The following is a 72,089-nucleotide window of genomic DNA, read 5'->3' on the forward strand; positions in this document are numbered from 1 at the left end:
CAACCTGTTTTGCATTTGCTATTTAGACAATCCCTGCTCACTGGGGATTAGTCTAGTAGACATTCTCTCAATTGCCTCCAATGAAACTTCCCCAAACAAAGGGACCAAAACTGCCCACATTAGTCGAGACTGATAGAAGTTTATAAAAGAATGATGGGTATGGATAGAGTTAATGCTAGTTGTCTTTTCCCAAGGGTGGGCATTTCAAGACTAGGGGGCACATTTTTAAACTGAGAGGAAAGAGATTTTAAAAAGATGAGGAACTTTCTTTGTGCATAGGGTGGTTTGCATGTGGAATGAACTTCCTGAGAAAAGGGAGGATGTGGGTACAATTATAAGGTTTAAAAGACATTTGGATAAGTACATGAGTGGGAAAGGCTTGGAGGGCTATGGGCCAGGAGCGGGCAGGTGGAACTAGTTTAGTTTGGGATAATGTTCGGCTACGCTTTGTGGGACCGGAGGGTCTGTTTCCATGTTGTATGACTCTATGTGGTCTCATCAGTACCTTTTGTCAGTTGCAGTAAGTCTCCCTACTCTTACACTCCAATCTCCTTGAAATAAGGGTCTATGAATGTTATCAAGATGCTAGTGCCTCCCTGAGGCAATGGCAAAATGAAGATACAACACTGCCCATGCTTCCACCAGGGCCACAGTTGAACAATCATAACTCAACCACTTCAAGATGAGTTGGAAGCTCCAGTGGGGCACTGCAGTATAGATCAGAAATGGTGCACTATGCCTTTCTCAAGTGCAGTTGACAAACAGGGTGTGGACTGTCGGCAGAGGAAATAGGGGATCAGCAGTAATCTTCTGAGAGTGAAGATAAAGACAAGGACATTGAACAGGGTGAACATACATGAGAGCAGACATACCTACATTAGAGGGTAATGCACTGTCAAAGACAAGAAAACAGAAAGAACTGAATTGCAACACGTGTCTAGGATGAATAAACTGGGTTTAGACTTCCTCATGTATAATTGTTTTTGGTTATATGGTAGCAACCATGGTTTGGGCAAAATATATGTGGACCAAGTTATTTTTGTAATCATCATCCAACATTCCTGTTGTTGAGTAAATGTTTTCTTAATCATATTAATGTATGCTTGGTGAAGGTAAAGGTAAAGTCCACATAGTCTGAGTAGAGCATGGGTTGTTCTCATTACAGAGAGATGTGTATGCTCAGTTTGTACTGTCTAGTATCTACACATCATAGACCCTTCAAACTGTTGAGGAGATAGCAGCAGTCAGTGAAAAAGGGACACTAACATAGCTTGCTGCTAAAGTTCGGGGGTTTTATAGCCTGTAGTCAAAATATGTAATTCAGTGTAATGTCATCTCTCACAATAGGAAGTTAAGAGCATTCCTGAGACATTTTATAAGAATGATCCCAGGAATGAAAGGCTTGTCACTTGTGGAGCGGTTGAGGACTCTGGGTCTGGACGCAATGGAGTTCAGAAGAGTGAGGGAGATCTGATTGAAACTTACAGAATACTGAGACCCCGTGGTAGACTGGATATGGAAAGGTGTTTCCACAAGCAGGAGAGATGAGAACCAGAGGACATTGCCTCAGAATGAAAAGGTGATGTTTTAAAGCTGAGAGAAGCTACAGACCAGTAAGCCTGACATTGGTGGCGGGCAAGTTGTTAGAGGGAATTCTGACGGACAGGATTTACATGTATTTGGAAAGGTGAGGACTGAGTAGGAATAGTCAACATGGCTTTGTGTGTGGGAAATCATGTCTCACTAACTTGACTGTGTTGGTTCAGAAAAGTAACAAAGAGGATTGATGAGGGCAGAGCGGTAGACGCATTCCATGTGGACTTCAGTGTGGCGTTCGACAAGGATCCCCATGGTAGACTGGTTAGCAAGGTTAGATCTCATGGAGCACAAGCAGGACTAGCCACTTGGATGCAGAACTGACTTTGAAGGTAAAAGACAGAGGGCGGTGGCGGAGAGTTGCTTTTCAGACTCGAGGCCTGTGACAGTGGTGTGCCACAAGGATCGGTGCTGGGTGCACAGCGTTTCATCATTTATATAATGATTTGGATGTGAACACAGGGGATACAGTTAGTAAGTTTACAGATGACACCAAAACTGGAGGTGCAGTGGATGGCAAAGAAGGTTATCTCAGAGTACAACAGGATCTTGATGAGATGGGCCAATGGGCTGAGGAGTGGTGGCATGTATGGAATGAGCTGCCAGAGGAAGTGGTGGAGACTGGCAGAATTATAGCATTCAAAGGGCATTTGGATTGGTATATGACGAGGAAAGGTGCAGAGGGATATGGGTCAAGTGAGGGCAATTGAGTTAAGATTAGGTTAGGAGAACTGGTCAGCACAGACGAGTTGGATTGATGGGACTGATCTGTAACCCCCTCCACCCAGTACATTCCTCCCTATCTCTGTAACCGCATCCAGCCCTGACACCTTCCCTATTTCCAGAACCTCCTCCACCCCCTACACCCCACCCTATCTCTGAAACCTCCTCCAGTCCCAATAACGCTCTCTTAGCTGTAACATCAATGCTCATTATCACTCCATTATGTCAGCCCTCCTGCGATCCCAGCCTCTTGACCATTCCCTAATTCCATCACTCCACCAGTCTTCAGCTGCTTGGGCCCTCCATGTTATCATCTCATAAGACTTTGAGCAATTTGCATTTCCCTTCTCTGATGAATCCTGTCCATTTTTTCCTGGAAACAATGTTATACCTGTTGTGGATTTACTAGAGTAATTCAGGAAGGGTCCCTCAACAGCACCTTGTAATCCCAACATCAATATCACCTTGAAGACAAGGCCAGCAATATGACGCAACACTACTCCTTCTGCAGTTACTCTCCACTTCACCCTTAATCCCAACTTTGAAATTAATCATCCTTCCCTCAGTTTTTCTGGGACAGAATCCTGGAACTCTCTCCCATGTGACTTTGCATTTGTGGTCAGGGTTCTTAAAGCACAGTGGGATTAAAGAGGAGAGTTCCTTATCATTTATGCCGGAGAGATTAGGGGGATGGGTAACAAGGCTGTCCCAGTCAGTGATGCCCACTTCATGTGAATCCACAAACAAGTCTGTCATTGTGATGTTGCCATGGGAATGCACGTTACATTCCTATTCTGAGGGATACACAGGAACAGTAGGAAATGAGACTTGGTCGAATCAGTCAAAGAGCCAAGATGTTTCCCATCAGTGTCCCAGCGAGATGTGGACAGTTACAAGGGGAGTCAGGGTGGAACAATACCTGCTGGAGTGTGATGACCTTCATTGTTCAGCTCTCTGAATATTGGAGTTGGGATGGCGTGCTGAGGTTGGTCAGGAAGTTGGAAGTTCTGGAAGACTGTGTCCTGTTCTGCTCACGCTGCTGTAGGAAGGATATTATTAAATTGGAGATGGTTCAGAAAAGATTTCCCAGGACGTTGCCAGGAGTGCAGGGTTTGAGATATAAAAATAGACTGGAGAGGCTGGGGACATTTTACAAAGAACATTACAGCACAGGAACAGGCCCTTCAACCCTCCAAGCCTGCACTGACACATTTTGCCTTCCATATTAAAACTGTCTTCACTTACAGGATCCGTATTCCCCTGTTCCCTTCCTATTCATGCCTGCTGCTGGATGCTTCTTGAAAATTACAATTGTATCTGCTTCCACTGTCTGTTCGGGCAGCGTGTTCCATGAACTCGCCACCCTTTCCATGATAAACATGCTTCACTTATCTCTTTTAAACACCCCCCTGACCCCTGCACCTTGAACCTGTGTCCCCGAGTAACTGACTCTTCCACCCTGAGAAAAGGCCTCATACTTTCCACCCTATCCATGCCATTCACAATCTTGTAAACTTCTATAAGGTCACCCCTCAACCTCCTGCATTCTAGTGAAAACAAACCCAGTCTATCCAATCTTTCTTCACAGGTAAAATCCCCTATTCCAGGCAACGTCCTGGTAAACATTTTCTGTCCCCTCTCTAAAGGATCCATATCAGAACTGTACGTGTTTTTCACTGCAGCATAGGAAATTGAGGGGTGACCTTGTTGAGGTTTATAAAATCATGACAGTGATTGATAAGGTGAATGACAAGGGTCTTTTCCCTCGTGTGAGGGAGTTCAGACTCAGGGCCATGTTTGTAAGGTCAGAGGAAAAAGATTTAAAGATTGAGGAGCAACTCTTTTCCCCAGAGTGGTTTGTGATGGAATGACCTTCCAGATGAAGTAATGTATGTGAGCACAGTTACAATGTTTAAAAGATGCCAGCTCTTGATGCCAGTCGTTTTTTTTCTCCATTCTGTGTTACTGAATGCCCAAATTTCTGTGACATGCATTTCCAGAGGACTAACATGGCAAGGGAGTACATGTTAAATAGGAGGACCCTGGCAAGCACAGAAGATTAGACGGATCCTGGTTTGTGTGTCCAGCCATCCGTGAAGGCAATAGGATAGGCAGGTAAGGGAATTAAGAAGGATCAAAGCCACTGAATACATGAGCAGGGAGGTGTCATGTTGGAGCTTTACAGGATTTTGATGAGACCACAGCTGGAGTACTGTGTGCGGTTCTGGTCAGCGCATTATAGGAAGGATGTGATTGTACTGGGGGGGGGGGGGGGGGGGGGCAAAGGAGATCCACCAGGATGTTGCATTAGATTGAGCATTGCCTAAACCTGCAGGAGTGTTCTGCTGTCTGTGTGTGTGTGTGTGTGTGTGTGTCTATGGTAACCCACTCAGCCTGCACATCCCTGGACATTATGGGCAATCCAGCATGGCCAATCCACCTAACTTGAACATCTTTGAAATCAGAGCACCCGAAGGGTACCCAAGCAGACAACATGCAAAACTACACACAGCCACCCAGGGCTGGAATCAAACTCTGGTCCTTGGCACTGTGCTCTAGCAATGCTAACCTCTGAGCCACTCTCAGCCAGGGGAATTGTTTTTTTGGATTCATATCAACTTGCTGTGCTCAGATTCACAGCTTTATTATGAATGGTCAAATCACCATCATTCCAATTTCGCATGAGAGAGAGAGAGAGAGAGAGAGAGATGGTGGTGAAGTTTGATTTACTATTGTCACTTTTTTTCAAATAAATTCATGGGATGGGGGCATCGTTGGCTAGGCCAGTATTTATTGGCCATCCCTAATTGCCCTGAGGGCATTAAGAGTCACAGGACAAACAGGTAACCACCTTCCCGTCTCCTGACCCTCTCTTCATCCAAGAGTTACCCCTCCCACATTGTTGTGGGCTCAATGGCAGGTTCCTTCCTGAAAGAGCATCTCAGTCCAGGCTGGGGTGTGGTTTATTGGGCTTGGCTGGCTCTGTGTTCTCTCTGGTGGTAGGTTCTCCGATCCAGACTGTTCACCATCGTGATCCACTCGTTTACTTCACCCGGGCAACACCGGTCCAGGAATGGCCGGAGAGAAGCGGAGACTGGGGAAGGAAATGCCTGTAGCCAAGCAAGCAGGCAACGAGAGGAGCCTGGACTCCGACAGAGAAACAACGGAACATTGGCTGGGTTTCATCCAGAGGAGGGCAGGAGGAGTTACCGAGAGTTACAGAGGGCGAGGGAGGAGAGAAGTTACAGAGAGAGGCAGAGAGGAGTTACCCAGAGAAAGAGAGAGTTACCGAGAGAGGGAGGAGAGGAGTTACTGAGGGAGAGGGATGAGTTAGTGGAGGAGAGGGATTACAAAGGGAGAGGGGGGTTATAGAAGTGGAGGGGTTACAAAGAGGTAACGGAAAGAGGGAGAGGTGTTAAAGTGGGAGAGGAATTCCAGAGGGAGAGCAGTTCTGGGGGGAGAGGGAGTGAAAGTTGGAGCCATTCGTTGAATCTTGGGGAAAAGGGAAGACAAGAGTCTCACAAGGAGAGAGGACTGGCTGGGGTGACCTCTCCAGCAAATTGCAATCACTCCTTCCCCAAGGCCTGGTGGAGGCAGTGCTGCCCAGCACAGAGGGCATCCATTCTGCATTTACCTATTGCCTTTAGGCTGGGGACACTGCCCTCTGGAAAGTGCCATGCCCAAGCTGAGCCAGCATTGTGCCCACTGTTCATGCCTCAGATCAGCGCTGTGTGTGTTCAGGGTGGTCTTGTTGTGCCAATGGCTGCTGGTCCAAAGAGGAGGGGGCAGGCTGACTCTCAGGCTGGTGAAACCAGGCGCCAGTCCAATGCAGGAACACCTCCTGCTGGTCGAGGAGAACTCCACCTGCTGGCAGATCATCCAGGGGGACAGGCAGGAGTTGGAAAGGGCCCTCCTCAACTCTATTACTGTGTCCCTCAAGCACCAAGCCTGAACATGACCCGAAATTGCAGATTGTTTGTGAGGGCCCGCAAGTATATCACTGTCCCCCTGAGCCCTGAGGAGGAACACTTCCCCTTGGCTTACTCCATGGTCATCCACCAGAGCATTGAGATGTTCGAGAGGCTTCTACGGAGCATTTATTTCCCACAGAATGTCTACTGTATCCATGTGGACCGCAAATCCCCGAGTCAATTTCATGCGGCAGTTCAGGCCATCGCTTCGTGTTTCCACAATGTCTTTGTCGCAGCCAAGCTGGAGTGGGTCACCTATGCTGGCTGGAGCAGAGTTCAGGTGGATCTCAACTGCATGAAGGAGCTGCTGGACAGCCCTGTCCCCTGGAGGTACTTCATCAATGTATGTGGCCAAGATGTCCCCCTGAAGACCAACTGGGAGATAGTCCGCAGCATCAGAGCTCTGAACGGCTCCAACGTGATTGAGTCAGATCCTGCACCAGGGTTCAAAAAGGTAACCGCCTTCCTGTCTGCTGGGCCTCTCTTCATCCAAGTGTTTTCCATCCTCCCTCTCTCCATCATTTCTCTCTCCCCTCCAGTCCTTCACTCCTGTCTGTACAAAGAGAGACAGGGTTGTTAAAACTGTTCAGTTGCATGGAGGGAGGTTCAGAATGTACAAAGGAATATAGAAGAGTTGGAGAGTTGAGCTGCACACGGAGCAGAAGGGCAATTGACGTTTCAGGCCCCTATGCGCCTTCTGGCTCTTGGCTGCTCTGAGACACCTTCCGACCACCTCTAGGACAGCCCATCCAGATTACCCTTTCTCAGGACGACAGCGCTCAGAATGGCCTACCCACCTACTGGCTCTAGGGGCAACTGGCATCAAGGTGGCCTACCCACCCTCTGGTTCTTGAGGTGACAGCTTTCAGGACGATCCATGAACGTCCCAGCTCACAGTAAGGTCTGCCAGACCCAGGGACACACATGACAGGTTTACCCATCATCTAGCTCTCGGGGAGACTGTCATCAGGGTGGTCTACCCGCCTACCCGGGACAGCCTACCAACCTTCAGGTTCACAGGATGGCCTACCTGCCCTCCAGCTCTCGAGGTGACAGCTTTCAGGATGACCTATGAGCCTCCCAGCTCACAGTAAGACCTACCAGACCCAGAGACATGCAAGACAGTGCAGGTGATAAGCCCAACAAACCATACGACAGTTAATTACCAACAAACAGAGTCCTTTCTAGTCCAGAGTCCATTAGTACAGGCATTTCTCTTCAAAATGTAGAGTCCATTTCCAGGCCTGAGGGGTGGAGAGAGTGCCATACAAGGCCTTGAAGAGACTACATCAGAATCAGTCTGTACATTTTTCTCTCATTTAAAACATAAAATAATTATATTGACAGCAAGTTTCACCTGCCTTTTTCATGGGATGAAGGCTTTATCTTATGAAGGAAGGTTGAACAAATTGGCCTTAACACATTTAAGTTTGAAAATCTGAGAAATCTTTTTGAAATGTATAAATTTCTCTGAGGGAACATAAGGTGGTTGATGGGACATTGCTTTCTCTTGTAGGTTTGACAAGATGTTCTGTAGAATAAGATATTGTCAGACTCCTACAGCACTGAAAAATACCCTTTCATCCAACTCATCCATGTCAACCAGGTATCCTAATTGAAACTAGTCCCATTATCCTGTGTTTGGTCCATGTCCCTCTACACTTGTCCAATTTATGTTGTCTGTGAAATCTTGTAATTGTACCCACTACAACAATTCTTTTTGGCAAATTGCTCCGTATTTGCACTACCCTCAGGTCTCACCTTAATCCTATGCCCTCTGAGTATGGACTCCCCCATCCTGGGGCTATTCACTTTTTTTGATTTCCCACACAATTTTATAAACATCCAATACTCCAGTGAGAAAAGTCCTAGCCTATCTAGCCTCTCCTTATAACTAAAACCCTGCAGTCCTGGCAACATCTTTGTAAATCTATTCTGCATCCTTTGTAGTTTAACAACACCCTTCCAATAGCAGGGCGATCACAAATTTACCCAGTACTCCAAAAGTGACCTCACCAAATGCCTTGCAGAATTATTTTCCCCTGAGAGGGGTGTGGCACTGTGTAAATCTCTTCTGTACAAAGTTGCGAAGGTTGAGTTGATGAAGTTATGAAAGGGTGAGCAAGCTGACCGTTTTTTAAAAAAAGATAAGGACCCCGGGGCAACCGATAGAAATGTGGAATTGAAATTGTAACCAGATGAGCAGTGATCTTCTTGAATGGTGGAGCAGACTTGAAGGGACGAATGGCTGACTTTTGCTATGACGTTGGTGGAGACAGGTTATGCCTTAGTTCAAGTAAAGAGTAGGGAGTTTTCTGACCACTCAGCTGAGGAAAGGGCTTTGGTGTCCCTCCTGATAACATGAACCTTGAAGTTAATCTCCCTCTGCGCCAGTCACAGAATTAAAGAATTCTTGCCGAAGGATGCTATTCAGCCAATCGTGTCTGTAATTATTCCACATCTAGTACCAATCTCCTGCATTTCCACACACAACTCTGGCAACATTGTTGTAAATCTTTTCTGAACCTTTTCAAGTTTCACAACATCCTTCTCATAGCAGGGAGACTAGAATTCCAAACCAATGTCTTGTTCAGCCACAGCATGACCTCCCAACTCCTACACACAATGCACTGACCAAGAATGGCAAGCGTAGCAAACACCTTCTTCAATACGCTGTCTATCTGCAACTCCCTTTTCAAGAAACTATGAAACTGCATTCCAAGATCTCTTGTTTCATCATCACTCCCCAGACTTTACCATGAAGTGTATTATTCCTGCCCTGATTTGCCTTTCCAAAATGGAACACCTCACATTTATCGACATTAAACTCCATCTGGCACTCCTCAGCCTATTAGCCCATCTGATCAAGACCCCATTGTACTCTGAGGTTGACTTGAAATATTACTCTGGATGTAGGTTTGCTGGAAGGTTCATTTTCAGATGTTTCATCGCCATACTAGGCAACATCTTCAGTGAACCTTCCAACTCAGCAAACAAACCTACATCGAGAACCTCAACCTGAATTACAAATCTTCTCAAACTTTGTTGATATATTACTGTCATGTATCTCAAGTTACAGTAAAAAATGTTGTCTTATGTGCTTTACAGATATTGATAGGTTAAGTTGGCAAAAATGTTGGCAAATGGAGTGCAATGTTGGGAAAATGTGAAGTTGTTCATTTGGAAGGGAAATCAAAAGAATAGAATATTATTTAAATGGAGAAAGCTTCAGAAAGCTGCAACACAAAGGGATTTGGGGGAACGAGTGAATGAAACATGGAAAGCTTGCACACGGGGGACAGCAGGTAATTGGGAAGACTAATGGAATATTGGATGAAAACAAATTCCTGGAGAGACTCAGCAGGTTGGGTAGCATTCGTGGAGAGAAAACAGAGTCAATGTTTTGAGTCTGGTGATCTTTCTTCAGAATGTTTGCCCTTATTTGAAGGGGGTTGGAGTATAAAAGTCAGGAAATCTTACTGCAACTGTGCAAGGTGCTTGTGCGAGCACATCCGGAGTACTGTGAGCACTTCTGGTCACCTTATTTAAGAAAACATGTTTCATGGGAGGAAGTTAAGAAAATGTTCAGTGGGATGGCCCCCATTATGGAGGGATTGTCTTAAAAAGAAAAGGCTAAACAGGATTCTACTCACTGGAGTTTAGAAGAACGAGAGGTGACCTCATTGAAGTGGACAGGATTAAGAGGCTTGACAGGATAAATGATGAAAGGATGTTTCTCCTCATGGGAGTGTCCAGGACCAGGGGGTGTATTGTCTCAGAATAAAGGGGCACCAGTTTCAGACTGAGATGAGGTGGAATTTCCTCTCTCAGAAGTCTGTGAATCTTTGGAATTCCTTGCCACAGAGAGCTGTCCTTGTATATATTTAAGGCTCAGATGGATAGATTCTTGGTCAGTGGGGAATTAAGGGTTACGGGGATAGGGCAAGAACATGGATGTGAGGAATGTTGAATCAGCCATGATCCTAGTGAAGCTGGCTTGAGGGACCAAATGGCCGACTCCTGTCCCGACTTGTTAATGGTCTTACATTTACTGATGAAACTGTTCAAAGATGTTATCGCACAACTCTGGAGCAGAAGCGACTTGAACCTGGGTCTCCGAGGCTCACACTGCATGGATCCTAGTTTACTTTATATCATGCGCTTGACATTGATGCTGGTAGTTATGGCTGCAATTCGCACCAACCTGCCTTAGATCAAATTAATGAAGCGAAGCCACTGCAGGTTTTCAAAAAGTGTCTCCAACCTCGCATTATGCATTGATGAAGCAGCTGAGAATTTGAATGCAGAGAATGTTGTCTGAACTGGATTCAATGAAGTGTTTCACCAGGCGCCAGATAAAAATGGCTGGACAACAAAATTGACAACACAAGCCCTGATTTATGGATCTTGTTTTGGATGAGAGGTTGGTCAGTTGGTAGGTGGGAATGATCCACACAGCTGGGACATATAAACATCAAGACCCGGAGCAGGAGAAGATGATTTGGCCCTACATGACGCTCACCATACTGTATGATCATGGCTAATCCTCTATCTCAATGCCATACTACCACTTTCTCCCCATGCCTTTGATGCTTTTGAAACCTAAATATTTGTTAATCGCATTCTTGGGTATATTGGATATATTCAATGACACAGCTTTCTGTGGTACAGAATTCCATAACTTCACTATCCTGTACGTAAAGAAATGTTTCCGCATCTCAGCCCTAAATAGACGACTGCTTTTATTCAATATGTCAGTGATATCAATCTTGGAGTATGTGGCAAAATGCCCATATTCGGGGCAATGATAAACCTGGAGGATTGGCAAATGGTGAGGATGATGTAAATTATCCAGAGTCATCACAATGAACAGACAGCATCGAGTCAGAGGTGAATACAGAAGAGTGTAAGGTGATATGTTTTGGGAGAAGGATGCGGAGAGGTAATAGAAATGTAATGGCACAATCGTAAAGAGTGCACAGGGTTAGAGGGATCTGGCAATAAACATTCATCAACATTAGAAGGTGGAGGAGGCCGTAAGAGGGTAGAAAAGCAGAAGTCTTCATAAATAGAGGCATTGATGCCAATAAATGGTTGAGTTATGCTGCATGTCGAATTGATTTAGCCCCAGTTGGATTGTTGTGGTCATTTCTGGTGACTTTAAAATGATGTGAGGGCCCTCAGGTCAGGGAGAAGAGGAGATTTCGCAGAATGGTGCCAGGGTTTAAGTTGGATGGCTCAGTTGGAAAGGTCAACGATGCTCCCATTGGAACAAAGGAGATTGGGGTGAGGTTTATTCAATGGGTATAGGGTGAGCACTCGGTAATGAAGTCAAGGAAATATACTTCACTGCTCACCGATTGTACAAATGCAATGGAATGCAGATGTAAGATTTTGGGTTAGAGGCATGGTGAGGATAACTGAGGAATTGAAACGCAAATGAAACTTAAACTACATTTGTATGAGATGATGGCCAGTTCCGATGTAAGTTGGATTTAAAAAAAAGAGTTCCTTGTATGTATGCTCCCATACATACAAGGAACAAGAGTAGGCCATTGGCCCTTTTGATCTTGTTCCACCATCCACATTCCTGCATACCATCGATAATCTATCCTCCCCTTGGTAACCAAGGATCCATATCTTCCATGCATGATGCCACAAGGACCGAGGATAAAAGATATCTTTTGACACAATGTGAATAAAGTGTCTTGTGGAAGGGGTGGCATGGTGTCTCAGTGGTTAGCACTGTTGCCTCACAGTGCCAGAGACCTGGGTTCGATTCCAGCCTTGGGCGACTGTCTGTGTTGAGTTTGCACATTCTCCCCATGCATGCGTGGCTTTCCTCCGGGTGCTCTGGTTTCCTGCCACAATCCACAAAGATGTGCAGGCCAGGTAGATTTGTCATGCTAAATTGTCCATCATGTTTGGGTGCATTAGTCAGGGGCAAATATCAGGTCGGGTAATGGGTGTGGATGGTTTGCTATTCAGAAGATTGGTGTGGACTTGTTGGGCCAAATGGCCTGTTTCCATTTTTGTTTTCTTCTTTACACGGGCACTACCGCCTAACTGCGGTAGTGCTTATTTTTTCCCCAGCACCCATAGTGTGTGTGTGCAGGTGTGAGACACAGTGAAAGACACGAAGTGCACAAATCTTTATTTAAATTTCCACCACCAGGAAGAAAGGAAACACCCGTGTGGCCTGTGACAAGCAGTGCCCTTCACATCAAAGGGCAATGCTGTGTGATCAAAACAGTGAAGGGGAGGGCAGGGACTAAATCAAAATAGAGGTGGAGGGGGAAATGATGCACTCCACTCCCTGCGGCACCCACCTCTCCCTGAACAACTCCAGGGTGTTGGTGGACACCGCGTGCTCCTTCTCCAAGGACACCCGGGCTCTACCGTAACCGCGGAAGAGGGGCAGGCAGTCGGCCCTAACGACCCCCTCCACGGCCCGCTGCCTGGACCAGTTTATGGCCAGTTTGGCCAGGCCCAGGAGCAGACCCATGAGGAGGTCTTCAGACCTGCCCTCCCTCCTGCGTACCGGGTGCCCGAAGATCAGGAGCGTGGGATTGAAGTGCAACCAAAAGCAGAGGAGGAAGTTTTTGAGGAAATCAAAGAGGGAGTGCAAATGCCCACACCCAATATACACATGGTCCACGGACTGCACAGCACCACAGAACAAGCAGTTGGGCTGGGAGTCCATGAACTACCGCAATCTGCGGTTGCAGGGGACCACTGCATGCAGCACCCTCCACCCCAGATCCCCGAGAGAAAGGGGGAGGACTCCCGCATAGAGAGCCCTCCACTGGGGATCCCCACCACCCGGTGGCTAATGGACACGCCAAGGCGTGTCCGGACGGTGGATGAGGGAGAAGAGGTGGACGGTGTGCAGCAGCAGTCGATACAGGGCCCGCCTTTTTACGTCCTTGAATGGAACAAAATTAAAATTCCGGAGGCGGCGCAGGTTGTGGGGCACAGGCTCCCGCGGGAAGTACGGGACCTTGGGGCCAATGTGTAATTCTGTCCGGGCTGGGGTGAGTGCGGACGGGATCCCACCACACACCTCAGCGTCCTCCAACTAGAGCACGACGTCGGGTCTGAGCACTGCCGTGTTAAGGCGTTCGAATGGCGGTGGTCACGTACCGGATGTCTACTGCTGCCCTGCTCGCTATGTCTTGCAGCAACATCCAGCCCAGGGCCCCGGCACCCAGCATGTCCCCGACCTTGGTCGCCCTCGCCGCCACGGCCCTCCCCTCCGATAGCCACTCGAACCTGCGAGCACGGAGGTGCGGATTCCTGAGCAATGGCTCCCTGACGACAGCCGCTACTCCTGCAGGAGGGTAGGCGCGGTGCGATTCGACCATGTTCCAGACAGTGATCAGGTCCTGGTAAAAGACAGGCAGCACCTTGAGGGCGACCTCCAAACCGTCATGGTCGGACAAACAGGAGCTGCATATCGTAGTTGAGGTTACGCACATGGCTGAAAAAAGTTGATAGGGCAGACATTTGAATGAGTCGTCACCGTCACAAGGACGCGCAATCTGTCCGAGGTTATCTAGAGTCACCAAAGCTGCCGGGCAAGCCCGGATTGGTTTTGTTCTGATAAATGCACGCATCCCCGCATGGGTCAGCGCTCGTTTGCATGTATTAGCTCTAGAATTACCACAGTTATCCAAGTAACAGTTGGAGCGATCAAAGGAACCATAACTGATTTAATGAGCCATTCGCAGTTTCACTGTACCGTCCTTGAGTACTTAGACATGCATGGCTTAATCTTTGAGACAAGCATATGCTACTGGCAGGATCAACCAGGTAAATGGCCTGTTTCCATACTGTAGAGAACATATTGTGTGGTGTCCTGCACTCTGAGGGAGGAGCTTTGGCTTCAAGTCCTACTCCAGGAGCTGAAGGTGTCTTCATTGCTATTGTGAGACACTCAAGGGTATGGGCCAAGTGCTGCAAAATGGGATGAGAATAGCTCGGAGCTTGTCTTTTTGACCAGTGCAGACACAATGGGCGGAAGGGCAACTTATTATTTTGGTGCTCTAAACCTCAATAACCAGAGAGCATGGAGTCATAGCATCATACAGTATGGAACAGACCCTTCAGTTCAACCTGTCTGCACTGACCAGTCATCCCAATCTGACCTAGTCCCATTTGCCAGCCTTTGGCACATATCTCTCTAACCTATTCCTATTCATGTCCACATCTAGATGCCTTTTAAATATTGAGTAACCTCTCACCCTCAGAACGTACAGCCCTCCACTCTCTCCGCTCCAATCCCAACCTCACCATCAAACCCGCAGACAAGGGAGGCGCGGTGGTAGTTTGGCGCACCGACCTTTATACCGCTGAGGCCAAACGCCAGCTCGCGGACGCCTCCTCTTATCGCCCCCTTGACCACGACCCCACCTCCCACCACCAAACCATCATCTCCCAGACCATCCATGACCTCATCACCTCAGGGGATCTCCCATCCATCCCCTCCAACCTCATAGTCCCACAACCCCGCACCGCCCGTTTCTACCTCCTGCCCAAAATCCACAAACCTGCCTGCCCCGGCCGACCCATTGTCTCAGCCTGCTCCTGCCCCACCGAACTCATCTCCCAATACCTCGACACGGTCCTGTCCCCTTTAGTCCAAGAACTCCCCACCTACGTTCGGGACACCACCCACGCCCTCCACCTCCTCCAGGATTTTCGCTTCCCCGGTCCCCAATGCCTTATTTTCACTATGGACATCCAGTCCCTGTACACCTCCATCCCCCATCACAGAGGACTCAAAGCCCTCCGCTTCTTCCTTTCCCGCCGCACCAACCAGTACCCTTCCACTGACACCCTCCTTCGACTGACTGAACTGGTCCTCACCCTGAATAACTTCTCTTTTCAATCCTCCCACTTCCTCCAAACTAAAGGAGTTGCCATGGGCACCCGCATGGGCCCCAGCTATGCCTGCCTCTTCGTAGGATATGTGGAACATCTTCCGCTACTACACTGGCACCACGCCCCACCTTTTCCTCCGCTACATCGATGACTGTATCGGCGCTGCCTCGTGCTCCCACGAGGAGGTTGAACAGTTCATCAACTTTACCAACACCTTCCACCCCGACCTGAAATTCACCTGGACTGTCTCAGACTCCTCCCTCCCCTTCCTAGACCTTTCCATCTCTATCTCGGGCGACCGACTCAACACAGACATCTACCATAAACCGACTGACTCCCACAGCTACCTGGACTACACCTCCTCCCACCCTGCCCCCTGCAAAAACTCCATTCCATATTCCCAATTCCTTCGTCTCCGCCGCATCTGCTCCCAGAAGGACCAGTTCCAACACCGCACAGCCCAGATGGCCTCCTTCTTCAAGGACCGCAGATTCCCCCCAGACGTGATCGACGATGCCCTCCACCGCATCTCCTCCACTTCCCGCTCCTCCGCCCTTGAGCCCCACTCCTCCAACCGCCACCAAGACAGAACCCCACTGGTTCTCACCTACCACCCCACCAACCTCCGCATACAACGTATCATCCGCCGTCATTTCCGCCACCTCCAAACGGACCCCACCACCAAGGATATATTTCCCTCCCCTCCCCTATCAGCGTTCCGCAAGGACCACTCCCTTCGTGACTCCCTCGTCAGATCCACACCCCCCACCAACCCAACCTCCACCCCCAGCACCTTCCCCTGCAACCGCAGGAAATGTAAAACTTGCGCCCACACCTCCACACTCACTTCCCTCCAAGGCCCCAAGGGATCCTTCCATATCCGCCACAAGTTCACCTGTACCTCCACACACATCATCTATTGCATCCGCTGCACCCGATGTGGCCTCCTCTATATTGGGGAGACAGGCCGCTTACTTGCGGAACGCTTCAGAGAACACCTCTGGGCCGCCCGGACCAACCAACCCAACCACCCCGTGGCTCAACACTTTAACTCTCTCTCCCACTCCACCGAGGACATGCAGGTCCTTGGACTCCTCCACCGGCAGAACATAACAACATGACGGCTGGAGGAGGAGCGCCTCATCTTCCGCCTGGGAACCCTCCAACCACAAGGTATGAATTCAGATTTCTCCAGTTTCCTCATTTCCCCTCCCCCCACCTTGTCTCAGTCGGTTCCCTCAACTCAGCACCGCCCTCCTAACCTGCAATCTCCTTACTGACCTCTCCGCCCCCACCCCACTCCGGCCTATCACCCTCACCTTGACCTCCTTCCACCTATCCCACCTCCATCGCCCCTCCCCCAAGTCCCTCCTCCCTACCTTTTATCTTAGCCTGCTTGGCTACTCTGTCTCATTCCTGATGAAGGGCTTATGCTCGAAACGTCGAATTCCCTATTCCTGAGATGCTGCCTAACCTGCTGTGCTTTAACCAGCAACACATTTTCAGCCTTTTAAATATTGTCATTGCACCAGCCGCCTCCACCACCTCTTAGTAGCTCATTCCAGGCACACATCATCCACTGCATGAAAAAGTAACCTCTCAGGTTTTTCCCCTCTCACCTTAAACCCATGCTTCTAGTTTTGGACTCCCCCACCCTTGGGAAAAGACCTTTGGCTATACAGCTGACATGGGAGGAATCAAAATGGGGCAAGAACAGAAAAGGAGGTCAGCTAAACAATTCTGAGCAGCAACAGAAAATTGTAGCCAAGCACTAGCTAGCTTACTGAAACTGGCTCCAGTTAAGTGAGAAGGCAGGAAGACCGAAACAACACTCAACAGGTTATGTAGAAGTTTAAGGTCAATGATCTAATGCTAAACATCATGTACCTAGATCAGGATCTGATTGATCAGTTGCGTTGCTAAGGCTTGAAATCAAAATGTAATTCATGAAAAGGGAACGCTGATTTGTGTGTAAAAGTGTGATTGCAACTGCCTGTTTCAGACTCTCCAGGCAAGGGTGGGCTATGACCCGGCTGGTTGAGTCTTCTTCCATGTATGTGATAAAGGAAGCTGTGTGAGGTGTACTATCATCCGGCTGATCATTTCAACATCTATCCATGCCCCTCCTGATTTTATGAACTTCTGTAAGGATACCCCTCAGTATCCGACACTCCAGGGAAAATAGCCCCAGCCTATTTGACCTCTTACTGGAGCTCAACCCCTCCAATCTCGGCAACATCCTGGTAAATCTTTTCTGCACCCTCTCAAGTTTAACAACATCCTTTCTTTCGAAGGGCAACCAGAATTGTATGCAGTATTTTAAAAGTGGCCTCACCAATGTCCTCTACAGACAATAGATCACATTTGGTGATGGCAAAGGCATATCAGAGATAGTCAAAGATACTCCTACTTATAGACAATAGGTGCAGGAGTAGGCCATTCGGCCCTTCGAGCCAGCACCACCATTCATTATGATCATGGCTGATCATCCACAATCAGTATCCTGTTCCTGCCTTATCCCCATAACCCTTGGTTCCACTATTTTTCAGAGCTCTATCCATCTCTGTTACAGTTGCAACATTACATCCCAACTCCTATACTCAATGCACTGACCAATGAAGGTAAAGGTATCAAACACCTACTTCACCACCCTGTCTATTTGCAATGCAACTTTCAAAGAACTATATCCCTGCACACCATGTCCTTCTCTCTAAGGCAAAAGCTCTGCGTTCAAGTCCCACTCCAGGAGTTGATGACCACAGGAAAGCGTCTCCATTGCACTGGTGAGGCATGAAAGGCGATGTTCCCAGTGCTGGAAAATGAGACTGGAGTAGCAAGGAGCCTGTTTTGCCAGCGCAGACACGATGGGCTGAAGGATCTATTTTTCTGGTGCTCTCAACCTTTATGACCGGAGGGCACAGCTTGAAGTGTATTTTTGGAGCCAGATCCACTGGGAGAGTTTGAGGATGAGTTTTATGTTGGCTCAGCGAATGAGCATTGGGAGATGGTTTGGGAGGCAGGGATATGGGGAAATAGGCAGGTGACTGGCACTAGGCAATATGAGTGCGAAAGGCCTGAGGGGCTGAATGGCCTTGTTCTCCACTGTAAGGTGAGTAACTGAGAGAAGGAGTGTGCATGGATCTTGCTGGAGCTGGAGGCAAGGAGAGTGCAGAGGAGTTGGGGAGGGGAAAAGTCATAGGCGAAGTTGAAAAGCTATCATTTCTACTTTCTCGTTTTCTCACTCTCTCTTGCGCTTGTCTTTTAGAAATGTTGGCAATACCACCACGATACCCTCGACCAAGTCGTCTTGATGGCGCAACTGAAAGACCATCCGAACATCAACACCTCCATCTTGGTGGGCAGTGCCTACTTCATGGCCACCAGAGAGTTTGTCGGCCATGAGTTTACCAGTGCTGAGATCCAGGCCTTCCTCAAATGGTCGGAGGACACCTACAGCCCGGATGAGCATGTGTGGGCTACCCTGCACAGAATGCCCAATGTACCCGGCTCTATCCCGTACACCAAAGGGGCCACCAGGACACTTGGCCGGGCAGTAAAGTGGTCCTTTGAGGCTGGTGACGTTGCAAGGGGTGCCCTGTACCCTCCCTGCACGGGAAGGTATCGCCACTTGGTTTGTGTGTATGGGGCAGGAGATCTACAGTGGGTGGTCCATCAGAGATATTTCCTTGAAAATAAGTTTGACCCCAACATGGACAACACGGCAGTACAGTGCATGGAGAAATATCTCCGAAACAGGACACTTGGTAAAACGTGGTCTGGGTTGGAGGTTGGAACAGAGTAAACCTCGGTGATGGTGGTAGGCGCGGTGGATGAGACATCGGAAACACTGAGAGACTGGGCACTATGAGACTGTATACTATACCCCTGGCTGTTGTGGAGGCCAGGCACTGTGAAACTGCATGCTGCAACATTGCCACTGTAGCACTAGGCAGTGTGAGGCTGGGCACTATAGTGTTGGGCACTGTGGAGATTGGATACCTTCATACTATCCACTGTAACACTGGACACTGTGAGACTTAGCACTGTAACATTAGTTACTGTGAGAGTCAAAATGTGCGGTGCTGGAAAAGCATGGCAGGTCAGGCAGCATCCGAGGAACAGGAGAATCAATGCTTCAGGTATAAGCCCTTCATCAGGAATGTGGGAGAATAAGGGCGTTGAGAGATAAATAGAGTGAGGGTGGGGCTTTTGGGGAAGGTAGCTGGGAAGGTACTCAGTAAATCCAGCTGTGAAGGGGGGGGTGATTGCGATTGGCCAGTGGGGAAGGTCGAACATATAGTTAGGAAGGAAGATGGACAGTTCAAGAGGAGAGACCGACTTGGAGGGGTGGATCTGGGATGAGGTGGGTGGAGAGGAGCGATTAGGAAACTAGTGACGTCAATGTTGATGCCCTGTGGTTGAGGGTCCCAAGGCAGAAGATGAGGTGCTCTTCCTCCAGTCAACGGATAGCTTGGATTTGGTGGTGTAGGAAGTGTCATTGTGGAGTGGGAGGGGGAGTTGAAGTAGTTGGCCACAGGTCGATGGGGTTATTTATGCCCAGTCTCACAGGGACACATCCACCAATAATACTCAACACTGCCCGCGTGGGCACTGCATTACTGGAACACTGCCCGCGTGGGCACTGCATTACTGGAACACTGCACTAGTGGGCACTGCATTACTGGAACACTGCCCGCGTGGGCACTGCATTACTGGAACAGTGCACAAGTGAGCACAGTACAGCTGGACACTGCAAGACCACTTTGTGACCATCACTTTTTTTTTATTTTTCTCATTTTGGTTTGGAACTGTGAACTGAACTCTGAACAGTGGCTAGTTCTTCTTTTAAAAACAACTGTAGAGACAAAAGACTGGTGTTTGCTGTTAGGATCTGGCCAGGAAAGATAATGCAGGTGAATTACAGCTCTCTGAACACAGCAGACAATTCAGCACTGAGATGTAGTTCTGCTCAGGGACTGACAGCTGGATGGATATTGAATGGGTCAGTCAGTAAGAGGAATGCTGCCTGGCAGGTAACCACAGAGAATGGTGAGAGAGAACGCAAAAACCATGAGTGACCTCGCTCTGACTGGATTTTGGGCTTGGAGGAAGTGCTTTTTTGGAAGTTGCTGGACTGGTCTGGTCTTCTTTTTTGGTTTGACTTCGTCTAGTTATTTCCCCAGTTATTAACTTGTTAAAAGGTCTGAGATGAGAATGAGAGTCTTCAGGAATGAGTATTAGTCTCCACAGGTCTTCAGAATTTGTTCGCATTGACTGGTGACTTTACGTTCAAACATGGTGTACAGTTCTTATGCCTGTAATACAACCCAGCATCAAAGGATTTCATGATGGCCTACTATTTATCATTGAAACTGTTATCAACTGGCAAATTAAAATTTTAAACAAGTTTATCTCTTAACTATCTGCTGGTGTGCGAATTGGGGGGGGGTGCATGGGTTTATGATCATGGTTAGGAACAATTGAACGATTTTGAGGGTCATTGAATGGTTGAACGTCACTGTGTTGCAAATCCAGTGATTGGGAGGCAGGTTTTGGTTGAGCTTCATTCTCCTGTGGCACTCTGGACACCGTACCTCCAGGTGCAATAACTCTGGACGTTGTCACTCCGGACTCCGTACCTCTGGGCACAATAACTCTGGATACTATCACTCCTTGTATGGCACTGTCAGTCCGGACACTCCAACGCTTGACACTGTCACTCCGGTTACAACACTGTCCCTCTGGACACTATCACTAGATACTGTGAGATCAGACTGTGACACTGGACAGTGTAATGCTGGACATTGCGATGTCAGATGTTTTAACTATAGACACTAACACCGGAAATAGTGACACTGGATATCATTTGGATGCAGATAGAAATGAAAACAGTCAAAAAGAAAACAAATGAGATAGAATCTACTTGTAGAAATGGGAACTAAATGGGACTGAGTGAGAATGATTATGGCTGTCTAATGAACAGAAATCAGAACACTGCAATGATGTCCACATGTAATTGAGGATCTTGGGGTGGTTTGTATAAAGAATACCAGATATGCGGGAGTGAGTTTCAGACTGGAATCTAATCGAGGGGTTCAGGGTGGTTTCTGTACAAATGACAGAAGCTGACCTATGTGTGTGAATGGCCCGTGTTAGTCTAACATCCAGGGATTATTTAATGGACCTTGCTTCATACTTCAAGGACTCAGACATCTCCATTTTATCCGTCTCCCACCAAAATTGAAGCTATACAAAGAGAAATGTTGCCTCTGTAATGCCATATGTAATGCCATCTGTATACATCCAGGGCAGGTACAATCCTGGGATTGATAAGAGCAAATCTCCCTCCACTTCATCCTCATCAAACACTCCCAGGACGGGGACAGAATGGTGTTAGGTACAGAGGAAGAACTCACCTCGACATTGTTCCCATCATTGTTCCTTTGGCCATGGGTTTGAAATGCCATCCCCACGCTGTCATTGACTTTAGATCTGTCTTTGAATTTTGTTTCATCATTTAGGGATGTATTCAGCCCAGTGAGCCCTCACAGCTCGCTCTCCCTCATAGGCATTGACAATGTGTCTGTCTCTCCTCTTCTGTCTCCCTATTTCTCTCCCTGTGTGTCTCTCTCTCTCTCTTTGCCTCTCACTTCTCTGCCACCCCCCTTCATCTCTGCTTTCTGTGGGTTTCTGTGGGTTCGTGACACCATTGCGATGTTAAGAGAGAGTGTACCATGAATGTGGGCAGTAAACAAGGTCATTTCCAGCTTGGTGAGCTAGTACCACCCCAGCCTCAAATTTACCTGGACCATCTCAGACTCCTCCCTCCACTTCCTAGACCTCTCCATTTCTATCTCGGGTGACCAATGCAACACAGACAATTACTACAAACTGACCGACTCCCACAGCTACCTAGATTACACCTCCTCCCACCCTGCCCCCTGTAAAAATGCCATCCCATATTCCCAACTCCTTTGCCTCTGCCGCATCTGCTCCCAGGAGGACCAATTCCACTATCGAACTGCCCAAATGGCCTCCTTCAAAGACCGCAATTTCCCCTCCGACATGGTTGACGATGCTCTCCACCGCATCTCCTCCACTTCCCGCATCTCCATCCTTGAAACCTACCCCTCCAGTTGCCACTAGGACAGAACCCCACTGGTCCTCACCTTCCACCCCACCAACCTCCGGATACATCGTATCATCCTCCGTCATTTCCCCACCTCCAAACAGACCCCACCACCAGGGATATATTTCCCTCCCCACTCCCTCGTCAGGTCCACACCCTCCCACCAGCCAAACCTCCACTCCCGGCACCTTCCCCTGCAACCAAAAGAAGTGCAAAACTTATGCCCACACCTCCCCCCTCACCTCCCTCCCAGGCCACAATGGATCCTTCCATATCCGTTGCAAATTCACCTGCACCTTCACACACATCATTTACTGTATCCACTGCACCCGATGTGGTCTTCTCTACATGGGGGAGACAGGCCGCCTACTTGCGGGATGTTTCATGGAACACCCGCACCAACCAACCTAACCACCCCATGACTGAAAGCTTTAACTCCCCCTCCCACATCCAGGTCCTTGGCCTCCTCCATCGCCAGAATTGGCCACATGACTTCTGGAGGAAGAGCGTCCACCTAGGAACCCTCCAACCACAAGGGATGAATGTAGATTTCTCCAGCTTCCTCATTTCCCTCCCTGCACCTTATCTCAGTCCCAACCCCCAGATTCAGCGCTGCCCTCTTGACCTACAATCTTCTTCCTGACCTCTCCGCCCCCACCCCCTCTCCGGCCTATCACCCTCACCCTCACCTCCTTCCACCTATCATATTCCCAGCGCCCTTCCCCCAAATTCCCCCCCACCTTTTATCTCAACCCGCTTGGCACACCAGCCTCATTTTTGAACAAGGGCTTATGCCCGAAACGTCGATTTTTTTTGCTCCTCAGATGTTGCCTGGCCTGCTGCACTTCCCCATTAAAATATTGTTGTGAAAACCCGTCTGATACCTAAAGCTCATTAGTGTAAGGAAATTTGCCATTTGACCTGGTCTGGCTTACATGTGACTCCAGACCCACAGCAATGTGCTTGACCTTTAACTACCCTCTAGACAGTTGGGGATGGACAATAATGCCGGCCCAACCAATGATGTTCCCATTTGTGACCAAATTTAAATAAAGTTCTCCAGCTCTGGAACCCTCCTGGTAATCTTCCTGTGCCAATTATCCAAGATTGATGAATTCTTTGGCAATGCATTTCAGTTCAGCTCCCAGTTCAATGTTTAGCTCAATTAACAGGGTTTGTGTAGCTCTAATTTTTAATGTTTGCTTTAATGATTAATTGCATTAGGTACTTATCTGTGATCATCATCTCAACTTGTCAAAGATCATAGAATCCCTAATTGCAGAAAGAGACCATTTGGCCCATAAAGTTTGCATCGACCCTCCACAACCCAGGCCCTGGTCATGACACGGGCTGCTTCAGGCACAGCCAACTCCATTTTCACCTGTAACTTCATGATCAGCTTGTCTTTCTCCCTGCCTCACAATTATTCATCCCTTTGTCTGCCAGACTGCTCTTCTCTCTCTCTCTCTTTCTGGGCACCATCTATTGGAGAAGTGGGACTCAAGTAAGTTGTTCTCTCTCACTGGTTCCCTTCATGCGAGTTTCAGGTCTAGTCTGGTTGACCATCTCCTCACGAAGTGACGAATTTGGTTCCTCATGTTGCTACTGCGAATCTGATGCTCCCCAGTCAGAATCTGTTCTCAGTCCTTGCCATTTGAAGCACATCTTTGGGGTGGTGTTTAAAGGGCAATCAACATTTAGGAGTGAAGTGATGTAACAATCAGCAAAAACAACCTTGACCATGTCTGTCCTGCTACCAGTTGTTAGGAAGAAGTACTTTACTGTGTTCATTGTGTGTGTTGCCAATTTCAATTTCGAAGCTGAAGCCGATTAGCATTCCTGTTTTCGTTCCTCACTCATGTCTGAAACATACATCTTTAACCATGCATTATATATCAGTCAGAACTATTTCATGTCTTCAGAAAACACTTCTGGGCCAGACCAGGTAAGATTCCCAGATTCCCTTTGGTGAAGGACATGAGTGAAGCAGATGTGAATTTACAGCAATTGGTGTTAGTTTCATAGTTCCATTGCAGAACCTAACTTTCAATTCCAGATGGATTAATTATTTGAGATTAAATTCTGCCAATTGCTGGTATTTGTATCCTGGGTGACTGCATTACAAGTCCAGTGAGGTTCACCCAGTCCAACTACATCACAAGTTACATTATTTCCCAACTATCAACACCTTAGTTTCCAACAGCACTATCTGTGTGTGCAGCAGCTCATTTGATTCTCTCTCCCCCACCATTTACACCCATTTGTTACTGTGTAGGTGCTACAGTTTGATTTCAAAATGTGTGCATTTCAGTTGGAAAACTACAAATGATTTTGTAATTTTAACTTTATTAATTGGTTGGTTATTAATCATTTATTTCATTCTTAGATTATGGAGGAATCAGTTCATTTCAGATGGAAAGAGGGAGCTCTGATCACTGAGATAATGCAGGGCTGGTGTCTGAGTATTTGTGTGATCAAAGGATCAAGAAATTGCCAACTATTTGGACTCGATATTACAGTGTGGTGTATTTCTCTCACCTCTGTAAAGGATAAAGCAAAACACACGAGACATTACATTGACTCAAGAAAAGCAATTCCTGGAATTCTGAAATAAAAATGGGACTGATGTAGAGTTTTCATTGTATCAACAAGATTCAGTGGAAAATTTCAGTAGCAGCTGGTGAGCTTTGGGGTGTGGGTGATAGTCACTGTCAAGCAGAGGGAGATGGAGCTGTGATTGTGAAGGTTTTATAGAGTCCTAGAGGTCTACAGCATGGAAACAGGCTTTGCGGCCCAATTTGACAATGCCACTCAGTTTTCACTGTTAAATAGTCCCATTTGCCTGTGTTTGGCTCATATACTCCCCAGTTGTCCCTCACTCCCAGAGAATATGGGTAAAGGGGACTCAGTAATAGCAGTGCAACTGAATTTCATGTTAAAATGGTGAAACTTAACAATAAGTCTCGAAACAGAAAGTGATCCTTGATGTCGAGGAAACAGCAGTAATGAGGTGAGGTGATGTGATGCACATGGGCAGGACAAACAAGACAAGGAAATACACGATGAACAACAGGACCCTGGGAAGCATTGACAATTAGAGAGATTTGGGTGAATGTATACCAGTCTCTGTAGGTAGATAAAGAATGGAGATAATATACTTGCTTTTATTAGCCTGACATCTTGTTTCTGTCCTTGGGATTTTCACTTGCGATCTCTTCCTCCCTTGAACTCTCTTTCTCTCATTCCCTCCCTCTGACTGTCACTATCTCATTCTCTGTCTGTTTGCTCTTCTCTTTTTCTCTCAATGCATTTTCTCTCCCTCTTTCTTCCTGGCCCCTCTGCTCTGTCCCAGTGGCAGAGAAAGGGGTTTGGGAAGATTTGGACTTAGTGCCACAAGTTGCTGTACAGTTAATGCAGTAGGATACACATTTCCCCTGTCTCTCCGGGGTTTTACCCTCACTGTTGTCTAAACCGGGCCAGGGAGTGGAGGGATGAGTGGAAGGGGCATAAAGTACCTTTCTCATTGAGTGTGTGATTGGTTGGCTGCAGACTGGAATCTTGCTGTGCATTATGGCAGTCAGTTAAAAGACCAATTAGTCTCTGAACATAGTCACCAAGTCCTTCAGCCCAGGGGTTGTGAGTCTGTGAGAGGAGGCGGAGTAGCCATGCCCCTGAGTTCTTGAGTGGAGGAATGGGAAGCAAGGAGTTGGTGAGAGATAGCCAGGGAGAGGGGGAGTGTTTCATGTGGCTTGAGGGGGTAAGGGACTGTTGTAGGAGAGAGAGAGAGATGGAGGAGTGAGAGAACAAAGAGGCAGAGTATGAGACAGGGCGGAAGATCGGTCTCCCCAGATTGGGGAGTAACAATGCCATTCAGGGCAAGGCCTGAGGAGCTGGACAGCACCAGGATCATTTAATGGGGAGTGTGGGGGGAGGATGGGGGATTGTTGGTGGTTGTGGTGGTAGGGAGGCATGATGGGCTGAAAGGATTATCTGTGTGATGTGAAGCTTCCATAATTCTGGGACTGGGATCTTGCTGTGCATGAAAGCAGTCAGTTACAGGCCAGTTAGTCCAGACAAACTCATTAATCTCTGCGCCAGGGAGTGGGGCTCAGCATGATATGGGGGACAGCAAAATATTTGTGAGGGTACACATTGGGTGAGGAGTATATTTGGGTGGGTAAAATAATTGGGGAAGGGCAAACATTTGGGAGGGGAGTAAAAAGGGTACAGAATAGGGGGATGCAATATTGTGGGCATTTTCAGATCTAAGAGAAAAAGACAGGGTGAAAGAGAATGAGAGAAAGAGACAGGGGGAGTAAGTGACGGAGAGAAGAGAGGAAGAGTGGGGATGAAGAAACAGGAACAGAGAGATCGAGGAGGAGGAGAGCAAGCAAAGAACAGAGACAGAGAGAGCTAGAGAAGAGAGAGAGATACACAGAGACAGAGAAGGATAGTGAGAGGGAGATAGAAAGAGGGAGGCAGACAAAAGGACAGAGAGAGAGAGAGAGAGAGAGAGAGAGAGAGAGAAGAGGAAAAGTCAGACAGGGACAAACAGAAGTTAAGACATGGACAGACTGAATATTCCAGTTAGTCTTAGCTCTCGATGGTTTCTCATATTCCCTCTCTCCCATGAGGTTTGCTTCAGCCTGGGAATGTATCAGTGTGTTGTATATTTGGGAGTAATCTCTGTGTCTGTGTCTGTCCAATGAAGTCTCTTTGGTTTTGGGGGTTAATTCCCTCTTTCTCTCTCTTGTGTTTAAAATGATACCCTCTGCTGAACACCCCATGCCACTGCACAAGCATCAACAGCATTTCCTTTGAGTGAACCTTTTTGGAATTGAAGTAACAGGTTGTTCTTCCATCAAAAAGTCTGATCCACTGCATTACTCCCTTGATATAAAACATGCTGTGCCAGCAGCAGCCCTGGCATATACAAAGTACTGGGGGAATGTTCAGCTCAGTGTTGTTTTTACTGCAAACCATTTATAAACATTCAATTGGTAGCTGGCAACAACAAGTCCCTTCAATATTACCTGACGCCCTCCCTGATGTACTTTCCAACCATCAATAACCACAAAGCAACTGGGGTTATTCAGCACCTAAATGTGACCTTCAATAAATCACCTCACTTTCACACAGTGATTCAAACAACATGAAAAATGACAAATAAAAACTGAAAGAACTGCGGATGTTGTAAATCAAAAAACAAAAACAAAAGTTGCTGGAAAAGCTCAGCAGGTCTGGCAGCATTGGTGGAGAGAAATCAGAGGTAATATTTCAATTTAAGTGGCCCCACTTCAGAACTGTCATCCAAACAGGAGCTGAACATACGAAACTGCCCTATGTGAGGTCAGTTCCCTGAATAGCCATCCCCAACCAGCAAAGGGTCTAGGTCATGAACAACTACCCATAAAGTGAACACAGGCGAGCAGTCATTCCCACTCACCTCCTTTCCAATCACCCAGAATGCAAGGAAGATGCAATAAAAATTCTAAGAAGTAGATTGGCTAAAATTGCCCAGCAAGATCTTGAACTGACTTGTGCTACAGCAATTATAACGGTTGGAATTTATATGTCTATATAAATCTGCCTCTGTGGTATGAATCACCATCACTGCTTGGACAGACATCCCGTGTGACAATCGGTGCAATGATGTCCCACACCATGAAGCAAAGAGCATCTTGTAAATCACGGTTGACAGATGATTCATATTCTTTTAGAAGTGTGCTGCTGATGGACTATGAATCAATTAATGATCCATTTACAGTTTCCAACTCACAAGTCTCTCAATGTAGAATTTCAGTTCAACGGAAGGCACAACAGAGAGAAAGCACTGCAGATGCTGGAGATTAAAATCAAAGAGTGTGGTGCTGGAAAAGCACAGCAGGTCAGGCAGCATCCGAGGAGCAGGAGAATCGACATTTTGAGCATAAGCTCTTCATCAGGAATACACAATACCAGCACTGACTTTCACTTTGTTGGGCCAAATGTTCTTGATCCTGATTGGAGCCTTGCAGCAGCACAAAAATGTCAAATCACACGTCAGTCACCATAAACCAACTTGGCTTTCATCTGTGAAAATTTCTTTTGGACCAACCAATTTCCACGGCTGTCGTGTTGGATTCCACCACCCCGTGGCTCAACACTTCAACTCCCCCTCCCAATTCACCAAGGACATGCAGGTCCTTGGACTCCTCCATCGCCAGACCATAGCAACATGACGGCTGGAGGAAGAGCGCCTCATCTTCCACCTAGGAACCCTCCAACCACAATGGATGAACCTAGATTTCTCCAGTTTCCTCATTTCCCCTCCCCCCACCTTGTCTCAGTCAAATCCCTCGCCTTCCTAACCTGCAAACTTCTTCCTGACCTCTCCGCCCCCCCCCCCACCCCCACTCTTGCCTATCACCCTCACCTTGACCTCCTTCCACCTATCGCATTTCCAACCCCCTCTCCCAATCCCTCCTCCCTACATTTTATCTTAGCCTGCTGGACACACTTTCCTCATTCCTGAAGAATGGCTCATTCCCAAAACGTCAACTCTCCTGCTCCTTGGATGCTGCCTGACCTGCTGCGCTTTTCCAGCAACACATTTTCAGTGAAAATTATACCACCCTGTTATAGGCCCTTTGACTAAGGGGAACAACTGCTTTCTATTCACCCTGTCTATGGTCTTCATAGGTATTCCGATCTCTGTTCTTAGTGAAGCAACCCGAGCTTATCCAGCCTCCCTCTTCACAGCTAAATTGCTACAGCCTAAGCAACATTCTGCTGAACCTCCTTTGCACTCCCTCCGATGCAAACGCATCCTTCCCATGCTGCAGTGACCAGAACTACACACAATAGTCCAACTATGGCCTAAACAAAGTCCAACAGCACTTCCCTGCTCTTATAACCTACATCTTGACTAGTAAAGGCACATATCCTGTACGCCTTCTTAACTACCCTATTAGCCAGTCCTGCCACCTTCAGAGATCTGTTAACAAGCACCTTAAGATCTTTTGATTGTTTATGCAGCCTGGTGTCCTCCCATTCACGGAGTACTGCCTTGTCTTACAACTTCTCGCAAAACGTATCACGTCAGGGTTTATCAGGATTAAATTTTATCTGCCGTTGATCTGCCCGTTTGACCAATCTACCTATTTTTGTTTGTAGCCTAAGAATATTTTCCTCACTGCCAACCACCCAGTCAATATTTGTCTCATCACAAACTTACTTAATGTTCCCAAACACCCGCACCCCCAACAACACACATTCACCCACATACATGAACACACACACAGACACACACACACACACACACACACGCAGACACACACACACACACACACACACACACACACACACACACACACACACACACACAATTATCATTTACGAATATCACAAACAATAAAAGATCCAAAATTGATCCCACTGGATACCAGTCTCCAATTTCAGCTTTGCCTCAGCTTCCTCTGTCTGAGTCAATTTGCTAATTTATTCTGAATTCCATGTGTTTTTACTTTAGTTGTCAATCTCCTATGTGTGGCTTTGGGACAGTTCAGTGACTCAGTGCTTAGCTCTGCTGCCTCACGGCACCAGGGCCCTGGGTCTGATTCCAGACTTGGGTGACTGTCTGTGTGAAGTTTACACATTCTCCCTGTGTCAATGCGGGTCTCCTCTGGGTGCTCGGTTCGTCCCACGTCCAAAGGTGTGCAGGTTAGGTAAATTGGCCATGCTAAATTGCCCATAGAGATAGGTGCATTAGGTAGGGTAAAGGTAGGGGAATGGGTCTGGGTGGGTTAACCTTTGGAAGGTCAGTGTGGACTTGTTGGCTTGCATGGCCTGTTTCCACACTGTAGGGAATTGAATTTAATCTTGTCAAAGGCTTTGCTAAAATCCATATAAACTACATCAATTGCCCTACTCTCATCCAAAGACCTGGTCACTTCCTCAAAGAATTTCACCACATTTGTGATGCATTTTGTCCCTCTGACAAAACCACGCTAACAGAAAATTACAGCACAGGAATTACAGCCCTTCAGCCCTCCAAGCCTCTGCTGATCCGGATCCTCGATTAAAACCCGTCGCCTATTTTCCAAGGATATGTATCCCTCTGTCCGCTGGCCATTCATGTAGCTGTCTGGATACATCTTAAACAACGCTATCACGTCCATCTCTACCTTCTCTCTGCATAAAGAACTTTCCACGCATATTTACCTTAACCCTTTCCCATCCCACCTTGAACTTGTAATTAAGTCCCCCACTCTGGGAAAAAAAAGCTTCTTGCTATCCACCCTGTCTATACCTCTCATGATTTTGTCGACCCCAGTCAGGATCGCCACCTCAAACTCCATCTTTTCAATGAAAATAATCTTATTCTACTCAACCTCTCTAAATAGCTAGCACCCTCCATACCAGGCAACATCCTGGTGAATCTCCTCTGCATCCTCTCCAAAGTATCCACATCCTTCTGGTAATGTAGCAACCAAAACTGTATGCTGTATTCCAAATGTGGCCGAACCAAAGTCCTATACAACTATAACATGACCTGGCAAATCGTGTACTCAATACCCCGTCCGATGTAGGAAAGCATGCCATATGCCTTCTTGACCACTCTATTGACCTGCATTGCCACCTTCAGGGAAATATGGGGCCTGAACACGCAGATCTCTCTGTATGTCAATTTCCCCAGGGCTTAAGTCCAAAGATGTGCAGATTAGGTGAATTGACCTTGCTAAATTACCCATTGTGTTCGAGAATATGTAAGCAAGGTGCATTAGATAGGGGAAGTCTAGAGTAATTGGTGTAGGGGACTGGGTTGGTGTGGACTTTTGGGCCAAATAGCCTGTTTCCACACTGTAGGGATTCTAATTTGCTTGAGAACTGGGTCTTCCAAAATGCATCACCTTGCATTTGCCTAGACTGAACTCCATCTGCCATTTCTCTGCCCAACTCTCCAATCTATCCATATTTTGCTGCATTCTCTGACAGTCCCCTTCGCTAACTGCTACTCCACCACTGGTCACAGTTCTTCATTTTGAGAAACTCCCTTCCACTATTGCTCACAGTCTCCTGTTGTCCAGCCAATTCTCTTTCCATCTAGCTAGTACACCCTGGATCCCATTCAACTTCACTTTCTCCATCAGCTTGCCTTGGGGAGCCTTATCAAACGCCTTATTGAAGTCCATGTATATGACATCTACAGCCCTTCTCTCATCAATCAACTTTGTCACTTCCTCAAATAATTCTGTTAAGTTGGTATTATCTCAGAATAGATAAGGAAGATCCAGTAGATGTGGGTACTTGGATTTTCAAAGACCTTTTGACAAAGTCCCACGTAAAATGTTAGTTTGCAACATCAAAGCAAATGGGATCAGGATAATATGCTGACTTGAATTGAGAATTCATAGCAAACAGAACGTGCAATGTTTGGAGTGGAAGGTAATGACACTGGATAGTAGAAGGATCAATGGTTGGGTTCCAGTTATTCGCAATAGCCTTCGTGAGTGTTTTTTTCATTCATGCAATGTATATACTGGGTTCTCTAGACTACTGTCAGATATTTTGTTTATTTATTAATTGGATAATTAATATGACAGGATACTTCATTTCTTTGACTTGCAGTCTGAACTTGAACTGAGTGTTTATGCAGCAATTTAAATTCACCAGTGAAACGCCAACCATTGCAAATATAAATTCTGAACTGTTGTAATGTCTCAGGTATGTTCCCCGAATGTTATAATGAAAGAATTCTATAATTCTTGCACCAACCACAGAATGATGAAAGTGTCGGATAACGACAAAAGTAAAATCAGTCTTTCTTCTGCTTTCCATCCCTGGGTCACTGGGATTCTCTCCTTTGCTATGGCCCTTCAGTCTCTGATGGGCCCAACTTGTCATAAAAATATATCTCACTGTCAGTACTGAACGACAGAATGAAAGTGTATGGAACCAAGGGCATTAAAACCCAATCAAAACAGTCAAATCCCACCCAACCGGCACAGAAAAATAATTCTGCTTTGGATAACAGAAACAATTGGCAATTACCTCTGTCGGTTCATATCTATAGTAGAAGGGGATGTTATTAAAAATAGACCAGAATGCATGGTATTCAGAGGACAACAGCTGCATTTTTCTTGGTGCAATACTGTGTATCCACGTTCTGGAAATAGATGACAATTACATCGATCAAAGGAGGAGGTAACTGTCAACCAGACAGAACAGTTTTTGGCTGAATGAATCAGAACATTGTGAACACTACACATAGTGGTGAGATCCAGGAAAGACAGGGGAAATTAATAACATTTAATCTTCCACAGAATAACCTCTGTGATTATAATAAATAGGTCTGCTGTCACCACAGCCATGAGGTAACGACTGGTGCAGGTTGAGAGGCTGCACTTTCCTTCGGCCAGTATCATAATTCCGAGTAAACAGGTCCTTCTCCTGTTTAAGATACCATTTAAAATTCATGTCTTTGAATAAGTTATTGTCATCTGACATAATATAAACAATAGGTGCAGGAGTAGGCCATTCTGCCCTTCGAGCCAGCACCACCATTCATTATGATCATGGCTGATTATCCTCAATCAGCATCCTGTTCCTGCCTTATCCCCATATCCCTTGATTCCACTATCCTTAAGAGCTCTATCCAACTCTTTCTTGAAAGTTTTCAGAGACTTGGCTCACACAGTCTTCTGGGGCAGAGCATTCCACACACCCACCAATCTCTGGGTGAAGACGTTTCTCCTCAACTCTCTGTTCTAAATGGCCTACCCCTTATTTTTAAACTGTGTCCTCTGGTTCGGGACTCACCCATCAACGGAAACATGCTTCCTGCCTCCAGAGTGTCCAATCCTTTAATAATCTATACGTCTCAATCAGATCCCCTCTCAGCCTTCTAAACTCAAGGGTATGCAAGCCCAGTCGCTCCAACCTTTTAACATAAGATAGTCCCGCCATTCCAAGAATTGACCTCGTGAATCTACGCTGCATTCCCTCAATAGCCAGAATATCCTTCCTCAAATTTGGAGACCAAAACTGCACACAATATTCCAGGTGCGGTCTCACCAGGGCCCTGTACAGCTGAAAAACCTCTTTGCTTCTATACTCAATTCCTCTTGTTATGAAGGCCAGCAAGCTATTAGCTTTCTTCTCTGCCTGCTGTACCTGCATGCTTGATGGGTCAAAATTGACTTCATTTAATTTGTCATGATAAAAGTGGATACATCAGCATCAGGCCAGGATGAACTGAATGGAAACAGACCAAGTAAAGTATTGCTGAAAATACATTTGCAGTCAAAAGACACAGATTTTTAAAAAGTATGTGATTTAATCTTTATAATGGAGCATGTTGTCCTCTAAATTCTCGAATTTACATTCTCACCTGTTTACCTGTATTCAAAATGTTCCATGTTCATCATTAATTCATTTGCTTTCTTGGACAAGTGTGAATCACATTTTGTAAAATATCTATGAAAGTGTTAGCTGTTCTGTTGCGATATAAATGTTACCAGCTGGTGTGATCGTGAAAGAAATGACCGATTTCATTGAATTAAGTGAAATGAAGTGCAGGTATGAATGCCAGAAACAACAGTAAGTTTGACAATTGGGAACAATCCTGTGTCACTGCGCAGTCTGAACCTCTGGATTCCTTCTCAAAGTCCTTCTGATTGTCCAACTCCGTCTCCTAAACCTATACCCTCTAGTTTTGCACTCCTCTCCCCTTGGAAAAAGACCTTGGCAATTCACCCTATCCATGCCCCTCATGATTTTGTTAACCTCTATAAAGGTCACCCCCTCAGCCTCCAATACTCCTGGAAAAATAGCCTCAGCCTATTCAACTTCCCCCTACAGCTCAAAACTTCCAACCCTGGCAACAACCTCGTATATCTTTCTTGAAACCTTTCAAGTTTAACAACATCTTTCCTACAACAGGGAGACCAGAATTGTGCACAGCATTCCAAAAGGTCTAACCAAAGTCCTGTATAGCTGCAACATGACTTTCTAACTCTCATACTCAACACACCAAATTCCAGTTCTTTGGTTCTTCACCCATGCTCAGTGTTGAAGAAAACTCTCGAGACTCGGACCTTGCAAACTGATTAGTTTATTACATGATAGATCATGGGAGTTCACCATCCTAACTGTGGCTCGGTGTTATTCCGAAGTACCTCAGGATACCATAGGATTATAAAGAGAAAGGAGCTGACCGTTAATTACACAGTTTGGCATGCTTACAAGTTGGTACTAAATTAGAGGTTCGTCATTAAGTTCAAAACTAAAGCACTATTATGCATTCTACAAGTGGACAAATGAAATGGTATCACCACCTGCTCCAGTTAACACTAAGCAGAGATACCCCTAATTGGCTGAATGACCATGAAGAGGCAATATCTAGAGAAGGAAGGGGGACGAATTGGAAGGTCTATGTCAACTTGACTGGTTTTACAGCCTGTGCTGATCATTCAGCAAAGGGAGGAGACACTATCTTGAGAAGTAAGACAAGGACAACCTTTCACATTACCTCATAGTAAGGAATGCATAGCCAGCAAAGTTCTGGCTGGGGACACAAATGGAACCCTCAGCCGAATCAGGAAAATGGCTTCTGGGCAAATAATGTAAACCCTTCCCCAACATATAGATAAACAAATATTTCTACTAGGTGCCCCACAATTTTCTACCCAACTTCCCACAACATCCTGGGTCACATAATCAGGTACTGGAGGGTTATCTATCTTTGTGTTTTCTAAGACCTCCAGTTCTTCCTCTTCTGTAATGTGAACTGTTTTTAAAATATCAATATTTATTTCCCTGAGTTCTCTAGCCCTCATTTCTTTTTCCAACAGTAATAATTGATGTGAAATATTCAGTTACCATCTCTCCCACCTCCTGAGGTTCAACACAAAGTCAACTTTGTTGATCTTTAAAGGGTCTTTTTTCTCTCTCTCTCTCTCGAAGTGTTTATAGAATCTTTTTTGGGTTATCTTAAATCTTACTTGCCAATGTTATCTAATTTTCCATTTTTGCCTTTGATTTCCTTTTTAAGCATGTTCCTACCTACTTTATACCCTTCAACCAACAGGACCATATGCTTCTGAACTCTCATTATCACACCTTTAAAGACTCCCACTTGTCAGTCATACTTTTAGCTGTAAACGGTCTGCTCTAATCAACTTTTGAAAGTTATTGCATCATTCCCTTAAATTTTACCTTATTCCAATTAAGAGCTTTAACTTTTTTGGAAGATTTATCCTTTTCCATAGCTTTTTAAAACTAACAGCATTACAATCACCAGTTCCAGTCACTTGCACTGCCTTGTTTTGCAAAAGATATTCAAGTTTTGCTCATTCTCTACAGGAACATTTATATGTTGATAAAGAAAATTTTCTTGAACACATTTAACAAATTCTTCACCAACAGCGCCAGAGACCCGGGTTCAATTCCCGCCTCAGGCGACTGGCTGTGTGGAGTTTGCACGTTCTCCCCGTGTCTGCGTGGGTTTCCTCCGGATGCTCCGGTTTCCTCCCACAGTCCAAAGATGTGCAGGTCAGGTGAATTGGCCATGCTAAATTGCCCGTAGTGTTAGGTAAGGGGCAAATGTAAGGGTAGAGGTATGGGTGGGTTTCGCTTTGGTGGGTCGGTGTGGACTTGTTGGGCCGAAGGGCCTGTTTCCACACTAAGTAATCTAATCTAATCAAAACTTTAACACTACGACAGTCCCTCAGAAATGTCTATTCTAATTGCAGTAGTAATGTATTCCTTAATTAAATATGCCATTCCCTCTCCTCTCTTACTATCCCTCCTATAACACCTAAAGCCTGAGCTGCCTCTCTTGTCAATTCCTCAGCCAAGCTTCTGTAGTAGCTTTGACATCCCAAACCCACATTCCCACACAGGTGCTGAGCTTATTAGCCTTACCTGAGAGTTAAATCATTCTCTGACCGCTCATGTCTGTCTTAACTTGCTCTTTTCTGATTCAGAAACATCCTCATATTTCTGTCTATGTGCTGTTACTGAGAAGCTCCCACCTCACCATCTAAAAATGCTGGCAGGATCCAAAACTAGAACTAGCAAATCTCCCCAGTCGGATATTGGTCCCTTTCCAGTTCAGGTGAAACCCATCCTTTTTGAACAGATCTTTTTTGTCCCAGAAGAGATCCCAACGATCCAAGAAACTGAATCCCTGCACATTGCACCACCTTTTCATCCACTGATTTATCAATCCTATCCTTCCCTCAAGAGAAACCCCAAAAACGCAGAAATGCCGTCCACATTTCGGAAATAAGCCCTTCATCAGGAATGTGCCTTGTTCACAATAGATTCCAGTATCTGCAGTAATCTGCTCCTACATTTTCCCCTGTATCAGCTTTTATTTCTCCCTGCCTCACAATTATCCATCCCCTTTATCTGAGTCTCTTCTCTCTCTTTCTGGGCTCCATCTCCACCTATTGCAGGAGTGAGAGCCACTAGCTGCACTTTTTCCCGATCTACTTTCAGTACTGATGAAGGGTCGGTGAATCTGAAACGTTACCTTTGATTTAACTCCACAGAAGCTGCCGAGTCTCTCCAGCGACTTCTCTGATCATCCACATTCACTTCCAGATGACGTTCCCAACGCGGGACCGCACTTCTATTGGCTATAAGCACGGGATTGACAGATTTTCTGACCAATCAGAGCTGGAGGAGAGTAAAGGCCCGCCCCGAAGGCCCACGTGGGGTCTCGAGGCCGCGGCCGTTTAACCGACTCTGCGCGAGGTCGCGGACTGAGGCCTCGTGCTGGAGAGAAATAAGAGTTTATTTTTAAGTCTTTCCAGTGAAGGTGAGAAAACAGCTATGATACTAATCAGTAAACTGTTAATGTGCGGATACGTTGAGGAGGAAACTTTTCCTATCCAATTCCCTGTCCAAATGATGTTGGCACTCGGGGTTAACAGGACACCAGATCAGGATGAGATACATCCAAGGATTCTGGTTGAAGTGAGAGGGGCACTGGCCATAACATTACAGTCTCCTCTGGACTGAGAGGAGGTGTCAGGAGATGGAGGGTTATCAACATTATAACCTTGTTCTGTGAAGATTTGTAAGTTAATGCTGGAATTGACAGCCTTGTCAGTTTAACACTGGTGTTGGGAGAGCTTCTGGAAACAAATATTGTGATAAAACTGATAATCACATGGATAAAGGTGGGTTGGTTAAAAATATCAAGGGGAAATTGTGCATAACTAACTTGCTGAAGTGTTCTGATGACTTAACAGAAAGGGTCGATGAGGGCAATGTTACTGATGTGATTAACATGGATTTCCAGAAGATAACATACAACAAATTGTGTGGAAGATTATAAGTCGTGATACAAGAGGCACAGGCAACATGGATACGACATTAACTGAGTGATAGGAAAGAGAGAGTCAATGGTCAGTGGATATTTTCCTGGCTGGAGGAAGATTTGGAGTGGAGTTCCCAATGGGTCAATATTGGGACTGGCATGTTCCAGTAAGGAGAAAGGATAAGGATAGCAAGGTAAGGGCACCTTGGATAAAGAGGGAGGTTGTGAATTTACTCACAAAGGAAAAAAGCAAATGGAAGGTTTAGGAAGCTAAAATTGGGCAAGGACTGTAAAGAATATAAAGAAAGCAGGAAAGAATTCGAGCAGGGAATTAGTAGAGCAAGAAGGGACCATGAAATTGACAAATAGGTTTAAAGAGAATTCCAAGGCATTCTAGGCATACATTAAAAAATAAAAACAAGAGGATAATGAGGGAGAAGGTAGGACCATTTGAGAGTAAAGGAGGAACTTGTGTTTGGAGGCTTGCAAAATCCTAAATGAGTACGTTGTGTCAGTATTGATCCGGAAGAAGGATTTAGAGGATTGAGAGATTAGTGTGCAGCATGCTAATATGCAAGGGCATTTTGAGATCAAGAAAGAAGTGATATTGGGTTTTTTGAAGAGGACTAAGGTTGATAAGTCGCAAGGGCTTGATGCTATCTACACCAGGTTTTTGAGTGAGGCAGGGGAGGAGATTACTGGGACCTTGACCACGACATATGTATCTTCACTAGCCACTGGAGAGATTGGCAAGCAGCTAATGTTGTTCCTCTGTTCAAGACTGCAAGAAGGGATAATCAAGGAAATTATAAACTGGTGAGTCCTTCATCAGATGTTGGGAAGCTATTGACAGAATTCTCCGGGATCATATTTAAGCACATTTGGAAAAGCACTGCCTAATTAGGGGCCGTGAGCGTAGCTTTGTGTAGGGCAGGTCATGTCGAACTAACTTGATTGAATTGTTTGAGGAGGTGATCGATGAGGGTAGAGCAGGTGGATATTGTCTCTATGGATTTTAGTAAGGCTTTTGACAATGTCCCTCATGGTCGGCTCATCCAGAAGAGTATAATGCATGGGATCCGTGGTAACTTTTCCGCATGGATTCTGAATTGGTTTGCCCATAGAAGGCAGAGAGTAGTTGTGGAAGGGTGTTTTTCTGGCTGGAGAATGGTGACTAGTGGCGTTCTGCAGGGAATCATACTGGGACCTCTACTGTTTGTAACAGATATAAATGATTTGAATGAAGTTGTAGATGGGTGGGTTAGTAAGTTTGAAGATGATGCAAAGATCAGTAGAGTTGTGGATATTGTAGAAGGTTGTGAGAGGATGCAGTGCCATATAGATCAGTTGCAGATATGGGCGGAGAAATGGCAGATGGCGTTTAATCCGTCTAAGTGTGAGGTGCTACTTTTTAGGAGATCAAATGTTAAGGAAAAGTATACAGTTAAGGGCAAAACCCTGAACATATTGATGTACAGCGGGATATTAGGGTTCAAGTTTGTAGCTCCCTGAAAGTGGCCACACATGTAGGTAGGGTGTTAAGAAGGTGTGTGTCATACTTCCAGTATTGGTCAGGACATTGAGACCAAGAGTCAGGATGTCACGTTGCAGCTTTATTTTATGTTGGTTAAGCCATACTTAGAATATTGCATTCGGTTCGAAGTTAAAAATCACACAACACCAGGTTATAGTCCAACAGGTTTATTCAGAAGCACTAGCCATCGCAGCGCTTTCGATGGTCGTGGAATATAAGATCATAAGACACAGAATTTATAGCAAAAGTTTACAGTGTGATGTAACTGAAATGATATATCGAAAAAGACCGATGTCTTATAGCCTTATACTCCACAACCACCTGATGAAGAAGCAGTGCTCCGAAAGCTAGTGCTTCCAAATAAACCTCTTCGAATATAACCTGGTGTTGTCTGATTTTTAACTTTCTCTTCCATCATTGTATAATTTGCTCTAGAAATAGACTTGCCTTACCTCCGAGATCGTATGCTTTCTCGCATGACTCATGAATTGCCTTGTCTGGAGACTGTCTCTAATCAGCATGTGAATACAGAGTATTGACATAAGCCCTGAGAACAACACACCATTAATACCCACTCTTGGCAAGGTCTCAACTCTGCTGCATGCATGTGTAAGTCAGCCATCTAGTGGCGAATTTGTGGTACTGAGTCTAGTTAAGTAAATTGTCGTTGGGCCATTTATAAATCCCCACTGAATTGGAGCTTTTCGATGCAGTCGCGATCCATCTGTTTTATGGACTGGCTGCTACTCATGACGTATTATGAGATGTAATAAGCTTGGTCAATTCCCAAGGTCGCATCTGAGATTTTCTTCAACAACGTCCGATGAAGGAAAGCATGCCGTACGCCTTCTTGATCACTCGGTCGACCTGCATTGCCACCTTCAGGGCTTGAACACTCTGTACGTCAATTTTTCCAAGGGCATTTCCATTTACCGTGTAGTTCACTCTTGAATTGGATCTTCCAAAATGCATCATCTCACATTTGCCCGGATTGAACTACATCTGCCATTTCTCTGCCCAACTCTCCAATCCGTTTATATTCTGCTGCATTTTCTGACAGTCCCCTTCATCATCTGCTAACCCACCAATCTCAGTGTCATCTGCAAATCAGATCACCTATACATCACTCCAGATCATCGATGTGTATAACAAACAGCAGTGGTCTCAACACGGATTCCTGTGGAACAGTTCTCCATTTTGAGAAACTCCCTTCACTGCTACTCTCTGTCTCCTGTTGCCCAGCCAGATCTCCATCCATCTAGCTAATACACCCTGGAGCTCCAGCAACTTTACTTTCTCCATCAACCTACCATGGGGAACCTTATCAAATGCCTTACTGAAGTCCATGAGTATGACATCTATAGCCCTTCCCTCATCAATCAACTTTGTCACTTTTAAATTAGATTAGATTTCTCAAAGAATTGTCTTCAGTTTAAAAAAAAAGCCAAGCATTAAAATCCCTGTTACTTTTTCTTTCGTTAAAGCTTCCAATGGAAGTATTTCAAAATACAAACTATATTGCACCCCTGTTACTTTAACTTGAAGTAGTTAAAACTCTCTTTGCTCAAAGTTTTTTGAAAAGGAACGAGCATTTGGAAAGGCCTTGGACATAAAGATGCGGGTTAGATGGAGATCTAAATGAAGACAGAATATACTCAAAGTGAATTTCACTTCTGGTGAGAATCCAGAAGTCACTCAGGAAGGGCACTGTAAAACAATATTTTTTTTTCAAATGTCTGCATACTCAGTTGCCCAAAACAGAAGAGACCTTTTGAGATGATATTGTAAAATCAGGCAGTCAGTGGAAACGCTGCTGACATTGTGTCTGGAAAATTCTAAACTAAAAGCAGCAAAACCATTAATCAATTTAAAAAGTTTTTACTACATGAATTTTAAATTGTCTAGGAGAAAGTGAGGACTGCAGATGCTGGAGATCAGAGCTGAAAATGTGTTGCTGGAAAAGCGCAGCAGGTCAGGCAGCATCCAAGGAGCAGGAGAATCGACCTTTCGGGCATGAGCCCTTCTTCAGGAATGAAGTAGGTCTCATGCCCGAAATGTCGATTCTCCTGCTCCTTGGATGCTGCCTGACCTGCGCTTTTCCAGCAACACATTTTCAGCATTTTTACATCATCCTCAGCTGCAAAATGCAGTCCAATTACTGAGCATGGGGAGAAGGCAGAAAGGTTTCATATTTAGTATGATTTTTATTGCTTTGGTAGGATGTTTCAGACAAGCTGACCAACCAATTTAGTTTTAAAACCTGTTGTGTTCTGTGAAAAGTTGTCAGAGCTGTAAGATGTTTACCTGTTTTAAGGACGCTCCCAGAACCGCTCCAATTATCATGCTCTGCTCCCAAGGCAAAAGATTTACTTCCCTCTACAGGAGCTAAATAGCACATCTACAGACCGAGTTATAACATAGATTAGACAATTAGTCCAAAATTGCACCTGATAAATCCATAATTTGAAGGTGTCTTATGGTAAAGTCCATGTGTCTTGTCAAGGAGGCCTGGGATCAAATCCCACTTGCTCCAGAGATGTATAATAATTTTGAACATAGAACATATCTACAAACAATGCACCTGAAATGGAGCTCCATTTCTTTGGTAGGTTATGGATACATGATTTTCCAGCAATCTTGTTTTTAACTTACAGTTTAGCAACAGGGCCAACACTAGCAAGGCTTGTCATTCACTTCCACTGAGACAGTGCTGGTGAGTTGCCGACTTGAACAACTGGTCTATCCAGTGAAAATGCATCTATACTGATGTTAGGCAGGGAATTCCAGACTTTGATTCAGTGACAATGCAGGAATACCAATCTAGTTCCAAATTAAGGTAGGGCATGAATGTGAATGCATCTGTCAAGTTAGTCTTTTTCAATGATGGAGATTCCAAAATTGGAAGCAACAGCTTGACAAGTGACTCCAGGATACAGTAAGGACAGGAGCTGCACATGGTGCTAACATTGCACGGTCATCAGCAAATATTCTCACCTCTGACATTATGAAGGAGCAAATAGATGCAAAGATAAAGCAAAAGATTTTCTCCTGATTTTTGAAAAATCATTGGTTAAGTCCCAGTCAGAAAACTCTGCTCAACACTGGGTAACATAATATAGGATGAATGGCAACACACAAAAAGGGGAGTCACTGAAATGGTATTGAGGATAAAGGATGATAGCAAGAATAGTTGGAACCAAGAGAAGCTAGGAATATTCTTCTTACAGCAGAGTAGGTGAAGGGAAGATTTGATAGAAACTATTTATAGAAAAAGAAACAGGCTCCACTGACAGCAGGATGAGTGGCCAGTGTATGTATTTGATGGAGGAATGATAGTTGATAAAAGGTAGTTTGGTTCCACATGGGACTTCCCTCCAAGTGTCCCTCTTCTCCATCTCCATTTACCTTTTCCCCAGGCAGAATTCAGCCCCATTCCCCATTCTCCCCCCATTCACCAATCCTTCTATTTCCCCTGCTTCCTATAGTTCCTTGACCTCCACATCTCCCCCAGTCTCCCTCAAGCCCTCCAACTTCCCCTTTGCTCCACTCTCAGTGAATAGAAGTTGGTTTCTCTTGCTCTGTGACTGCATGGATAGAACGTGCAAAAGCAGGTAAGTTAGGAATACCATACAAGCAACAAGAGGAATTGCTTACCTATGCAGGGGCTATCACCAATCCGGCTGACCAAGGTGTTAGTTAGGCCTACAGTGGAAGTGGCACAGGCCACATTCCCAAAACTGTCTAATGCAATAGCACATGGTCATTATGTTAGCCAAAAATGAAGCTTAAGAAATTGGAAATCATATATAAAGTATCAGTGTACAGCCCTTCAGTATTAAACTACTTTAATCAATTAAGCACAGTAACTAGGTTAAAATGATGTCTACTTAACCACTTGAACTGAAGCAAGTGTTAATGCTCCAATAATGACATAATATTGTTCGCAGATAGTCAAACTTCGGGACATGAAGTTAGTGCATGGTGTACTGAAAGTATGCTCACGTTCCTGCACAGCCTTAGTCGCAAAGATAAAATCTTTTATGAGTGACGGCAGAAATTGAACTCCCCTCCCACTCTGACAAGGTCATGCAGGTCCTTGGCCTCCTCCACCGCCACTCCCTCACCCCCCGACGCCTGGAGGAAGAATGCCTCATCTTCCGTCTCAGAACACTTCAATCCCAGGGCATCAATGTGGGCTTCACCATTTCCTCATTTCCCCTCCCCCCACCTTACCCAAGTTCCAACCTTCCAGTTCAGCACCTTCCTCATGACCTGTCCCACCTGCCAATCTTCCTTCCCGCCTATCCACTCCACCCTAAAGTCTGTCCTATTGCACACTTAGCTACCTTCCCCCCCATCTCCACACCCCTCCCATTTATCTCTCCACCCCGGAGGCTCCCAGCCTCATTCCTGATGAAGGGCTCCTACCTGAAACATCGATTTTCCTGCTCCTCAGATGCTGCATGACCTGCTGTGCTTTTCCAGCACCACTCTAACCTTGACTCTGATCTCCAGCATCTGCAGTTCTCACTTTCACCTAAAACTTTAACATAGCAGAAGGAAACTGCTGGTTACTGCAAGTATAAGTGATTAACTCTGATATCACATGCCCGGTGACTGTACACAGATCCTCAGAACACAATGTGATAAAAACTATTGCGAATGTGACTATTTTAGGCAAATGGAGGGTGAATGAATAACATCCAAGTGTAAAAGTAGCTCTGGCCATAACCCTGGCTCGTGCTTCTTTCTACATTTTGGCTCAGATTCTGCAGATATGGGAATTCAGAAAATCCTGCTCAACTCCAGCTGCACATCTAACACTACAGTAAAACAGGGAAGATAACAGGCAACTTGATTCAAACAAGTACCATATTGTAAGGAATGCTAATTATATCAAATGAGCCCACACTAAAACCCCATAACCATAATGATACTGAGGTCAATAAAAATCATTGTACAGGATTCTGTAAGAGGTATAGTTTAATGAACAAAATAAGATAGAATTAAATACACTTCCATTTGTGAATCTACTGGGGTGGAAGCTGCTTGGAGGTTTCGCTGCCATGGATCCCCTAAACGTTCTGTAATCAAAGCCTCCATTGGGACTTCGAGAAACCCCAGTGTTTCAACAAATATCGATGCCCCTTGGTCACTCAGCATCACATGATTGGTCTGGAACAGCAGCAGCTTCCAATCAGCATTTAATTAAATAAATCACAACATATCACCAACAAAAACAGAATTTGCTGGAAGACTTTAGCAAGTCTGGGCGGCACGGTGGCACAGTGGTTAGCACTGTTGCCTCACAGTGCCAGAGACCCAGGTTCAATTCCCGCCTCAGGTGACTGTCAGTGTGGAGTTTGCACATTGTCCCCGTGTCTGCGTGGGTTTCCTCCGGGTGCTTTGGTTTCCTCCCACAATCCAAAAATGAGCAGGTTAGGTGAATTGGCCATGCTAAATTTCCTGTAGTGTTAGGTGAAGGGGGGAATGGGTCTGGGTGGGTTGTGGGTCGGTGTGGACTTGTTCGGCCAAAGAGCCTGTTTCCACACTAAGTAATCTGTTCTAATATCACCAACAAAAACAGAATTTGCTGGAAGACTTTAGCAAGTCTGGCAGTGGCTGTGGAGAGAAATCAAGATTTAACATTTTGGGTCCAGTGACTCTTCCACAGAGCTGCTAGTCACTAGGAAAGTGTTTTTTTATGCAGAAGATAGAGTGGGTTGGGGGTGAGGGAGGGAAGGAGTAAAGTGGAGATGAAGCCCAGAGAGAGAGATAAACAGTTGGGCAGACGGAGAAGTAGAGCAGCCTGGGAAATCAAATAGCTAATAGGGGGATAAATTACTGGCTAATAATGGGTTGTATGTAATAGCAGACCATGCAAGGACAAGGCTTGGGGTTGGGGTAAGGAATGGGAGAAGGTGTTTCAAGTTCTAAAATTGTTGAACCCAGAGTCTAGAAGGCTCTAGAGCTCTCAAATAGAAAATGAGGCACTGTTCTGGAACAATGCAGCAAGCCTGACACAGTGATGTAGGTCAGAGAGCAAGATGGGATGCTGAAGTTTCAAGCAACTGGAAGCTCAGGGACATTTTTTTGCACACAGAACATCGATGTTCTGCAAAGCAGTCACCCAATCTATGCTTTGTTTCTCCAGTGTAGTAGAGACCACATTTTGAGCAAGGATTGCAGTAAACTAAATCGAGTGAAGTATAGATTAAGCATGATTTCATCTAGAAGGTGTGTTTAGCCGCTGAGATATTGATGATGGAGAAAGTAAATGGACAGATATTTCACTTTCTGGGGTTGCAGAATGAAGAAAGAGTGCACCAGAGTCTCCCAGAGGGAATGGTCCTTGCAGAAGGCTGACACGGGAGGAGAGGAGATGGGAGGACATATTTGTTGATGACATTTGGAGGTGGCAGAAATGGGGCTTATGGAGTGTAGAGAGACCTAACTCAATTCTGCTTTTCTTCCCTTGTCCACGTACCCCACAAAGAGACAACATAACTGGGCTCTATGTGGGTATCCATGGCCACCTCTCTGACCTGAAGAAGGTGAGTGCCATTAAGAGAAGCTGTTCAGGTGAGGATAAGCTCAGCCAGGTGGAGGAGAGTGGTGATGGGTAGGGCTCATCAGGCCATTTTTCCAGGAAGAAGCAGAGAGCCCTGAGACCACCCTGATGGGATGGATGGGGAAAGGATTGCTTGTCCACGGTCAAGGGGAGGTGGCTAGAGCCTGCAAACTGGAAATTCTGAAACTGACGTAAAGTATCAGAGAAATTATAGATGTAAGTGGGAAGGGACTGGTCAATGGAAGAAAACCAGCATTGAGTTAGGTATCTATACACTGCATAAGCCCCATTTCTGCCACCTCCAAATGCCATCAACAAACTGGTAACTTTGGGTGGAGTTTGCACGTTCTCCTTGTGTCTGTGTGGGTTTCTTCAGGATGCTCCAGTTTCCTCCCACATTCCAAAGATGAGCAGGTTTAGTGAACTGGCCAAGCCTTCCATGAGAGGAAACATCCTCTCTGCATTTTCCCTGTCAAAGCCTATGTTTCAATGAGATCACAGCTCATTCTTCTGAATCCCAGTGAGTACAGTCCCAAACTGTTTAATGTTTGTTCATAAGACAATCCATCCATTCTCGGGACCATCCAGAAAATATAGACGATTGGCTTCATTTTCTCCAAGTTTAATTCAGTCGGGTTGTTCGAGGCAGAGTAATGCAGTCAGAAAATGCACGGAATTATTCACAATGTCAGCAAAATATATGACCTGATCCTGGCCATCATTGGTATTCTGGGTAAGTGGGTTTGTACAGAAACTGTGTAAATATGTTGTGGTTCTGTTCGCCGAGCTGGAAGTTTTTGCTGCAAACGTTTCGTTCCCTGGCTAGGGAACATCATCAGTGCTATTGGAGCCTCCTGTGAAGCGCTGCTTTGATGTTTCTTCCGGTATTTATAGTGGTTTGTTCTTGCCGCTTCCGGTGTCAGTTTCAGCTGTAGTAGTTTGTATGTGGGGTCCAGGTCCATGTGTCTGTTAATGGAGTTTGTGGATGAATGCCATGCCTCTAGGAATTCCCTGGCTGTTCTCTGTCTGGCTTGTCCTATGATGGTAGTGTTTTCCCAGTCAAATTCATGTTCCTGGTTGTCTGAGTGTATGGCTACTAGGGATAGCTGGTCGTGTCGTTTTGTGGCTAGCTGATGTTCATGGATGCGGATTGTTAGCTGTCTTCCTGTTTGTCCTATATAGTGTTTTGTGCAGTCCTTGCATGGTGTTTTGTAAACTACGTTAGTTTGTCTCATGCTGGCTATTGGGTCCTTTGTTCTAGTGAGTTGTTGTCTGAGTGTGGAAGTTGGCTTGTGTGCTGTTATGAGTCCTAAGGGTCGCAGTAGTCTGGCTGTCAGTTCTGAGACGCTCCTGATGTATGGTAGTGTGGCTAATCCTTTTGGTTGTGGCATGTCCTCGTTCCTAATGCCTAAGAGATAGACCACGGAACGAGGACATGCCACAACCAAAAGGACTAGCCACACTACCATTCGTCGGGAGCGTCTCAGAACTGACAGCCAGACTACTGCGACCCTTAGGACTCATAACAGCACACAAGCCAACTTCCACACTCAGACAACAACTCACTAGAACAAAGGACCCAATAGCCAGCACGAGCCAAACTAACGTAGTTTACAAAATACCATGCAAGGACTGCACAAAACACTATATAGGACAAACAGGAAGACAGCTAACAATCCGCATCCATGAACATCAACTAGCCACAAAACGACGCGACCAGCTATCCCTAGTAGCCATACACTCAGACAACCAGGAACATGAATTTGACTGGGAAAACACTACCATCATAGGACAAGCCAGACAGAGAACAGCCAGGGAATTCCTAGAGGCATGGCATTCATCCACAAACTCCATTAACAGACACATGGACCTGGACCCCATATACAAACCACTACAGCTGAAACTGACACCCGGAAGCGGCAAGAACATCCATCAACAGACACATCAACCTGGACCCCACATACAAACTACTACAGCTGAAACTGACACCCGGAAGCAGCAAGAACAAACCACTATAAATACCGGAAGAAACATCAAAGCAGCACTTCACAGGAGGCTCCAATAGCACTGATGATGATCCCTAGCCAGGGAATGAAACGTTTGCAGCAAAAACTTCCAGCTCGGCGAACAGAACCACAACAACGGACACCCGAGCTACAAATCTTCAACCAGACTTTAAACTGTGTAAATATGCTGGTTTTACTGTGGGACTGATACTGCTGACCGTCTTTCTGCAGATACCAGGTCACTTTTTATCATATATTTTCAAACTGGTTGGTTAGTCTCAGTTAACTCTGGAGTTTTGATTTACTGCGTCGGATACAAGTGAGGTTCTGATTGTAGTTGGCATGACTGTTTAGTCCAATGATATCTAAACCAGCGATGCCTTCAAAAGAAAAATTGATATTATCGAATCAGAAACAGAAATTTCTGGAGAAACTCTGCAGGTCTGGCAGCATCTGTGGAGAGAAAGCAAAGTCAAAGTTTTGAGCCTGGTGACCCTTCTACAGAATTGAATCTGTTCCAAAAGCCTTGGTTTTGTTTCTATTTGCTTCATCGTCCCAGCTCATCTTGCTGTCCTGCTCCCATCCCTACCCAAATGGGGAATCCAGAGCAAACTGAGGTCCAGCTGCATTTGGTCTATTTTGGGACTGAGGTCACTGCTCATGATATGATTCTTTGGCAACCTGTTTAAACTTTGGTCAGAAGACAAGTCTTCCATACAGGGCTTCCACCTCATATTTGGACCTTCTGTTACTCATCTACAAGAGGCCACTCAACTCATCATCCAGAGGTGTGATGGGAAATGGGGTAACGTGGTGGAATCTGGAGTGGAATTCTGGTCCAGGTAATGTCTAAAATTAGGAATGTCTGACCAAACTTAAATTGACCAAATCCCAGTACGATCTGAAGATACAACCGGAATGGGATCCGATCTTCAACATTGTGCAGCTTTAGCTTCTTGTGACTCTAAAATAGGAGAGCTAAGTCAAAGAAAACCATTCCCATTTGTCCAGCCTGATAAGAAGTGTGCTTACATTTTCACTGATTCTGGGTTTGCCTCCCTTCAGCTTCCTGATTTCCCACACCAGGCTGGGAAATGCTCAAACTGCAAAGTCAGTTAAATCAAGGTTCACAAATCTCATTGAAACTTACAAAGATGTTAGTCAGTTTTTGGGAAGTGGACTAAGGTTTATCCCATAAACTCTGTGTATTAAACCTTGGAATAGGCATGTCTGAGATTAAATGAGATCACAGTTATGATGTTTAACCATTTGCTTAATTCAAAGTCTGTCTTTTTGTATCAAAATACAGATCTGATAGCCTGGACTCGGATAGTATGTTTGCTTCGAACTATTTTAGTCTATTTTCTTTTCTCTCCCTAACAATAGTTAATTTAGTGGCACTTAATATTTTGTCTCTGGAAAGTGTGGCCTGTCTTCCTGCACCACTTGCTACCTCGTGGCCATGGCAGCATCTGATATGATGGTTGTTTTCACTGAGGTCATACTGAGGCAGATCAATGTTTATTATTTCCCTTTATCCTTTTTGGATAAAACTCCTGTGTGAAGCATAAACTATGTCCTGTCAAGAACAGCCACTTCTTGCTCTGTTTGGTTCATTGTCACTTTCAGCTTTGATCGTTTTGTCACTATTTGCTTCCAGAAAATGAAAACCTAAATATTGCACAAAGAGAAATGCTGTTGTAGTTCTAACAACAATCCATAACCTCATCACCTCAGGGGATCTCTCATCCACCGCCTCCAACCTCATAGTCCCACAACCCCGCACCGCCCGTTTCTACCTCCTGCCCAAAGTCCACAAACCTGACTGCCCCGGCCGACCCATTGTCTCAGCCTGCTCCTGCCCCACCGAACTCCTCTCTGCATACCTCGACACGGTCCTGTCCCCCTTAGTCCAAGAACTCCCCATCTACGTTTGGGACACCACCCATTCCCTCCATCTCCTCCATGATTTTCGCTTCCCCGGTCCCCAACGCCTTATCTTCACTATGGACATCCAGTCCCTGTACACCTCCATCCCTCATCACGAAGGACTCAAAACCCTCCGCTTCTTCCTTTCCCGCCGTACCAACCAGTACCCTTCCACTGACACCCTCCTTCGACTGACTGAACTGGTCCTCAATCTGAACAACTTCTCTTTCCAATCCTCCCACTTCCTCCAAACCAAAGGAGTTGTCATGGGCACCTGCATGGGCCCCAGCTATGCCTGCCTCTTCGTAGGATATGTGGAACAGTCCATCTTCCGCAACTACACCGGCACCACCTCCCACCTTTTCCTCCGCTACATCGATGACTGTATCGGCGCTGCCTCGTGTTCCCACGAGGAGGTTGAACAGTTCATCCACTTTACCGACACCGTCCACCCTGACCTCAAATTCACCTGGACCAATCAGACTCCTCCCTCCCCTTCCTAGACCTTTCCATTTCTATCTCGGGCAACCGAATCAACACGGACATTTACTATAAACCGACTGACACCCACAGCTACCTAGACTACACCTCCTCCCACCCTGGCCCCTGTAAAAACGCCATCCCATATTCCCAATTCCTTTGTCTCCGCCACGTCTGCTCCCAGGAGGACCAGTTCGAATACCGTACAGCCCAGATGGCCTCCTTCTTCAAGGACCGCAGTTTTCCCCCCAGATGTGATCGACGATGCCCTCCAACGCACCTCCGCCCTTGAGCCCCGCCCCTCCAACCGCCACCAGGACAGAACCCCACTGGTTCTCACCTACCACCCCATCAACCTCCATATATAGCGTATCATCCGCCGTCATTTCCGCCACCTCCAAACGGAGCCCACCACCAGGGATATATTTCCCTCCCCTCCTCTATCAGCATTCCAAAAAGACCACTCCCTCTGTGACTCCCTCGTCAGGTCCACACCCACTACCAACCCAACCTCCACTCCTGGCACCTTCCCCTGCAACCGCAAGAAATTAAAAATTGCGCCCACACCTCCTCCCTTACTTCTCTCCAAGGCCCCAAGGGATCCTTCCATATCCGCCACAAATTCACCTGCACCTCCACACACATCATCTATTGCATCCACTGCACCTGATGTGGCCTCCTTTATATTGGGGAGACAGGCCGCTTACTTGAGAAACGTTTCAGAGAACACCTCTGGGACCAACCAACCCAACCACCCCGTGGCTCAACACTTTAACTTCGCCCTCCTACTCCACCAAGGACATGCAGGTCCTTGGACTCCTCCATCGCCAGACCAAAACAACACGACGGTTGGAGGAAGAGCGCCTCATCTTCCGCCTAGGAACCCTCCAACCACAAGGGATGAACTCAGATTGCTCCGGTTTCCTCATTTCCCCTCCCCCCACCTTGTCTCAGTCAAATCCCTCGAACTCAGCACCGCTTTCCTAACCTGCAATCTTCTTCCTGACCTCTAGGCCCCCACCCCACTCCGGCCTATCACCCTCACCTTGACCTCCTTCCACCTAACGCATCTCCAGTGCCCCTCCTCCAAGTCCCTCCTCCCTACCTTTTATCTTAGCCTGCTGGACACACTTTCCTTATTCCTGAAGAAGGGCTTATGCCCGAAATGTCGAATCTCCTGTTCCTTGGATGTTGACTGACCTGCTGCGCTTTTCCAGCAACACATTTTCAGCTAACAACAACCTACCATGGTTTTGTATTTCAAAGTAGTAAAAAGTGAGGTCTGCAGATGCTGGAGATCAGAGCTGAGAATGTGTTGCTGGTTAAAGCACAGCAGGTCAGGCAGCATCCAAGGAACAGGAAATTCGACGTTTCGGGCCAGAGCCCTTCATCAGGAATGAAGGGCTCTGGCCTAAAACGTCGAATTTCCTGTTCCTTGGGTGCTGCCTGGCCTGCTGTGCTTTAAACAGCAACACATTTTCAGCTTTTTTATTTCAAAGCCGAGCTATTATAGTGAATCCCAGCTGGGTGGGATTTAAATGGTTCCTTACAGTTCTTAATCCATTGTTGCCATTTGATCTAATTCTGCTGCTCAACGCTCTGACAGTCAGACACATTATAGTAGCCAGTCGAGTCCGTAAGGGTCTAAGGGGTCAGAACAAGGGAGAGAATCACCAGTGATCCAGAGATGGAGAGCAGAAGGGGGTCTACAATTTTATTCTTGACCATTTCTGGCAGCTTTGTTATTTTGTGTTCCACATAGGTGATAAATTTCATTTCCAAAACTATTCCTCGAACTGATCCCATCGATGGAAATCATTCTTTACACACATTTGAACAAGTCGGAGTTATTTTGGTGAACTTAAGTGGTTGCACAAATGCATTTATTTGTGGGGCAACACAGTCCAAATTCAGGCACCAGATCATGAAAGCAGTGAAATGTTCTTTTACATAAATCGGCATTGTGATGAACAAATAGAACAGCATCAAGTGTCCAAATGCAGATCCTAGTGTTTCCAAAGCATGGAAGGTTTATTAATATCTTAACTTGACATTTGCATATCTCTAGTAGCTGATTTTGTGCGTGGATGAATGAGATGTTGCTGGGGAACGGTGTGTAGGGCTTTGCAGATAATGTTGTAGAGGGTAAAATAGTTGTGATTCTGAAAAATCTGCACAGAGCTGGTATCCCATTATCAGGTCACCTTTTATCTACATGTGCACAGTACACTGGCTGTGGGTAGCCAGCTCAGAATCAGTCCCTGAAGTGAGGAATTTCCTATATTTTTTTCTTTTCTTTTAAATTATTTCAGCTGGTGGTAATTCTGTGTGAAATTGTGACCTGTTATTATCCTTATGCAGCCTGTTTCGGAAGTCAATTGCTCATTCATTCTCATTGCCCAATCTGTCTAAATCATAGAATCTCTACAATGCAGAAGGACCATTGGGTCTGCCCTAACCCTTCAAACAGCATCCCCCTATCACTGTAATCCCAGTTTACCATGGTCAATTTACCTAGCATTGCACACCCCTGGACACTACAGCACAGTGAATCCACCGAACCTCTACACCTTTGGACTGAAGGAGGAAACCCATATGGACCCAGGGAGAACATGCAAACTCGACACAGACAGGAGTGGAATTGAACCCAGGTCCCTGACACTGAACAGTCATGCTAACCACTGAGCCACCATGCCAACTCTCCCACAGATGGAAGAAACTGGAAACAAGTCAATGAAAACAGAGGAGTAGTTGTGGCTATATCTTCACCCCAATATTGTATAATGTTGCAGAACCATTGGCATTACTTCAGTGTCCCTCAGCTTGTTGTCAAGGAAGAGCTGAATCTCATGGTCATTTGTACAATTAACAAACTTGTACAACCAATCTGTGTAATCACTGGATGGCTATCTGTGAAAAGGATTGATGTTTACTTTTTTTTCCCAGCACCCATAGTGTGTGTGTGCAGGTGTGAGACACAGTGAAAGACACAAAGTGCACAAATCTTTATTTAATTTCCACCACCAGGAAGAAAGGAAACACCCGTGTGGCCTGTGACAAGCAGTGCCCTTCACATCAAAGGGCAATGCTGTGTGATCAAAACAGTGAAGGGGAGGGCAGGGACTAAATCAAAATAGAGTTGGAGGGGGAAATGATGCACTCCACTCCCTGCGGCACCCACCTCTCCCTGAACAACTCCAGGGTGTTGGTGGACACCGCGTGCTCCCTCTCCAAGGACACCCGGGCTCTAACGTAACTGCGGAAGAGGGGCAGGCAGTCGGTCCTCACGACCCCCTCCACGGCCCGCTGTCTGGACCTGTTTATGGCCAGTTTGGCCAGGCCCAGGAGCAGACCCACGAGGAGGTCTTCAGACCTGCCCTCCCTCCTCCGTACCGGATGCCCGAAGATCAGGAGTGTGGGATTGAAGTGCAACCAAAGGCAGAGGAGGAGGTTTTTGAGGAAATCAAAGAGGGAGTGCAAACGTCCACACCCAATATACACATGGTCCACGGACTCCACAGCACCACAGAACAAGCAGTTGGGCTGGGAGTCCGTGAACCACCGCAATCTGCGGTTGCAGGGGACTGCTGCATGCAGCACCCTCCACCCTAGATCCCCAAGAGAAAGTGGGAGGACTCCTGCGTAGAGGGCCCTCCACTGGGGATCCCCACCGCCCGGTGGCAAATGGGCACACCAGGGCGTGTTCGGACGGTGGATGAGGGAGAAGAGGTGGATGGTGTGCAGCAGCAGTCGATACAGGGCCCGCCTTTTCACCCCCTGAAAAGAAACAAAATTAAAATTCCGGAGGCAGCTCAGGTTGTGGGTCACAGGCTCCCGCGGGAAGTACGGGACCTTGGGGCCAATGTGAAATTCCGTCCGGGCTGGGGTGAGCGCGGACGGGATCCCACCGCACACCTGAGCCTCCTTCAACTGGTGCACTACGTCGGGTCCGAGCACCGCCGTTTTAAGGCGTCGGATGGCGGTGGCCACGTACCGGACGTCTACCGCTGCCCTGCTCGCTATGTCTTGCGGCAACATCCAGCCCAGGCCCCTGGCACCCAGCACGTCCCCGACCCTGGTCGCCCTCGCCGCCATGGCCCTCCCCTCCGACAGCCACTCGAATCCGCGAGCACGGAGGTGCGGATTCCTGAGCAACGGCTCCCTGACGACAGCCGCTACTCCTGCCGGAGGGTAGGCGCGGCGTGATTCGACCATGTTCCAGACAGTGATCAGGTCCTTGAGGGCGACCTCCAAACCATCACGGTTGACGAACAGGAGCTGCGTGTCGTAGTTGAGGTTAACCACCTGGTGGAAAAAATACGTCACCAGGGCGCACCACCTAGGAGGAGGCTCGACGTAAAGGTATCGCTGCAAGGTCTGAAGGCGGAAGGTCGCGACCTGGGTGCGGACGCACACCAGCGACTGACCGCCCTCCTCAATAGGGAGACTCAGAACCTGCGCAGTGACCCAGTGCATCTTTTTGTCCCAGAAGAAGTCGACCAACGTTCTCTGGATGTCAGTGACAAAGCCAGGAGGAGGGACCAAAGAGGATTGATGTTTACCCTCAGAAACTCAATAAAAAAAACAAAACTTGCTGACTTTACAGGTTCATGTCAGTCTCATTCATACCTTGTGTTGATCCCGTGGGAATTGTGTGAAATAATTGCTGGAATAGGGAAGGGTCCAGCAATTCCTTTCCCTCCAGCTCAGTCTGAACAGCATCAAGAAGCTGTGACTCTGGGACTGGAACAGATCTGCAGCAATCTCGGCTGGTTCTAACAAGTCAGTCTGACAGAGAGAGACATTTGTGTGAGGACGTGGGGATGGCACGGGCTAGGTCCTGGTCACTGGATATCCCACACTTCGTCTAGGTTCAACCCTCCCTGTTCCACTAAGCTGCCATCACCTGACTGGTCGCACTGGATACTGCAAAGGTTGTGCATCCTGACAACATCAGTCTTTAAAAATTGTCACATACCTAATAAAGGTGTGCCTGTACAGCTACAGTGCTGGCGTGGAATACAATGTCTACAGTGTGAGATAACTGATGTATGGACAGTCCACAGTGTGCAACGTATGTACTGTCTACAGTAATACAATATCTACAGTAATGCAACATCTATAATATTTGATAATTAATATACGGACACTCTGTAGTGTGCAAAGTGTGAATTTCCAACAGTGATATGCTGTCTACAGTGTATGACAATGACATGTGGACAGTTAGCAGAATGCACGTTTGTATTGTCTGCAGTAATACATAGTCAATGGTGTGGGAGACTGATATTTGAACATTTAGCTGAGTGCAGCCTGAATTGAACACACGGGTGCACAATGAGATGCTGGGTCCTTTCCAGTCTTTACCATTGGACGATGCACCATTTGTTGAACTCTACGACTGAATGGAGCCTTGTGGAGATCTGTATTAGAGCCAAATATTTAACAGACAAATTGACAAAATTGCCGTTGGACACTGACATGTCGACCCGACCCTGCAATCCGACATGAGATAGGGACCAGAGATGGTCAAAGTGAAATCACAGTGAATGCAGAGGGAGCATCAAAAAATGGCCTTTTAGGGACTGGGAGGGAGATTACTTAATTAATCTTCCCTTACAAATGTGATTTCTTTCGGAGTTTTGTTAGCGGGGTCTCTGCTAGTGTTGGGGTCTCCAGTGTATTTGATAAGAGTGGGACAGGCACATGTTGTGCAGATGCTCACTGGTTCCAAACTACGACTTGATCCTGTCTGATTTCACACACACTGATGCAGACTCTGTCATTCCCACAGGAGAACAGTTACAGCGCTGACCATTCTCTGACCCAGTATCAAACACAGACTGTCACTAAAGTCTAACGCTGGGAATAATTACACACTTGAACATATGTTTATGACAAATTGAATATAGCTTTATGTACAACTGAAGACAGGAAATTAATTATTAAGAAATAATTAATAACAAACAGGTTTTTTGTACAATTGAACAAATTACAGAGCATGGAGTACAGTAATTGGAATGCCTTGTTGCAGATGTACAAGAGTTCTTTGTTACTTCTTCAAAGAGGATTGATGAGGACAGAGCAGTAGATGTGATCTATATGGACTTCAGTAAGGCTTTGACAAGGTTCCCCATGGGAGAATGATTAGCAAGGTTGGATCTCATGGAATACAGGAAGAACTAGCCATTTGGATACAGAACTGGTTCAAAGGTAGAAGACAGAGAGTGGTGGTGTTTTTCAGACTGGAGTGCCACAAGGATCCTCTACTTCTTGTCATTTACATAAATGATTTGGATGTGAGCATAAGAGGTACAGTTCGTAAGCCTGCAAATGATACCAAAATTGGACGTGTAGTGGACAGCGAAAAGGGTTACCTCAAATTACAATAGGATCTGGGCCAGATGGGCTAATGGGCTGAGAAGTGGCAGATGGAATTTAATTCGGATAAATGCGAGGTGCTACATTTTGGGAAAGCAAATCTTAGCAGGACTTATATACTTAATGGTAAGGCCCCAGGGAGAGTTGCTGAACAGAGACCTTGGAGTGCAGGTTCATAGCTCCTTGAAAGTGGAGTCGCAGGTAGATAGGATAGTGAAGAAGGCGTTAGGTATGCTTTCCTTTATTGGTCAGAGTATTGAGTACAGGAGTTGGCAGCTGTGCAGGACATTGATTAGGCCACTGTTGGAATATTGCATGCGATTCTAGTCTCCTTCCTGTTGGAAAGATGTTGTGAAACATGAAAGGATTAAGAAAAGATTTACAAGGATGTTGCCTGGTTTGGAGGATTTGAGCTATAGGGAGAGACTGAACGGGCTGGGGCTGTTTTCCTTGGAGCGTCGGAGGCTGAGGGGTGACCTTCATAGAGGTTTACAAAATTCTGAGGGGCATGGATAAGGTAAATAGGCAAAGTCTTTTCCCTGGGGTCGGGGAGTCCAGAACTGGAGGGCATAGGTTTAGGATGAGAGGGGAAAGATATAAAAGAGAGCTAAGGGGCAACTTTTTCATGCAGAGGGTACATATATGGAATGAGCTGCCAGAGGAAGTGGTGGAGGATAGTACAATTGCAACTTTTAAGAGGCATTTGGATAGGTATGGGAATAGGAAGGGTTTGGAGGGATATGGGCCAGGTGCTGGCTGGTGGGACTAGATTGGGTTGGGATATCTGCTCGGCATAGACGGGTTGGACTGAAGGGTCTGTTTCCATGCTGTACATCTCTACGACTCTATGACTCTATGACATAAGTGAGGTCACATTTGGAATACTGTATGCAGTTCTCGTCGCTCTACTATAGAAAGTAACTATTAAACTAGAAAGAGGGCAGAAAGGATTTACTAGGATGTTACCTGGACTGGAAGGTTTGAGCTACAAGAGAAGATGAGATAGGATGGGACATTTTTCCCTGGAGTGTAGGAGATTCGGGGGTAACCTTATACAGAACTATAAAATCATGAGCGGCATAGATAAGGTAGGTAGCCAGAAGCTTTTCCCCAAGGGAGTTTAAAACTCTGGGGCATATGTTTAAGGTGAGAGGGAAGAGATACAAAAGGGTATAGAGAGACAGTTTTCTTCACACTGAGGATGGTGAGAGCGTCTGGAATGGGCTGCCAGAGATGGTGGAAGTGAGTGCAATTTCATCATTTAAGAAACATTTAGACAGGTGTATGGACGGGTTCAATATGGGGGTACATGGACCAAACACAAGCAAAAGGGACTAGTTTAACGGTGAAAACTGGACAGCATGGGCACGTTGGCTGAAAGGCCATTTCTATGATGGCGATCTCTCGGACTCTTATAAAAGCTTCACAGTCACAGCTCCATCGCCCTGTGCTCGACAGTGAATACCACCCACATACCAACACTCACCAGCTGCTACTGAAAGTTTCTACTGAATACTCCACTTCATTCCCATTCTATTTCAGAATTCCAGGAATTGTTTTTCTTGAGCCAATGTAATATCTCATGTGTTTCACTTGATGGAGGTGAGAGAAATACACCTCTCAGTAATATCAAGTCCAAATAGTTGGCAATTTCTTGATCCTTTGATCACATAAATAGTCGGACACCAGCCCTGCATTCTCTCAGTGATCGGAGCTGCTTCTTTCCATCTGAACTGAACTGATTCCTCCATAATCTAAGAAAGAAATTAATGATTAATAACCAACCAATTAATTAAGTTAAAATGACAGAATCATTCATAACTTTCCAATTGAAACACACAATTTGAAATCAAACTGTGAGCAGCTACACAGTAACAAATTAGTGTAAGTGGTGGGGGAGAGAGAATCTAATGAGCTGCTGCACACACACAGTGCTGTCAGAAACTAAGGTGTTGATATTTGGGGAATGATGTAAATTGAGGATATAGCTGGACTGGAGGAAATCACATTGGACTTGTAATGCAGTAACCTAGAGTACAAATACCAGCAACTGGCTGAATTTGATCTCAAATAATTAATCCATCTGGAATTGAAAGTTAGGTTCTGCAATGGTGACTATGAAACTAACACCAATTGCTGTAAATACACATCTGCTTCAATCATGTCCATCACCAAAGGGAATCTGGGAATCTTACCTGGTCTGCCCAGAGGTATTTTCAGAAGACATTAAATAGTTCTGACTGATAAAGATGTGGTTAAAAATGTATGTTTCAGATATGAATATGGCATGAAAATGGGATGGATATCTGGTTTCAACTTTGGCACTAAAATTTACAACACACATAATTAACACAGTAATGACTCCTTCCTAACGACTGGTATCAAGATGGATATGGGCAAGGATTTTTATTCTGCTGATTTTTCATCACTTCACACTGAAATATTGATTGCACTTTGAACACCACCTCAAAGACGTGCTTCAAATGGTAAGGACGGAGAACAGATTCCGACTGGGGAGCATCAGATTCTCAGGAGCAATGCAAGGGACCAAATTTGTTAATTCGTGAGGACATTGTGCGAGTTTCAGGTCTAGTCTGGTTGACAAAGGGAACCAATAAGAGAGAACAACTTGTTTCAACTTAATGAAATGGGAATCGCGGAGGCCATGGGGGCTCAGCAGGAGAAACAGCATCCACCAGAGGGTGGTGGTGAGAAGTGACGGAGGAAAATTCTGGGAGTTGAATCACTAGAACAGGGAAGGAGATTGCTGAGTATTCAGTGTCAAAGAACAGCTGGATTAACCCCTGGAAAGGGAGGGTGAACAGCAGTGTGTGTGATTCAGGTGGGAACTAACAATCAACAACTTTAAGGCAGAGCAAAGAGTGTCTTTCAGCAAGGTGACGGTCCACCAGGAGCAGTTGATGTTTGTCTCGTTCTGCGTCCTGGGGAACAGATTGTAGAGTACAGAGTCTTGTGTCATGGAGCTGCTCAGGACGAACCTTGACAAAGGCCACTGCATCTTTCTCCAGATTTCCTTTGCAAAGACAAATTCCAGAAGGAGATGTGTGATGTGTGACAATCTCTCTTCCCACCCCACAACCCCTTAGAGAGTAGCATGCTGAGGCTGAGAGAGACAGAGAGAGAGAGAGAGAGACAGACAGACAGAAAAAGAGAAGAGGATTCGATGACAGAAGCGGGGCTGAGTAGTTGCCTACATGCAGTGCCTTGGTGAGACCACACCTGAAGTCATGTGTGCAGTTTTTGTCCCTTATCCAATGAAGGACATTCATGCATAGAAGGAATACAACAAAGGTTTCCCAGACTGACTCGTGGGATAGCAGGACTGATGAATGAAGAGAGACTGGATCAGTTAGGACAATTTTCACTGTAGGTTAGAATAATATGGGGCATCTTTTAGAAACCTATAAAATTCAAATAGGAAAGGTCAGGGTAAACGCAGGAAGGATGTCCAGAATGTTCCCAATGTCCAGAACAAAGGGTCAATCTCTAAGGATCTGGGGTAGGCTATTTCGAGCTGAGATGAGGATAAATTTCTTCACTCAGGTTGAGGTGAGTCTGTGAAATTCCCTGTCAGAGAGAGTGTTTGTTGGCTAAAACACTGAATTGTTGGAAAGAAAAAGTTAAATATTATTCTCAAAAAGAACGGAAATTTCTGGTGAAACTCAGCAGGTTTACAGAGAGAGAAACAGAGTCAGCTGTGAAGAAGGATCACTGGACTCAAAACATTAACTTTACTTTCTCGCCACAGATGCTGTCAGGCGTGTTGAGTTTCTTCAGCAATTTTGGCTTTTGTTTCAGGTTTCTACTATCTGTATTTCTTTGTTTTAGTACGCCATGTTGTGGCTGTGCAGGTCATTGCTTTGGCCACTTTTGAAATGCTGCATGCAGCTCTTGGCTTCTTGCTATAGGAAGGATGTTGTGAAAGTTGAAATGGTTCAGAAAGGATTTACAAGGATGTCGTTGGGGTTGGAGGGTTTGACCTAGAGGGAGAGGCTGAATAGGCTGGGGCTGTTACCCCTGAAGCATGGGAGGCTGAGGGGTGACTTTATATCAAGGTTTATAAAACCATGAGGGGCATGGGTAGGGCAAATAGACAAGAAGTGGTCCCCAGGATTGGGGGAGACCAAAACTAGGGGGCATAGGGTTAAGTTGAGGGGGCAAGATTTAAAAGGGACCTAAGGGGCAATGTTTTCACACAGAGGGATGGTATGAGATTGGAGTGAGCTGCCAGAGGAAGTGGTGGAGGCTGGGACAATTACAGCATGTAAAAGGCATCTGGATGGGTTTATGAATGCGAAGGGTTGAGGGGGATTAGGGCCAAATGCTGTCAAATAAAGTCTGTGATGATGCTGCTCCTTTAACAAGGTTCTGTTGTACTTGGTTTTCTTCCCCCCAGAGAGATCGTAAAAGACACAGGTTCCAAAAGGTTTGGGTTTCGAAGAGTTTTAGGGCCAGTTTGCTTATAGCTACAGATACTGCCTCCAGCAAAAAGTTTTAGTTTTAAAAGACATTTGTGCAATGAAAGGAGAATGGTCACTTCCCCCAGCTCAGCTTTTCTCTGGTTTGATTTGGTTTTTGGAAGTCTGCTATTCTCTGAAAGCAGACAGGTAGTGTTTTGAAGCTGCAGATCCAAGAAACAGTTACGTGAAAGAAGCAGATTTGTGCTGATTCTCTCTGACATCTCTCTCCTGTAAGACCCTGTGTTTGATGTTACCTTTTGCGCCAAGACATGTTTATGGGAATTATTGCAAGCATTGGGAAGAACAGGTAAAGTCTGTTTGCTTTTTGGTAGGTGAGGTTATTCTGCATTTGGTTTCCTTTTGGTTCTATTTCATTGGGTAATCTTGCAAATAAATTTGGTTTTGTTTAAAACGAAGTGGTTGGACCAATGGCACCTCTCCTGGAATATCCACTTTACACTTTCTGGCCTGGTCCATAACAAATCAGAAACATGTACAGCACAGAAACAGATTCCTTTGGTCCAACTCGTCCATGTTGACCAGATATCCTAACCCAATTTAAAAATCATTCAACACCAGGTTATAGTCCAACAGGTTTAATGTGAAGCACTAGCTTTCGGAGCACTGCTCCTTCATCAGGTGGTTGTCCGGAGCAGCGCTCTGAAAGCTAGTGCTTCCAATTAAACCTTTTGGACTATAACCTGGTATTGAGAGATTTTTAACTTTGTATACCCCAGTCCAACACTGGCAGCTCCACATCCTAACCTAATCTAGTCCCATTTGCCAGCGCTTGTCCCATTTCCTTCCTATTCTTGTGCCCACCCACATGCCTTTTAAATGTCATAATTGTACCAGCCTCCACTATTTCTCTGGCAGCTCATTCCATACATGCACCACCCTCTGCATGAAGAGATTGCCCCTTAGGTCCCTATTCAATGTTTCCCCTCTCACTCTAAACCCTCTAGTTCTGGACTCCCCCATCCCAGAGAAAGACCTTGTCTGTCTACCCTAACCATGGGACTCATTATTTTATAAACCTCTATAAGGTCACCCCTCAACCTCCAACGCTCCAGAGAAAACAAAGTTTATTCAGCCTCTCCATACAGCTCAAAGTCTCCAACACTGACAACAACTTTGTAATTCTTTTCTGAACCCTTCCAAGTTTCACAACATCCTTCCTCTAGGAGAGAGACCAGAATATTCCAAAAGTGGCCGAACCAATGACCTGTACAGCTTCAACATGACCTCCCAACTCCTATACTCAGTCCTCTGACCAATATGGGAAAACATACCAAATGCCGCCTTCACTATCCTATCTACCTGTGACTCCACTTGCAAGGAACTATGAACCTGCACTTCAAGGTCTCTTTGTTCAGCACAGTCCCCAAGACCTTCCTGTTAAGTGTACAAGTCATGCCCTGATTTGCCTTTCCAAAATGTAGCACCTCACATTTATCTAAATTAAACTCCATCTGAACTAGATTAATTTGGGGTATTTGTTCGGCATGGACAGTTAGACAAAAGGGCCTGTTTCCGTGCTGAACATCTCTATGACGCCAGGCAGATAAAGTTCTTAAGGGTTAAAGGGGTCAAGGATATCGGGGAGAAAACAGGAACAGGGTTCAAAAGTGGATAATCATCCATGGTATATTTAATGATAGATCAGGGTCTATGGGCCGAATGGCATGATGCTGCTCTGATTTTCTATGTTCCGGTGAATTAATATGTTAAGCACCCCTGAAGAACATGCTGTGGATATGACTTAAGGAAATTATTGTTTACAATACAATGGAAATGTTTAATGTTTTAACGTATGCACTCACTGAATCAGCTCCAAATTCTTGCAGTTGATGATGAAGTTTCTCATTTTTGGAATGCAATCATCTGTGCTTTTATTTCCATCCAGGTATTGCATTGACAATGATTCGCTCTGACTAAATGCCATCCTCAGGTCTTCAATGCAAGCAAATGTCAGATTGTTATCCTGCAAACTAAAGATCAATAATTACAAATCGGTTTTCAATATGTCTTGAAAAGATAAAAGAAATTCCATTGATAAGGAAGGAAGAGAAATAATTGGAGCAGCATAACAAAGTGAGAAAGCTTTTGAACCATCAGCCTCCTTTTCATTTTATTTGACTCAGTAATGACAAACTAATAATCAATTAACTTTAATGCTTTTAGTCTTTAACACTACTATTCTTTAATTGAAAGATATTACTCTTAATTTTGAAAAGAATATGCATTCCTACAGCCTCACAGAATCAAATACGGTACAGTGCAGGAGGAGGTGATTCAGGCACAACATTCCAACCTTAACCAGTCACTGGCAGAAAAGATTATCTCACATTGTTCTTGCTTCTTTTGGCAACTTCTTGAATTTTTGTGCTGACATACTTGATCATTTCATGGCAGTGAACAGTTTATTGCTACCGACTCTTTCCACTGTCATTATCATTTTTAATACTTCATTCAAATTACATCACAGCTTCCTTTCCTTAATGGAGACAGATCCAATGTTTGCAATCTATCTTCAGACCTTATGTTCATGATCCATGAAATCCTTTTCATGAGTCATTTCTTCCTCTCTCCAATGACCTGCATCTCTCCTCAAGCACAGTAACAACATGGGATGTAAACACATCAGCTTAGGCCAAATTGTATTAATTGAACAAAAAAATTAACTTAATTTTTTTACTTTCGTCTCTGAATCTTAACTCTTTTTGTTGAGACTCTGAAAATTGTGATTCTCTAGTTAGAAGAAGTGTGGTTTGAACTGGCCCCTGAATGAATGGCTTAACTGTAACTTTAAAATAATGCTCTTTCTTCGATCTTTTAGCTAACGACACTGTCCCATCATTCAGCATTTTAAACATCTCCATTGGTTACCATGTGACCATAATTTCCACAAAAAGATTCTGATTCAATTTCTCCCTAATATCTTCCTGTTGAAATTTGATTGCAGTCTAATATATATTTGTTGTGCAGAACAGAACAGAATACTTCAGGTGCAGTCTAGCAAGATCAAAGAATGTGGTGGTGGAAAAGCACAGCCGGTCAGGCAGCATCCGAGGAGCAGGAAAATCGACATTTCGAACATAAACCCTTCATTAGGAGTCCTAATGAAGGGTTTATGTTCAAAACATCGATTCTCCTGCTCTTCTAATGCTGCCTCACTGGCTGTGCTTTTCCAGCACCACACTCTTGACTATAATCTCCAGCATCTTCAGTCCTCACCTCCTATATATATATATATATATATATGCCAAAGATACAGCAAATTCCTGACTTGCCACAAATCATTGCACATAAAATTTGGGGTTAATCTTGGGAAGATTACCTACTCCAATCGCTTTGTTTTGCATTCCGAATGATGCGCCAATGATGCAGACAAAATGTTGACTCCTATATCTCCAATGTTATGGTCATTCAGCCTAACAGCCAAGAAACAAAACAAACAATCAAAGAGTGGGAAATCTCTCCGATTAACATAACATAAACTTCACCTTACAGAAACTCCACCCAATTATTTCTCATTGGCACACTGAGGCATGGTCAGATAGAACAGTGTTGTGCAGTATTAGAAAAGAGATGGAAATCTTGCATAACTATTCTCACTGAATTAGTTGGTGACCAGTGAACACATATTTCAAACAGGAGATTAATTACTTGAATGGTGAAAAATGAGAGGTGTACAGTTCTTATCATATATTTTACTCAGTAAATTGCTGTTACTCGTTCACTGACTGAAAGGCTATTGACAGTACAACCCAGCACAACTCTGAAAAGAGGAATTTGATATATACCTGAAGAGAAAACATGTGATAGCTTTGAGGGAAGAGATGGGGAATAGGATGAAGTGTGTAGGCCATTTAAGGAGGCAGTGCAGACATAATTGGCCAGGTGGCCTTATTGTGTACTACCCATTTTATGACCTGGAAATAGAATATATATTTTAACACAAAACTGGACACATGGGATTCAGGGAGAGCTTGCCAATTTTAACCCAAAATTGGCTTAACAGCAGGAGACAAAGTGGAGGGTTGTTTTTCAGACTTGGAGGCCTGTCACCACTGATGTTCCATGGGGATCGGTTCTGGCTTGTCTTTTGTTTGTCACTTATAGAAACGATTTGGATGAAAATACAGAATGCATGGTTAGTAAGTTTGCAAATGATATCAAAATTGGTGGCACAGTAAAGCAGAGGATTTTCTCAGGGATTTTGACAAAATGGGTCAATCGGTTGAGAAATGGCAGATGGAGTTCAATCTAGATAAATGCATTTTGATACAACAAACTTGGGGAGAGGTTAATCAGTTAATGGGAGGGCTTTGGGTAGTGTTGTACAACAGAGGGAGCTAAGGATTCAGGTGCATAATTCTTTGAAGTTTGCTTTGGTGAGGCCTCTTCTGGAATACTGTGTCCAGTTATAGTCACTTAGGTAAAAGAAGAATATTATTGAGGTGGAGAAGGTTCAGAAAAGGTTTACCAGGAAGCTGTTGATTTGGAAGGTTTGAGTTATAAGGAGAGGCTGAATAGACTGGGAATTTTTCCCACTGGAGCATAAGAGGTTGAGAGGTGACCTCAGAGGGTTATAAAATCATCAGCGGTATAAAAAGGCTTAATGGTAGTGTCTTTTCTTGAGGATGGGGGATTTCAAGACTAGGGGCACATTTTAAGGTGAGAGGAGACAGAGTTAAAAAAGTCACAAGAAGAATTTTTTAAACTTGGAGGGTAGTTCCTGAGGAAGTGGTGGATATGGGTGCAATTAGTGGCAGATGGAGTTTAATTCAGATAAATGCGTGTTGCTGCATTTGGGAAAGCAAATCTTAGCAGGACGTATATACTTAATGGTAAGGTACTAGGGAGTGTTGCTGAACAAAGAGACCTTGGAGTGCAGGTTCATAGCTCCTTGAAAAGTGGAGTCGCAGGTAGATAGGATAGTGAAGAAGGCGTTTGGTATGCTTCCTTTATTGGTCAGAGTACTGAGTACAGGGGTTGGGAGGTCATGTTGCGGCTGTACCGGACAGTGGTTAGGCCAATGTTGGAATATTGCATGCAATTTTGGTCTCCTTCCTATCGGAAAGATGTTGTGAAATTTGAAAGGGTTCAGAAAAGATTTACAAAGATGTTGCCAGGGCTGGAGGATTTGAGCTATAGGGAGAGGCTGAACAGGCTGGGGCTGTTTTCCCTGGAGCATCGGAGGCTGTGGGGTGACCTTATAGAGGTTTACAAATTATGAGGGGCATGGATAGGCTAAATAGACAAAGTCTTTTCCTGGGGTTGAGTCGTCCAGACTAGAGGGCATAGTTTTAGGGTGAGAGGAAAGATATAGATTAGATTAGATTAGATTAGATTAGATTAGATTAGATACTTACAGTGTGGAAACAGGCCCTTTGGCCCAACAAGTCCACACCGACCCGCCGAAGCGCAACCCACCCATAACCCTACATTTGCCACTTACCTAACACTACTGGCAATTTAGCATGGCCAATTCACCTGACCCGCACATCTTTGGACTGTGGAGGAAACCGAGCACCCGAGGAAACTCCGCAGACACGGGGCAAAAGAGACCTAAGGGCAACTTTTTCATGCAGAGGGTGGTATGTGTATGGAATCAGCTGCCAGAGGATGTGGAGGAGGCATTTGGATGGGTATATGAATAGGAAGGGTTTGGAGGGATATGGGCTGGGTGCTGGCAGGTGGGACTAGATTGGGATGGGATATCTGGTCGGCGTGGACAGGTTGGACCGAAAGGTCTGTTTCCGTGCTGTACATCTCTATGACCCTTTGACTCTAAAAGATATTTTGATAAATACATGAGAAGGAAAGGTTTGGGATATGGGCCTGGAGCAGGCAGGTGGGACGAGTTTAGTTTGGGATTACGTTCAGCATGGACTGGTTGGACCAAAGGATCTGTTTCCATGTTATTTGACTCTATGACAAGTTGAATGCAAGACAGAAAATTGATTGTCTTATATCCAATTTTTAAAACATTTGTGCAATTATATCCATTGAACTCATCCATATGTGATCCAGCAAAGAGTAAAAACAATGGTTAATTGTGAGGCACTATTGCCCTGCTTGGATAACACAAAGAAAAAGACTTATATACATCAATCAATCAATAAATTCCTGCTTCTCTGATGTATTTAACAATACACAAGCCATGTGTTCAGTTCCAAGCAGAATGGATAATAGTTCATCCCAACAGTCAAGTAAAATATGTGGCGATGAGCTGCCCAATCTCCCTGCTGCTGAGGTGAATGGTGAATTTTGTGCCACCACAAAGGGCAGATCATGCCTCGTGTAAATCACAGACTGTTGAACCTCTATTTCAAACCCATCCTGATATTCACCCGTAACAGTTTCAGATACATGAATGGCAGCCTTGCTGTGTTAGCAATGTATTCTGCATTGAACTAGGACACAGCATTCACTTACTATTTATCTAGTGAATGGTTGGGTCAAATACAATATCAGATTAGCTTTGGTTTGTAAAAGTAAACTACAAAGGATGATATTCATCTCTGCAATGGCACACAATTGGTGACAGAGGTTGGGTTCAACAGTTTGATTTGCCACCTGATCTCCATTGCTATTCTCTGTCAGTGAACAATGTTCAGTCACACACCAGGTCTGTTCATTTAATTGATGGCCTCTTAGGATTAGTGTTCGAACTTCGCCAACTTTTCTTTTCATTTAATTTATTATTTTATCAATTTTTTTGATTTGTAGCGGACCTGCAATGAGCTGGAAATGATCTTTGGATTGTGAACATCAACTTGTGTTTCAACAAAACAAACAACAAGCTGCTTTTGTTTGTGAGGTGGGGCCTCACAGTTAATGGCAGGTTAGCTCTGATCATAGGATCCTGTAGATGTTTTCAGCACAGTGGAAGAGCAGCACATTGAACCAGATAAGAGATTTTGGGAATTGATCAGGCCAGTACCTGGGAATTGTTGTGAACAAGCCTGGGATAGAACATAAAATCAAAAGAACTGTGGATACTGAGATTAGAAACAAAAACAAAAATTGAGGGAAAAGCGCAGCAGGTCTGGCAGCATCTGTGGACAGATATATTTCGGTCCAATGACTTTGCTCAGAACAGCAATTTCCATTTGTTTCTGGAGAGAACAAGATGGTCAAACATAGGCATAGATCACGGTTTAAGTTGGTTTTTGGGACTGTGCTTTTGAGAGAATGAACTTGGCTATTGACGTTACAGCATGAAGATGTAAATGCTCCCTGCCTAACCCTCCACTTTATTTCAGAATTTCAGTCCTCAGTGAATTCAAAGGTGGCACAGATCGCTATCTTCAGAAAATTAACAAAGAAACCATCAATATACATTGAGAATAAGATATAAAAACCACTTAATCTGGCCAGTTTTGTTACTTTATTTTATTTATCTGTCTGTCTGTCTTTTGTGTGAATTGCCCTGAAAACAAGGTTACTGGTTTCAAACTTTGTTGTTTAATTTTGCTCTGCTAAAGTTCCTATATTGGTAATAAATTGCTTTTCTTTGTTGTTTCAGTTATTAACCTACCGTCTAGGTTTCATAATCAACAGAGCACAATTGGTTATAAAGTCTGGTTAGGAATTGTTAAGGTAAAATCATTGAAGGTTTTAACTTTACTCTGTTGTGAACACAGAGGTACGGTGATTTGGCTCGGTTCTTTGTTTCCTTGTCATAGCACTCGTTAAAGACTCTGCCAGACTCCTTGTGGCTTTGAATGTCTCACAGTGTAAGACCAACTAAGTTAGCCTGGTGCTTTTTTTTTTGTTATAGTTAGAGCACTCAGTATCAAGTCAATGCGGTAGTAGCGTTAAAAATAAATAAAAGGCATGAAAAACTCCTTGATTCTCAGATAACAAATGAATAGTAATTGTGATTCAGCTACTATAGTGACAAGTGGCTCAACAGTTAGCACTGTTTCCTCACTGCACCAGGGATCTGGGTTTGATTCCACCCCTGGGTGACTGTGTAGAGTTTGCACATTCGCCCAGTGTCTGCGTGGGTTGCCTCTGGGTACTCCGATTTCCTCCCACAGTCACCATGTGCAGGTTAAATGGACTGATCGTGCTAAATTGCCCATAGTGGTCCAGGGATTTGCAGACTAGATGGGCTATAGAGTCATAGAGATGTACAACTCGTCCATGCTGACCAGATATCCTTAATTAATCTAATCAAATTTGCCAGCATTTGGCCCATATCCCTCTAAATGATTCCTATTCATATACCCATCCAGATGCTTTTTAAATGTTGTAATTGTACCAGCCTCCACCACTTCCTCTGGCAGCTCATTCCATACACATATCATCCTTTGTGTGAAGAAGTTGCCCCTTACGTCCCTTTTAAATCTTTCCCCTCTCACTCCCAGATCCCAAGGAAAAAACCTTGCCTATTTACCCTAAACATGTTCCTCATGACTTTATAAACTCTATAAGGTCACCCTCAGCCTTCAATGCTCCAGGGAAAACAGTCCAGTCCATTCAGCCTCTCCTTATAGGTCAAACGCTCCAACCCTGGCAACCTCCTAAATCTTTTTGTATCTTTTTCATGTCCTTGGGAAATGCAGGGATAGGGGGAGGGGTCTGGATGGGATGCACTTCAGAGGGTTGTTGATGGTCCAAATGACCGTTTTCTGCTCTGTAGAGATTCTATGATCCAATGAAAATTCATATCAGGTGGAATTTATAAGAGAAAATCAATGGGTCATTGCCAACATGTTATCTAATTTCACCCGGATCAATACATACCTTAGAACTTTACATTTGTGGATTGCAGGGGCCAATCATTTGATTTCTCTCCTCCTGAATGTAACATTTCTCTAAATTCAACTCCATCACTGATTCACAAAGTTGTACAACATGAGACATTACAAAACAGTCCATTGGGTTCAATCTCAGTGCATTCTTTGGATTGGAGTCCCCAAAGTTCAAACGTTCCACAGATCCAATGGTTTTCTGAACTAAAGCTCTATTCTGAGACTCTGACAAATAATGGTATATGTTCAGCAGTTTCCTCTTCCAGTGACTCTGTCCATGTTTTTGATTTCTGCCTGAACATTGGCCTGCAGCCAGTCTATCACCTGACAGTCGTGTGATGAGACAGCGGACCCAGGAATGGTTCCAGATTTCGGGGATGAAGTGGGTGTTGAAAGACCAACTAAAAATCGAATAAAAATCTCAAACCGACCATCATCCTTCTTAAAAGCACAGTGAAGCATTTCTACCACGTTCTGATGCTTTGACTCAAATACTGAGCCAGGGCAGCCAAGAATTTCTGGATGGTAAGGTGGAGAAATGTGTACACAATGTTTTTAGCTGTGTCATCCCTTTCCAAGATCTCCATCATGAATCCTGAAATGAATTTGCTGGACTTCAGCTGATGCCGAATGAAGTGATTCTCATTAAAAACAATTCTCCTTTTCGAAACTCCCTGGTAAGCCAACTCCCCGAGTCACTGTAAAAACCATCAGCTGGTCTCAACGTCTCGCTTGTGGTTGTCCAAGAGATTGGAAAGGTAGATGGAGAAAAGTTGAGTGATGGTTTTGGTGGGAAGAGTTGCTTGCACTTCAGATGTGTAAAGAGCAGGACTAAGGTTGAGCAAATGATCCAGCAATATGAAGGGTTGTAGCACATGGTATACAGGATCTCATTCTCCTCGACGTGTTTGAAGACATTGGTAACGAGTTGCTCACTGCCAAAAACTTTCTGAAAAACTCTTTTCTTTCATCAGCAAGAAAGCCCAGGATCTCAGCCCAAAGGTTGACGTTGGTCTTTTCCAATGAGTCAAGGGCAGTCGGCCGGCTGGTAACCATCACAGCAACTGCTGCTCAGAGGTTGTTCTATACCAGAGAGTGCACCATTTCAAAAACTTCACATCTGCAGTCAGGCGCAACACACTGATTCGCAGAGACATCACCAGCTACGTGGCCAGTGAAATGAATCTGGTGTTTGTACTCATCCAATCCATCAAAAACCAAGAGAAGATATTCAGTTTCATCCAGATATCTTCAATTATCTTTTCTAAATAAGAGTACTGATCCAATACCATTTCGGTCAGAGAAACGGCTCTGTTGATGGCATTAAGATTGCGAAATGTGAAATGTAGAACAAATTGGACTGAGGATTGATGTTTCCTGCTGCCCATTCATGGACCATCCTCTGCACCATTTTGTTGCCTTACCAATGCCAGCCATTCCGCTAACCACCGTGGTGCCAGACAGGCTGGAGTGGCCAAAACTGCTCCTGAATAATGATCAATCCGAATTTTTTCAAGTTCACTGGTGAAGTACCTCCGCTTCTTCATGTTCCCTACCTCTGGAAAGGAGCTCATGTTCCACTAGTCTCCATTCGTGCAGAGTGGAAATAATGATAAGCTCTGTATATCGATCAGTGAGGGAAAATGGTCGTTATTTTGCTGTCTCCTGTGATAGTGCGTTTGACCACATGCTCGGTTTGGTGGAGGAGGTGTTGCTTGTGTTGATCTTGTATACCTTTCATGACAATGATCAAAATTATGTTGGCATTGTTCTTATTTGTTAATTAACTACATTAAAACAATTAATGAGAAGCAAGGAGGAGTTTGAGTTTGATAGCAATACAAAATGTGAGTCGAATCCAACTTTTACTACGCCATGCTAGAAATTAATCTTGCCTTATCTTGCCTGAATTAAATGAAATATAAATCAGGGAGAATCAGATGGATTATAGTATATTTTACATTATAACAGACAAGCCCCTCCACTCTATTGTCATCTCCATCTCCATTTGAGGAGAATTTAACATTGGAACATCTGAGAAGCCAAATATTATCGCATTGTTCACTTATTATTATTTACTGTATTCATTTTTGTTTTGTCTGTTGTCCCCAGTGGAGATAGTATCAGAGTGTTTATAAGATTGATTTCTGCTTCAATCTCAGACAATTTATATCGAATGTAAACATATGGCCCACTGGCTGAACAGGGACTGTGCATAACACTCACTTTTTCAATGCTTAATGTTGGGAACAGGATGACAAACCAGTGATATAATTAAATGTGCTATGTGAACCATAATTATAAAATAACACTGTCGATGTATAAGG

General features: G+C 45.1%; 1 pseudogene; it reads left to right on the plus strand.

Moving 5' to 3' along the window:
• The first annotated feature begins 5,392 nt into the window (after positions 1–5,392).
• LOC132821398 (beta-1,3-galactosyl-O-glycosyl-glycoprotein beta-1,6-N-acetylglucosaminyltransferase-like) lies at positions 5,393–18,975 on the plus strand (annotated as a pseudogene).
• Positions 18,976–72,089: the final 53,114 nt, after the last annotated feature.

The sequence above is a fragment of the Hemiscyllium ocellatum genome, chromosome 13 (assembly GCF_020745735.1).
Source record: "Hemiscyllium ocellatum isolate sHemOce1 chromosome 13, sHemOce1.pat.X.cur, whole genome shotgun sequence".
Lineage (NCBI taxonomy): Eukaryota > Metazoa > Chordata > Chondrichthyes > Orectolobiformes > Hemiscylliidae > Hemiscyllium > Hemiscyllium ocellatum.